This window comes from Bufo gargarizans, chromosome 5 (genome assembly GCF_014858855.1).
Source record: "Bufo gargarizans isolate SCDJY-AF-19 chromosome 5, ASM1485885v1, whole genome shotgun sequence".
Classification (NCBI taxonomy): domain Eukaryota; kingdom Metazoa; phylum Chordata; class Amphibia; order Anura; family Bufonidae; genus Bufo; species Bufo gargarizans.
In genome coordinates, this window is record NC_058084.1 from 484,867,203 (window position 1) to 484,939,291 (window position 72,089).

Consider the following 72,089-nt stretch of genomic DNA (forward strand, 5'->3'; position numbering starts at 1 on the left):
GCAGGCGGCGTGGGCGCATGACGTATGACTCACACTGCCAGCGCCTGTCCTCCCGGCCTGCCTCCTCCCTCCTCTCGGCGAGCGCTTGTAGTTGTAAGTACCGGTAATATACAGCGCTCATTATGCGATTATGAACATAACAATTTACTATTAGAGATACGATTATACAGTGAGCGGGGCCCGTGTAGTAGAATACAGTCACTGCACGGGCCCCGCTGTCATTATAAAACCAGATGCCGGCCGCCAGCCCTGTATTGAGGGTCATTCACTACAGGGACACTTATGGAGGGGATCTGTGGATGACACATAGCATAAGATGCTATATATGTGTCATCCACAGATCCCCCCCATAACTGTCATACACAGATCCTCATAACAGTGCCATCCAGAGAGCCCAATAAGAGCCACCCACAGATCCCCCATAAGTGTCACCCACAGATCCCCCATAAGTGTCACCCACAGATCCCCCATAAGTGTCACCCACAGATTCCCCATAAGTGTCACCCACAGATCCCCCATAAGTGTCACCCACAGATCCCCCCATAACAGTGCGTCACCCACAGATCCCCCATAAGTGTCACCCACAGATCCCCCATAACAGTGCGTCACCCACAGATCCCCCATAACAGTGCGTCACCCACAGATCCCCCATAACAGTGCCATCCACAGACCACAATTAGTTCAAAACCCACCAAAAGCACACCTTTTGGTTCAAAATATATTTTTTTCTTATTTTCCTCCTCAAAAACCTAGGTGCGTCTTATAGGCCGGTACGTCTTATACGGCGAAAAATACGGTATGTCTTTCTGCAGTCACAACCAGGGAGATCGAACTGCATGTCCTGTATACATATGAAACTCAAGGGTGACACTGTATGCAGTTAGCACCTGAGCTCCCTCTAGTGGTGGCTGTATATATCTGTATGTAGTATTCTCCTGAGCTCCCTCCAGTGGTGGCTGTATATATCTGTATGTAGTAATCTCCTGAGACTTCCTCTAGTGGTGGCTGTATATATCTGTATGTAGTAATCTCCTGAGCTCCCTCTAGTGGTGGCTGTATATATCTGTATGTAGTAATCTCCTGAGCTCCCTCTAGTGGTGGCTGTATATATCTGTATGTAGTAATCTCCTGAGCTCCCTCTAGTGGTGGCTGTATATATCTGTATCTAGTAATCTCCTGAGACTTCCACTAGTGGTGGCTGTATAATCTGTATGTAGTAATCTCCGAGCTCCCTCTAGTGGTGGCTGTATATATCTGTATGTTGTAATCTGCTGAGCTCCCTCTAGTGGTGACTGTATATATCTGTATGTAGTAATCTCCTGAGGTCCCTCTAGTGGTGGCTGTATATATCTGTATCTAGTAATCTCCTGAGCTCCCTCTAGTGGTGGCTGTATATATCTGTATATAGTAATCTCCTGAGCTCCCACTAGTGGTGGCTGTATATAGCTATATATAGTAATCTCCTGAGCTCCCTCTATTGGTGGCTGTATATATCTGTATGTATTAATCTCCTGAGCTCCCCCTAGTGGTGGCTGTATATATCTGTATGTAGTAATCCCTTGAGCTCCCTCTAGTGGTGGCTGTATCTATCTGTATGTAGTAATCGCTTGAGCTCCCCCTATTGGTGGCTGTATATATCTGTATGTAGTACATTCCTATTCTCCACCTAGAGTTGGCTCTTTATATTTGTATGTTATAATCTCCTAAGCCTCCCCCTGTGGTGGTTGTATATAACTGTATTTGGTAACTCCTGAGCTCCCTCTAGTGGTAGATGTATATAGCTGTATGTAGTAATCTCCTGAGCTTCCTCTAGTGGTGGCTGTATATATCTGTATGTAGTAATCTCCTGAGTTCCCTCTAGTGGTGGCTGTCTATATCTGTATGTAGTAATCTCCTGAGCTCCCTCTTGTGGTGGCTGTCTATATCTGTATGTAGTAATCTCCTGAGCTCCCTCTAGTGGTGGCTGTATATAGCTGTATGTAGTAATCTCCTGAGCTCCCTCTAGTGGTGGCTGTATATATCTGTATATAGTAATCTCCTGAGACTTCCTCTAGTGGTGGCTGTATAATCTGTATGTAGCAATCTCCTGAGCTCCCTCTAGTGGTGGCTGTATATATCTGTATGTTGTAATCTGCTGAGCTCCCTCTAGTGGTGACTGTATATATCTGTATGTAGTAATCTCCTGAGTTCCCTCTAGTGGTGGCTGTATATATCTGTCTGTAGTAATCTCCTGAGCTCCCTCTAGTGGTGGCCATATATATCTGTATCTAGTAATCTCCTGAGCTCCCTCTAGTGGTTCTCTATATATCTGTATGTAGTACTCTCCTGAGCTCCCACTAGTGGTGGCTGTATATATCTGTATGTAGTAATCTCCTGAGCTTCCTCTAGTGGTGGCTGTATATATCTGTCTGTAGTAATCTCCTGAGCTCCCTCTAGTGGTGGCTGTATATATCTGTATATTTGGACTACTCCAAAGCATTTGACACTGTGCCACATAAAAGGTTAGTATATAAAATGAGAATGCTCGGACTGGGAGAAAACGTCTGTATGTGGGTAGGTAACTGGCTCAGTGATAGAAAGCAGAGGGTGGTTATTAACGGTACACACTCAGATTGGATCACTGTCACTACTGGGGTACCTCAGGGGTCAGTATTGGGCCCTATTCTCTTCAATATATTTATTAATGATCTTGTAGAAGGCTTGAATAGTAAAGTATCAACTGTCGCAGAGGACACTTAACTGTGTAAAGTAATTTACACTGATGAGGACAGTATACTGTATATATATACTACAGAGGACAGTATACTGTATATATACTACAGAGGACAGCATACTACTACAGAGGGATCTGGATAGATTGCAGTCTTGGGCAGATGAGGTTTAACACTGATAAATGTAAAGTTATGCACCTGGGAAGGAATAATGCAAGTCACCCGTACATACTAAATGGTAAAACACTCAGTAACACTGACATGGAAAAGGATCTAGGAATTTTAATAAACAGCAAACTTAGATGCAAAAACCAGTGTCAGGCAGCTGCTGCCAAGGCCAATAAGATAATGGGTTGCATCAGAAGGGGCAAAGATATAGACATAGCAGAGCTGGAGAGGGTCCAGAGGAGGGCAACTAAAGTAATAACTGGAATGGGGCAACTACAGGACCCTGAAAGATTATTAAAATTAGGGCTATTCACTTTAGAAAAAAGACGACTGAGGGAAGATCTAATACCTATGTATAAATATATCAGGGGTCAGTACAGAGATCTCTCCCATCAGCTATTTATCCCCAGGACTGTGACTGTGACGAGGGGACATCCTCTGCGTCTGGAGGAAAGAAGGTTTGTACACAAACATAGAAGAGGATTCTTTACGGTAAGAGCAGTGAGACTATGGAGCTCTCTGCCTGAGGAGGTGGTGATGGTGAGTACAATAAAGGAATTCAGGAGGGGCCTGGATGTATTTCTGGAGCGTAATAATATTACAGGCTATAGCTACTAGAGAGGGGTCGTTGATCCAGGGAGTTATTCTGATTGCCTGATTGGATTTGGGAAGGAATTTTCTATTCCCCTAAAGTAGGGAAAATAGGCTTCTACCTCACAGGTTTTTTTTTTGCCTTCCTCTGGATCAACTTGCAGGATAACAGGCTGAACTGGATGGACAAATGTCTTTTTTCGGCCTTATGTACTATGTTACTATGTATGTAGTAATCTCCTGAGTTCCCTCTAGTGGTGGCTGTATATGTCTGTATGTATTAATCTCCTGAGCTCCCCCTAGTGGTGGCTGTATATATCTGTATGTAGTAATCTCCTGAGCTCCCTCTAGTGGTGGATGTATATATCTGTATGTAGTAATCGCTTGAGCTCCCCCTATTGGTGGCTGTATATATCTGTATGTAGTACATTCCTATTCTCCACCTAGAGTTGGCTCTTTATATTTGCATGTTATAATCTCCTAAGCATCCCCCTGTGGTGGTTGTATATAACTGTATTTGGGAACTCCTGAGCTCCCTCTAGTGGTAGATGTATATAGCTGTATGTAGTAATCTCCTTAGCTTTCTTCTAGTGGTGGCTGTATATATCTGTATGTAGTAATCTCCTAAGTTCCCTCTAGTGGTAGCTGTATATATCTGTATGTAGTACTCTCCTGAACTCCCTCTAGTGGTGGCTGTATATATCTGTATGTAGTAATCTCCTGAGCTCCCTCTAGTGGTTCTCTATATATCTGTATGTAGTAATCTCCTGAGCTGCCACTAGTGGTGGCTGTATATAGCTATATATAGTAATCTCCTGAGCTCCCTCTAGTGGTGGCTGTATATATCTGTATGTTGTAATCTCCTGAGCTCCCTCTAGTGGTAGCTGTATATATCTGTATGTAGTACTCTCCTGAGCTCCCACTAGTGGTGGCTGTATATAGCTATATATAGTAATCTCCTGAGCTCCCCCTAGTGGTGGCTGTATATATCTGTATGTATTAATCTCCTGAGCTCCCTCTAATGGTGGCTGTATCTATCTGTATGTAGTAATCGCTTGAGCTCCCCCTATTGCTGGCTGTATATATCTGTATGTAGTACATTCCTATTCTCCACCTAGAGTTGGCTCTTTATATTTGTATGTTAAAATCTCCTAAGCATCCCCCTGTGGTGGTTGTATATAACTGTATTTGGTAACTCCTGTGCTCCCTCTTGTGGTGGCTGTCTATATCTGTAAGTAGTAATCTCCTGAGCTCCCTCTAGTGGTGGCTGTATATAGCTGTATGTAGTAATCACCTGAGCTCCCTCTAGTGGTGGCTGTATATATCTGTATGCAGTAATCTCCTGAGCTCCCTCTAGTGGTGGCTGTATAATCTGTATGTAGTAATCTCCTGAGCTCCCTCTAGTGGTGGCTGTATATATCTGTATGTAGTAATCTCCTGAGACTTCCTCTAGTGGTGGCTGTATATATCTGTATGTAGTAATCTCCTGAGTTCCCTCTAGTGGTGGCTGTATATACCTGTATGTAGTAATCTCCTGAGCTCCCTCTAGTGGTTGCTGTATATATCTGTATGTAGTAATCTCCTGAGTTCCCTCTAGTGGTGGCTGTATATACCTGTATGTAGTAATCTCCTGAGACTTCCTCTAGTGGTGGCTGTATATATCTGTATGTAGTAATCTCCTGCGCTCCCTCTAGTGGTGGCTGTATATATCTGTATGTAGTAATTTCCTGAGCTCCCTCTAGTGGTGGCTGTATATATCTGTATGTAGTAATCTCCTGAGCTCCCCCTAGTGGTGGTTGTATATATCTGTATGTAGTAATCTCCTAAGCTTTCTCTAGTGGTGGCTTTATATATCTGTATTTAGTAACTCCTGATCTCGTTTTAGTACTGACTACTAGTGGCTGTATGTATCTGTAGGCAGTGAGCTCCTAATCCCCCATCCCCCTTTCCCCTGTTGTGTATATGTATATATATATATATATATATATATATATATATATATATATATGTAGAAGATATGGAAGCACACCTGGTGAAACAACCTGTAGCCGGGGGTGCCAACGGTATTGCACTTTACCAGCAAGTGGATCGAAACGTTGCATGGGTGAATAAAAGGATCCCACTATTTTCACCTACTGGAATTGCTGCGGTGTATTTATTTCTATTGATCATCACTTTGGTAAAGTGCAATACTGCTGGCACCCCCTGCTACAGGTTGTTTCACCAGGTGTGCTTCCATATCTTCTATATATATATACAGTACAGACCATAGGTTTGGACACACCTTCTCATTCAAAGAGTTTTCTTTATTTTCATGACTATGAAAATTGTAGATTCACACTGAAGGCAGCAAAACTATGAATTAACACATGTGGAATTATATACATAACAAAAAAGTGTGAAACAACTGAAAATATGTCATATTCTAGGTTCTTCAAAGTAGGCACTTTTTGCTTTGATTACTGCTTTGCACACTCTTGGCATTCTCTTGATGAGCTTCAAGAGGTAGTCACCTGAAATGGTCTTCCAACAGTCTTGAATGAGTTCCCAGAGATGCTTAGCACTTGTTGGCCCTTTTGCCTTCACTCTGCGGTCCAGCTCACCCCAAACCATCTCGATTGGGTTCAGGTCCGGTGACTGTGGAGGCTAGGTCATCTGGCGCAGCACCCCATCACTCTCCTTCATGGTCAAATAGCCCTTACACAGCCTGGAGGTGTGTTTGGGGTCATTGTCCTGTTGAAAATTAAATGATGGTCCAACTAAACGCAAACCGGATGGAATAGCATGCCGCTGCAAGAAGCTGTGGTAGCCATGCTGGTTCAGTATGCCTTCAATTTTGAATAAATCCCCAACAGCGTCACCAGCAAAGCACCATCACACCTCCTCCATGCTTCACGGTGGGAACCAGGCATGTAGAGTCCATCCGTTCACCTTTTCTGCGTCTCACAAAGACACGGTGGTTGGAACCAAAGATCTCAAATTTGGACTCGTCAGACCATAAGAATTGATTTGATACAAATGAAAAGTGCTGAGATTGCCATGAAAAGTCGTGTACCGCACTCTTGGGTCTCCTAGGACTGTTTCCAGCCCCTTTCAAGGTCTTTAGAACCAATGTCAAAGTGACATCTATAGCTATAGACCAGTGGTGATAAATAGCCTATCAATTAACAAATTACACGTTTTGATTTTTTTTATGAATTTTTTTTCATACAAAAACTAGCCCTTTTGGTGGAGTAGCAACAGATTGCTGTTATGTTAAGGAAAAATATATAATAAAATTATACTTTTTGGGGGGAGAAATTTAAGGTTTTTTATATTGTTCTGGGTAGGTTTCTCTGCAGCAGTAAAGTATGGAAAATGATCGACAAAGCAGGATATGTGTGGATGTTTGAGCTAGTAGTAACAGTAAGCATCAGCATGAGCAGCAGCACAGTATGGAATATGATGAACAAGGCAGAAGATATATAGCTGTGTAGGGGTAGTAGTAGTGGCAGCAGTAGCACAGCATGGAACATGATGGAGAAGGCAGCAGATGAGTGGCTGTGTAGGGGTAGTAGCAGTGGCAGCAGGAAAGTATGGAGCATGATGGATAAGGCAGTCGATGTTCTGCTATGAAGGGATAGTAGTAGCAGCAGTGCAGTATACAACATGATGTACATGATAGGAGATGTGTAGCAGTAGCAGCACAATTTGGAACAATTTGGACAAAACAGGAGATGTTCCGCTGTGTAGAGGTAGTCTTAGTAGTATTAGCAGCAGAAGCACAGTGTGAAACATAATGACAAAGCAGGAGATGTGCAACTAGGTAGGGGTAGTAGTAGTGGCAGTAGCAGTGAAGTAGGGGACATGATAGGCCAGGCAAAAGATGTTCCACTGTGTAGGGGTAGTATTAGTAGCAGCAGGAGCAGCAGCACAGTATGGGACATGGTGGACAAAGCAAGAGATGTGCAGCTACATATGTACAAGTAGTAGTAGTATTAGCAGTAGCAGCAACAGCAGCACAGTATGGGACATGATGGACAAACCATGAGATTTTCAGTTGTGTATGAGTATTAGTAGTGGCAGCAGCAGCAGTACAGTATAGAATCTAATGAACAGGGCAGGACATGTGCAGTTGTGTAAGGGAATTAGTAGCAGCAGTACAGTATGTAACATGATGATGACCAAAGCAGGAGATGTGCAGCTGTTTAGGGGTAGTAGTCGTCGCCGTAGGTGTAATAGCAGCAGAACAGCATGGAACGTGATAAATAGACAGTGGCGGTGACATCATTGGAATGGCTAGGGGCCAGTCATATGACATTTTGGCGTGACACGGTGTGTTTTGCCTCTTATTATTTTCAATGGGAGGCAGTGCTGCAGGTTAGGGTTAGGCCTCATGCACACGACCGTTGTGTGCATCCGTGGCCGTTGTGCCGTTTTCCGTTTTTTTTCGCGGACCCATTGACTTTCAATGGGTCCGTGGAAAAATCGGAAAATGCACCGTTTTGCAGCCGAGGCCGTGATCCGTGTATCCTGTCCGTCAAAAAAATATGACCTGTCCTATTTTTTTGACGGACAACGGTTCACGGACCCATTCAAGTCAATGGGTCCGTGAAAGAACACGGATGCACACAAGATTGGCATCCGTGTCCGTGATCCGTGGCCGTAGGTTGCTTTCATACAGACGGATCCGAAGATCCGTCTGCATAAAAGCTTTTTCTGATCTAAGTTTTCACTTCGTGAAAACTCATTTCCGACAGTATATTCTAACACAGAAGCGTTCCCATGGTGATGGGGACGCTTCAGGTTAGAATACACTGCAAACTTTGTACAAGACTGCCCCCTGCTGCCTGGCAGCACCCGATCTCTTACAGGGGGATATGATAGCACAATTAACCCCTTCAGGTGCGGCACCTAAAGGGGTTAATTGTACTATCATATTCCCCTGTAAGAGATCAGGGCTGCCAGGCAGCAGGGGGCAGACCCCCCCCTCCCCAGTTTGAATATCGTTGGTGGCACAGTGTGCGCCCACCATCGCCCCCCCTCCCTCCCTCTATTGTAATAAATCGTTGGTGGCACAGTGTGCCCCCACCATCGCCCCCCCTCCCTCCCTCTATTGTATTAAATCGTTGGTGGCACAATGTGCCAACCACCATCGCCCCCCCCCCAGCCCTGGTTGCCATGGTTACTTAGCAATAGTACAACAGTAGAAGATTCATACTTACCTCCTACTGGTAAGTGACAGTTCTTTAGCAATGCGCCGCACAGACCTTTCACTTACCAGTAGGAGGAGCTCCCGGCTGGACACAGACATCGCAGCAGCAAGCAGGTAAGTATGAATCTTCTACTGTTGTACTATTGCTAAGTAACCATGGCAACCAGGGCTGCAGTAGCTTCCTGGTTGCCATGGTTACCGATCGGAGCCCCAGCGATTAAACTGGGACTCCGATCGGAACTCCGCTGCCACCAATGATGGGGGGGGGGGAATGGGAGACCGCACACTGCCACCAATGTTACTGCTATAGAGGGAGGGGGGGGGCGATGGTGGTTGGCACACTGTGCCACCAACGATTTAATACAATAGAGGGAGGGAGGGGGGGGCGATGGTGGGCGCACACTATGCCACCAACGATATTCAAACTGGGGAGGAAGACCCACGGACGAAAAAACGGTCACGGATCACGGACCCACGGACCCCGTTTTTGCGGACCGTGAAAAAAAACTGTCGTGTGCATGAGGCCTTAGAGGTTTAAAAGCTGGGACAGCACCATGAAGGGATATGTTTGTTCTTTGCGCAGTTCCGGACAGCCATCACCTGAAGCTGTGGCGGCTGTCAGCCGTGGCTCAGTGACATTCAATGGAGCTGAGCCACAAGCGGTCCGTGACCTCTAAAGTGAACGGCTGTGGCAGAACGCCCCCTTCTAAATAGCCACTGTCCACAGAGATGTGGGAAAACCCTCACAGCTCCGTTCCGGATTGATTTTCCCATGTACTCTTCTCAACTCTTGGGAGTGATGACATCACCTGCTGTGCGGGGTATCCTCTCTGACAGTACACTGGGGGCTGGACAAGATGGCACATGGATGGTAAACGGAACCAGTTCCTGCCACTGGTCCAGTCTGCCTACCCAGAAGTCCTGAGGGTCTCGGCTCAGGGTATTTTCCAGACAAAGGGCACAGTCCAGGTATGGCTGAGCCTAGATCCTCAGGGGATGAGTATCTATTTATTCATGTGCGTCAGTAGAGATGAGCGAAGTTTTCAAAAATTTTATTCAGCTGCTTCGCCGAATTTCACAAAGAAGTTCGCTTCGAGAAAAATGATTTTGTCACAAAGTGCTTGTCTTTGTAAGTAGCGGACACAATGACTGGGAATGGCGATTGTGCCACCCCCCATCATTAAATCCCTCACATGCCGCGTTCATCACTGATCACAGCATCTGAGATGAAAAATGAGGGGCTAATCCGGTAAAAAAAAAAAAAACTGTATAGGTCTTTGAGATTTTGCATGGTATCTTCAATCAAGATGGCCGCAGCGGACTCTTCGCTCTCAATTGGATGAGGTGAGTAAGATATTTATTTTATTTTATCACCATTTCAGGGAAAACCGATTTATTGCTATGAAGCACAAGGAAATTCAGCTGCGCGGCGAATCAAAGTTTTTCAGAAATTCGGATCAATGTCCACTTCAGATACTTCGATTCCCTCAACACTATGCATCAGGTTGGCATGAAGAACTGTTTCATCATTGTCACCAAACTCCATGACTGTACTCAGGGCCCCTCAGCAAGTGCTCCAGGCCCCACAGCAAGTGCTCCAGGCCCCACAGCAAGTGCTCCAGGCCCCACAGCAAGTGCCCCAGGCCCCACAGCAAGTGCTCCAGGCCCAACAGCGCACCATTAAATGACATTTTTCACTTTCTGTTGTAAATTTTTTTAAATATATATATATACATTTTTATCTAAATTTATTGTTCTACAAGTCTTTGATAAAAAAAAAATTTGGGTAAAAAAAAATGGTTTGGGTAAAAGTTATAGCGTTTACAAACTATGGTACAAAAATGTGAATTTCCGCTTTTTGAAGCAGCTCTGACTTTCTGAGCACCTGTCATGTTTCCTGAGGTTCTACAATGCCCAGACAGTAGCAAAACCCCACAAATGACCCCATTTCAGAAAGTAGACACCCTAAGGTATTCGCTGATGGGCATAGTGAGTTCATAGAACGTTTTATTTTTTGTCACAAGTTAGCGGAAAATTATGATTTTTTTTTTCCTTACAAAGTCTCATATTCCACTAACTTGTGACAAAAAATAAAAACTTCCATGAACTCACTATGCCCATCACGAACTACCTTGGGGTGTCTTCTTTCCAAAATGGGGTCACTTGTGGGGTAGTTATACTGCCCTGGCATTTTAGGGGCCCTAATGAGTGAGAAGTAGTTTGAAATCAAAATGTGTAAAAAATGCCCTGTGAAATCCTAAAGGTGCTCTTTGGAATGTGGGCCCCTTTGCCCACCTAGGCTGCAAAAAAGTGTCACACATCTGGTATCGCCGTACTCAGGAGACGTTGGGCAATGTGTTTTGGGGTGTCATTTTACATATACCCATGCTGGGTGAAATAAATATCTCGGTCAAATGCCAACTTTGTATAAAAAAATTGGAAAAGTTGTCTTTTGCAGTATATATAAAGGGCACAGAGCTTGAGGCGCTATATATGAGTTTCACAAAGTGTGTGGCACTCTCTTAGGAGGTGCCAAGAATGTGGCACTACATGCAGAGGGCACACAGCATGTGCCATATTATTTTCAAGGGGCATAGTAGTGTGCCATGACTATTCAGGGCACAGCGTGTGGCACTAACATGAGTTGGTAAAGCGAGAAGCTGAAGACATTGCGGAGGCAAACTCTGTTGAGGTCGGGAGTAGGGATGAGCAAACTCGAACTGTATAGTTCGGGTTCGTACCGAATTTTGGGGTGTCCGTGACACGGACCTGAACCCGGACATTTTCGTAAAAGTCCGGGTTCGGTGTTCGTCGCTTTCTTGGCGCTTTTGTGACGCTTTCTTGGCGCTTTTTGAAAGGCTACAAAGCAGCCAATCAACAAGCGTCATACTACTTGCCCCAAGAGGCCGTCACAGCCATGCCTACTATTGGCATGGCTGTGATTGGCCAGAGCACCATGTGACCCAGCCTCTATTTAAGCTGGAGTCACATAGCGCCGCCCGTCACTCTGCTCTGATTAGCGTAGGGAGAGGTTGCGGCTGCGACAGTAGGGCGAGATTAGGCAGATTAACTCCTCCAAAGGACTTGATTAACTGATCGATCTGCAGCTGTGGATCATTGAGCTGCTGATCCTCAATTGCTCACTGTTTTTAGGCTGCCCAGACCGTTTGTCAGTCACATTTTTCTGGGGTGATCGGCGGCCATTTTGTGTCTTGTGGTGCGCCAGCACAAGCTGCGACCAAGTGCATTTAACCCTCAATGGTGTGGTTGTTTTTTGGCTAAAGCCTACATCAGGGTGAAGCTGTGACACCAAGTGCATTTAACCAGCAATAGTCTGTTCATTTTTTGGCCATATACTAAATCAGGGGCAAGCTGCGCCCGTCACCAAGTGCATTTAACCCTCAATGGTGTGGTTCGTCAAGCTGTGACACCAAGTGCATTTAACCAGCAATAGTCTGTTAATTTTTTGGCCATATACTACATCAGGGGCAAGCTGCGCCCGTCACCAAGTGCATTTAACCAGCAATAGTGTGGTTATTTTTTGGCCATATCCCAGTCTAATTCTGGCACTAAACCCATACCTGTCACCCAGCGCCTAAATACTAGGCCTCAAATTTATATCCCACTAAATCTCTCGTTACCGCTGTCCTGTTGTGGCTGGGAAAGTTATTTAGTGTCTGTCAAAGCACATTTTTTCTTCTGGGTTGAAATACAATTCCCAATTTAGCAATTTCATAATTTAGTGGTTTCTTCTATATCAGAGCTATTTGAAATCTATCCCTAAAAGGGTATATAATATTCAAGGTGCACATTGGGTCATTCAGAATAACTTCACACACACCCGCTACTGTGTATTTCCAAGTCTAATTCTGTCAGTAAATCCATACCGGTCACCCAGCGCCTAAATACTAGGCCTCAAATTTATATCCCGCTGAATTTGAATACAATACATTGGGCCAAATAATATTTTTGTTGTTGTGGTGAACCATAACAATGAGGAAAACATCTAGTAAGGGACGCGGACGTGGTCGTGGTGGTGTTAGTGGACCCTCTGGTGCTGGGAGAGGACGTGGCCGTTCTGCCAAATCCTAGTGTACCAACTACCTCAGGTCCCAGTAGCCGCCAAAATTTACAGCGATATATGGTGGGGCCCAATGCCGTTCTAAGGATGGTAAGGCCTGAGCAGGTACAGGCATTAGTCAATTGGGTGGCCGACAGTGGATCCAGCACGTTCACATTATCTCCCACCCAGTCTTCTGCAGAAAGCGCACAGATGGCGCCTGAAAACCAACCCCATCAGTCTGTCACATCACCCCCATGCATACCAGGGAAACTGTCTGAGCCTCAAGTTATGCAGCAGTCTCTTATGCTGTTTGAAGACTCCGCTGGCAGCGTTTCCCAAGGGCATCCACCTAGCCCTTCCCCAGCGGTGGAAGACATAGACTGCACTGACGCACAACCACTTATGTTTCCTGATGATGAGGACATGGGAATACCACCTCAGCATGTCTCTGATGATGACGAAACACAGGTGCCAACTGCTGCGTCTTTCTGCAGTGTGCAGACTGAACAGGAGATCAGGGATCAAGACTGGGTGGAAGACGATGCAGGGGACGATGAGGTCCTAGACCCCACATGGAATGAAGGTCGTGCCACTGACTTTCACAGTTCGGAGGAAGAGGCAGTGGTGAGACCGAGCCAACAGCGCAGCAAAAGAGGGAGCAGTGGGCAAAAGCAGAACACCCGCCGCCAAGAGACTCCGCCTGCTACTGACCGCCGCCATCTGGGACCGAGCACCCCAAAGGCAGCTTCAAGGAGTTCCCTGGCATGGCACTTCTTCAAACAATGTGCTGACGACAAGACCCGAGTGGTTTGCACGCTGTGCCATCAGAGCCTGAAGCGAGGCATTAACGTTCTGAACCTGAGCACAACCTGCATGACCAGGCACCTGCATGCAAAGCATGAACTGCAGTGGAGTAAACACCTTAAAACCAAGGAAGTCACTCAGGCTCCCCCTGCTACCTCTTCTGCTGCTGCCGCCTCGGCCTATTCTGCTGCTGCCGCCTCGGCCTCTTCTGCTGCTGCCGCCTCGGCCTCTTCTGCTGCTGCCGCCTCGGCCTCTTCCTCCGCCTCTGGAGGAACGTTGGCACCTGCCGCCCAGCAAACAGGGGATGTACCACCAACACCACCACCTCCGTCACCAAGCATCTCAACCATGTCACACGGCAGCGTTCAGCTCTCCATCTCACAAACATTTGAGAGAAAGCGTAAATTCCCACCTAGCCACCCTCGATCCCTGGCCCTGAATGCCAGCATTTCTAAACTACTGGCCTATGAAATGCTGTCATTTAGGCTGGTGGACACAGACAGCTTCAAACAGCTCATGTCGCTTGCTGTCCCACAGTATGTTGTTCCTAGCCGGCACTACTTCTCCAAGAGAGCCGTGCCTTCCCTGCACAACCAAGTATCCGATAAAATCAAGTGTGCACTGCGCAACGCCATCTGTGGCAAGGTCCACCTAACCACAGATACGTGGACCAGTAAGCACGGCCAGGGACGCTATATCTCCCTAACTGCACACTGGGTAAATGTAGTGGCAGCTGGGCCCCAGGCGGAGAGCTGTTTGGAGCAAGTCCTTCTGCCGCCAAGGATCGCAGGGCAACATTCTTTGCCTCCTGTTGCCACCTCCTCCTTCTCGGCTTCCTCCTCCTCTTCTTCCACCTGCTCATCCAGTCAGCCACACACCTTCACCACCAACTTCAGCACAGCCCGGGGTAAACGTCAGCAGGCCATTCTGAAACTCATATGTTTGGGGGACAGGCCCCACACCGCACAGGAGTTGTGGCGGGGTATAGAACAACAGACCGATGAGTGGTTGCTGCCGGTGAGCCTCAAGTCCGGCCTGGTGGTGTGCGATAATGGGCGAAATCTCGTTGCAGCTCTGGGACTAGCCAATTTGACGCACATCCCTTGCTTGGCGCATGTGCTGAATTTGGTGGTGCAGAAGTTCATTCACAACTACCCCGACATGTCAGAGCTGCTGCATAAAGTGCGGGCCGTCTGTTCGCGCTTCCGGCGTTCACATCCTGCTGCTGCTCGCCTGTCTGCGCTACAGCGTAACTTCGGCCTTCCCGCTCACCGCCTCATATGCGACGTGCCCACCAGGTGGAACTCCACCTTGCACATGCTGGACAGACTGTGCGAGCAGCAGCAGGCCATAGTGGAGTTTCAGCTGCAGCACGCACGGGTCAGTCGCACTACAGAACAGCACCACTTCACCACCAATGACTGGGCCTCCATGCGAGACCTGTGTGCCCTGTTGCGCTGTTTCGAGTACTCCACCAACATGGCCAGTGGCGATGACGCCGTTATCAGCGTTACAATACCACTTCTATGTCTCCTTGAGAAAACACTTAGGGCGATGATGGAAGAGGAGGTGGCCCAGGAGGAGGAGGAGGAGGAGGAGGAGGAGGAGGAGGAGGAAGAGGGGTAATTTTTAGCACTTTCAGGCCAGTCTCTTCGAAGTGACTCAGAGGGAGGTTTTTGGCAACAGCAGAGGCCAGGTACAAATGTGGCCAGACAGGGCCCACTACTGGAGGACGAGGAGGACGAGGATGAGGAGGAGGTGGAGGAGGATGAGGATGAAGCATGGTCACAGCGGGGTGCCACCCAACGCAGCTCGGGCCCATCACTGGTGCGTGGCTGGGGGGAAAGGCAGGACGATGACGATACGCCTCCCACAGAGGACAGCTTGTCCTTACCCCTGGGCAGCCTGGCACACATGAGCGACTACATGCTGCAGTGCCTGCGCAACGACAGCAGAGTTGCCCACATTTTAACCTGTGCGGACTACTGGGTTGCCACCCTGCTGGATCCCCGGTACAAAGACAATGTGCCCACCTTACTTCCTGCACTGGAGCGTGATAGGAAGATGCGCGAGTACAAGCGCACGTTGGTAGACGCACTACTGAGAGCATTCCCAAATGTCACAGGGGAACAAGTGGAAGCCCAAGGCCAAGGCAGAGGAGGAGCAAGAGGTCGCCAAGGCAGCTGTGTCACGGCCAGCTCCTCTGAGGGCAGGGTTAGCATGGCAGAGATGTGGAAAACTTTTGTCAACACGCCACAGCTAACTGCACCACCACCTGATACGCAACGTGTTAGCAGGAGGCAACATTTCACTAACATGGTGGAACAGTACGTGTGCACACCCCTCCACGTACTGACTGATGGTTCGGCCCCATTCAACTTCTGGGTCTCTAAATTGTCCACGTGGCCAGAGCTAGCCTTTTATGCCTTGGAGGTGCTGGCCTGCCCGGCGGCCAGCGTTTTGTCTGAACGTGTATTCAGCACGGCAGGGGGCGTCATTACAGACAAACGCAGCCGCCTGTCTACAGCCAATGTGGACAAGCTGACGTTCATAAAAATGAACCAGGCATGGATCCCACAGGACCTGTCCGTCCCTTGTCCAGATTAGACATTAACTACCTCCCCTTAACCATATATTATTGGACTCCAGGGCACTTCCTCATTCAATCCTATTTTTATTTTCATTTTACCATTATATTGCGAGGCTACCCAAAGTTGAATGATCCTCTCCTCTGTCTGGGTGCCGGGGCCTAAATATATGCCAATGGACTGTTCCAATGTTGGGTGACGTGAAGCCTGATTCTCTGCTATGACATGCAGACTAATTCTCTGCTGACATGAAGCCAGATCCTCTGTTACGGGACCTCTCTCCTCTGCCTGGGTGCTGGGCCTAAACTTATGAAAATGGACTCTTACAGTGGTGGCTGACGTGAAGCCTCATTCTCTGCTATGACATGCAGACTGATTCTCTGCTGACATGAAGCCAGATTGTCTGTTACGGGACCTCTCTCCTCTGCCTGGGTGCTGGGCCTAAATATCTGAGAATGGACTGTTCCAGTGGTGGGTGACGTGAAGCCAGATTCTCTGCTATGGGACCTCTGTTCAATTGATTTTGGTTAATTTTTATTTATTTAATTTTTATTTTAATTCATTTCCCTATCCACATTTGTTTGCAGGGGATTTACCTACATGTTGCTGCCTTTTGCAGCCCTCTAGCCCTTTCCTGGGCTTTTTTACAGCCTTTTTAGTGCCGAAAAGTTCGGGTCCCCATTGACTTCAATGGGGTTCGGGTTCGGGACGAAGTTCGGATCGGGTTCGGATCCCGAACCCGAACATTTTCGGGAAGTTCGGCCGAACTTCTCGAACCCGAACATCCAGGTGTTCGCTCAACTCTAGTCGGGAGAAGTCATCATGGTGGTCCAAACCAGAAGGTAGGGAAGAACTCAGGAGGAGACGTCGGCTGTAAGTTACTAAACAGAAATGTTTATTCTGCTGCTGACTGTATCTGATGAGAGCTGTAGTCACCTGGATGGCCTACAGCTGATGATGAGTGGTAGCATTCTGTTTTGTGAAACAACAACTCCCAGCATCCCTTTACTACTGTTCAGGCCATACTGGGAGCTGTAGTTTCGCACTGTACATACTTATATGAGAACAGCTCAGCACACGGTATTTGTATTGAGTTCTTTAAGTTGGTGACGTATATATATGTACTGCGCTCGATTCTGGTCCTGTGTAGTTGTAATGTCACGTGTAGTTCCAGTGCTGTATGTAGTGATCTTGGTTCTGGTGCTGTATTTGTGTATGAAACTTGGACCTGATCCGATCTATCACATCTGCATTGTTGGAGCCTCTATCACAGATCCTGCAGGACACCGGACGGCCCTGATTGTGGTCAGTGGAGTCTGTTCAGCTCGGCTTGCTGCAGTTTTCTCTAGTTTCCGTTACTTCCGTTGTTCTGCTCCTATAATGAACGGTGATAACGCTCGTGTGACCGAGCCGAGCGGTAAAGCCTGATTCCGGGGGGGGGGGGGGGGGGGGGGAGTAGTGCGCCGTCCATGCATACGATGCACATGCAGGCCTGTAATCGGGTCATACATGTAGTGTTTGTGAGTAGGTGTATATGTAGAAGTACTTATACTATATTATATACATATTACATTACATATTATATATGTAGAAGTTATTATACTATAGTACAGACGTTTCAGCTCTCCTGGAACATCCGGGATGTCTTTTCTTTTAAATCCCCGGCATACGGCAGGAGGACACATCATGTAAGGGGTGAAGTCTCATAAAAAGGCACGTTCACCCGCGGGGCTCACTCTTTTCCCTTCCACAGACTGACTTATTCACGTTGGCAAGTAAGCTACAGTACGGCGCACACTGCACAGAGAATTCCTCCAAGATAACAGGAAAGCAGTGCACGAGCCGTACTAATCGTCCTCCAGTATGTGGTGGAGGAGGGCTCCGTAATGGAGTGCCCCATGAAAGGAGTGCCCCATACTCCTGGAGTCCCTAATACGGCCCTGACTGTACAGTCTGTCCTCTAATACGGCCCTGACGGTACAGTCTGTCCTCTAATACGGCCCTGACGGTACAGTCTGTCCCCTAATACGGCCCTGACGGTACAGTCTGTCCTCTAATACGGCCCTGACAGTACAGTCTGTCCTCTAATACGGCCCTGACGGTACAGTCTGTCCTCTAATACGGCCCTGGCGGTACAGTCTGTCCTCTAATACGGCCCTGACGGTACAGTCTGTCCTCTAATACGGCCCCTGGCGGTACAGTCTGTCCCCTAATACGGCCCTGATGGTACAGTCTGTCCCCTAATACGGCCCTGACGGTACAGTCTGTCCTCTAATACGGCCCTGACGGTACAGTCTGTCCTCTAATACGGCCCTGACGGTACAGTCTGTCCTCTAATACGGCCCTGACGGTACAGTCTGTCCTCTAATACGGCCCTGACGGTACAGTCTGTCCTCTAATACGGCCCTGACGGTACAGTCTGTCCCCTAATACGGCCCTGACGGTACAGTCTGTCCTCTAATACGGCCCCTGGCGGTACAGTCTGTCCCCTAATACGGCCCTGATGGTACAGTCTGTCCTCTAATACGGCCCTGACGGTACAGTCTGTCCTCTAATACGGCCCTGACGGTACAGTCTGTCCTCTAATACGGCCCTGACGGTATAGTCTGTCCTCTAATACGGCCCTGACGGTACAGTCTGTCCTCTAATACGGCCCTGACGGTACAGTCTGTCCTCTAATACGGCCCTGCGTTGTTGATTGTTGCTCCTGGTATTGTTGGCGCAGAACAATATGTAAAATTTGGGCAGCACTAGACAGAGATATGTAGCTGTAACCGCTCACCACCAGCTGGGGGCGCCGCAGGGCATTCTGGGCTTGTGATCCTTCTATATCTTCTCTGTCTTCAGGTCTGTAAAATGGTGGATTCTATTTATTTTCTCTAATCAGTTTTACCAGCGACTGCAGATGTGACCTGGAAACAATCAGCAAGGGCTTCCATCATCAGAGTAAATATTAGGAAGTGCATTCGGATGTTAACACCTCAGCAAAAGAAAGAAAGCGACTGTACGAGCATCCGGTAACAGCAAACATGTAAATGGTTGTGCTGTAACAGCGGATTAGGGGTTAAAAGTCTGCCCTGATGGAAACAGTTCATGAGTGTTACATTGTAATATTTCTTTAAATTCCACAATAATATACAATGTTTCCTGTAATATTCAAAATATTTTATTAAAGTCAGCTACATTACTGCACTGTACAGACAGGTATATAGCGGGCACTGCACTGTACATACAGGTATATAGCGGGCACTGCACTGCACAGACAGGTATATAGCGGGCACTGCACTGTACAGACAGGTATATAGCGGGCACTGCACTGTACGGACAGGTATATAGCGGGCACTGTACAGACAGATATATAGCGGGCACTGCACTGTACAGACAGGTATATAGCGGACACTGCACTGTACAGACAGGTATACAGCGGACACTGTACAGACCGGTATATAGTGGACACTGCACTGTACAGACAGGTATATAGCGGGCACTGTAAAGACAGGTATATAGCGGGCACTACACTGTACAGACAGGTATATAGTGGGCACTGTACAGACAGGTATATAGCGGACACTGTACAGACAGGTATATAGTGGACACTGCACTGTACAGACAGGTATATAGCGGGCACTGTACAGACAGGTATATAGTGGGCACTGCACTGTACAGACAGGTATATAGTGGGCACTGTACAGACAGGTATATAGCGGGCACTGTACAGACAGGTATATAGCGGGCACTGTACAAACTGGTATATATTGGGAACTGCACTGTACAGACTGGTATATAGTGGGCACTGTACAGACAGGTATATAGCGGACACTGTACAGACAGGTATATAGTGGACACTGCACTGTACAGACAGGTATATAGCAGGCACTGTACAGACAGGTATATAGCGGGCACTGTAAAGACTGGTATATAGTGGGCACTGCACTGTATAGACAGGTATATAGTGGGCACTGTACAGACAGGTATATAGTGGACACTGCACTGTACAGACAGGTATATAGCGGGCACTGTACAGACAGGTATATAGTGGGCACTGTACAGACAGGTATATAGCGGGCACTGTACAGACAGGTATATAGCGGGCACTGTACAGACAGGTGTATAGCGGGCACTGTACAGACAGGTATATAGTGGGCACTGCACTGTTCAGTCAGGTATATAGCGGGCACTGCACTATACAGACAGGTATATAGCAGGCACTGCACTGTACAGACTGGTATATAGCGGGCACTGCACTGTACAGATAGGTATATAGCGGGCATTGCACTGTTCAGACAGGTATATAGCGGCCACTGCACTGTACAGACAGGTATATAGCGGGCACTGTACAGACAGGTATATAGTGGGCACTGCACTGTTCAGACAGGTATATAGAGGGCACTGCACTGTTCAGACAGGTATATAGCGGGCACTGTACTGTTCAGACAGGTATAGAGAGGGCACTGCACTGTTCAGACAGGTATATAGCGGGCATTGCACTGTACAGACAGGTATATAGCGGGCACTGCACTGTACAGACAGGTATATAGAGGGCACTGCACTGTTCAGACAGGTATATAGAGGGCACTGCACTGTACAGACAGGTATATAGCGGGCACTGCACTGTACAGACAGGTATATAGAGGGCACTGTGCTGTTCAGACAGGTATAGAGAGGGCACTGCACTGTACAGACAGGTATATAGCGGGCACTGCACTGTACAGACAGGTATATAGCGGGCACTGCACTGTACAGACAGGTATATAGAGGGCACTGTACTGTTCAGACAGGTATAGAGAGGGCACTGCACTGTACAGACAGGTATATAGCGGGCATTGCACTGTACAGACAGGTATATAGCTGGCACTGCACTGTACAGACAGGTATATAGTGGGCACTGCACTGTTCAGACAGGTATATAGAGGGCACTGCACTGTACAGACAGGTATATAGTGGGCACTGTACTGTTCAGACTTGTATAGAGAGGGCACTGCACTGTACAGACAGGTATATAGCGGGCACTGTACTGTTCAGACAGGTATAGAGAGGGCACTGCACTGTTCAGACAGGTATATAGCGGGCATTGCACTGTACAGACAGGTATATAGCGGGCACTGCACTGTACAGACAGGTATATAGCGGGCACTGCACTGTACAGACAGGTATATAGCGGGCAGCCTCTATACCTAAGGCTTGCAGTTTGGGTTAAGCTTACACAATATATCATTTATTACACCCCCTCCACCTTGGATCATGACATCCGTTTTCTTGTCCTGCTGCTGATCGCTCATTACCACTGATTTATAATACAGGTACATTGGTGTCTCTGTCGTCGCTGCGCAGACCCGCTGACCGGGAGACGCTGGGAGATCGCGGTTTAGATAAGCAGAATGTCCGCCTTGTGGTTCTTTATACCACTTTCCACCATCTTCAGATCTTCTGCTCATTCCCTGGTCTCCTCCAGATGTAAATGACCCGCGATGTGGCTGTAAAATAAAGAATGTAATATTAACCATGTCCTACATACAGTGACTGCACCAGCAGAATAGTGAGTGCAGCTCTGGAGTATAATACAGGATGTAACTCAGGATCAGTACTGGATAAGTAATGTATGTACACAGTGACTGCACCAGCAGAATAGTGAGTGCAGCTCTGGAGTATAATACAGGATGTAACTCAGGATCAGTACAGGATAAGTAATGTATGTACACAGTGACTGCACCAGCAGAATAGTGAGTGCAGCTCTGGAGTATAATACAGGATGTAACTCAGATCTGGATCAGTACTGGATAAGTAATGTATGTACACAGTGACTGCACCAGCAGAATAGTGAGTGCAGCTCTGGAGTATAATACAGGATGTAACTAAATGATTTTTCTATTTCATGACGTAAAGTCATAGTTTTATTAAAGACACGGAGGCTCATATTGCTTTCTCCTTCTTTACTGAACCACCAATAGCAGCAAAGAGAAAAAATTAACATACAGGGAACCATAGCAACCAATGTCCCTCCCCACTGGCCCCTATAATAGGCCGCTCCTCCTATGGCTCTTCCTCTTTCTTTGGGATCCTGGTGCCAACATCCCGAACAATCCAACGAACTCATAACTTCAACTGGAACGAAGAACTCCACTCTGCACTAAACAGGAACCAGCAGTCGCCAACCTGGTCAACCACCGAAGAACTTTAAACCGGAACACGGTATACCATCCTTGAAGCAGCTTCAACCTGAAAGAGAGAACAGACCATGGGCCCAGGTGAAACCGGCATATCAGGACAAGAGCATCGGACACCGACTGCTCAAACAGACCCGATAGGGGTCGAATGACCAACGGCAATAAAGTGCATTAAACAAACACTACAATGGCAATGAAATAACCAACAGGACAATAAATACAATGTCAATAATAAATAACAGGACAATAACGCCGTAAAGACATACATAAGCGAGCCCTGAAAGAAAACAACCCACCAAAAGACCCAAGGGAGGGAAAACAGGGTGGGCAATACTCGCCTCCGTGTCTTTAATAAAACTATGACTTTACGTCATGAAATAGGAAAATCATTTAGTTTTACATCAAGACATGGAGGCTCATATTGCAAGTTCAAAGCCTGTCAATAATCGAAGCAAACAAATTAGCTGGAGGACGGAAATAGAACTCCCTGAACGTGGTAACATTAGACCAGTCGGCCAGGCGCATCACGTCCTCCAATCTGGCCCCCGAAACCGCCAGAGCGGTGGCCGAGGCCCCCCGTGCGGAATGGGCTGTGAAGACCGAAGTGTCAACACCTGCCAACGACATAACCCATTTAAGCCAAAGCGCTAACGTAGGGCTAGTCACCGGGCCAAACGGATGCCGAATGGAAACGAACAGCTGTGGCCTGGTCGGAGACCTGTGTGCCAGAGTCCTGGACTCGTACTCCCGGAGGCACGCCACGGGGCATAAGATCGGAGAAGTATGAAAACTAGGGTAGGAAACAAACCGGATGCTAGTCTTAGTGCGACGCGAGATGTTAAAGGTAACCCCCTCCGGGGTAAACGAACGCGCGTCGTAGTCAAGGGCCCTCACATCCGACACTCTCTTACATGAAATGAGGCAAAACAGTGCCAACAATTTAGCAGACAATTGCCTAATGGATAAAGCAGAATTTTCGGGCCAAGAGGCCAAAAAGCCCAAAACCAGGGAGACATCCCAAGTAGTGGAAAAACGAGGCCGAGGGGGACGAGACAACCGAGCCCCCCGAAGGAGGCGAGACACAGAAGGATGTTGACCAGCTGCGACACCCGCGTAGCCCTCGTGGGTAGAAGAAATAGCGGACCTGAAAAGGTTAATGGTCCGATAAGCCTTCACCGCCTCAAAGAGAGAGGTGAGGAAACGCAGCAGGTCAGCTACAGGTGCCGAAACGGGATCCAAGTCCCGTTCCACGCACCAATTAGCCCAAGTTCTCCAGGCTGCCCGGTAAGACTTTCGGGTGCCGGGAGCCCACGCGCTGTCCAATAGTCGTCGAGTCGCAGCCGAAATTCTCTCGAAAGATCCAGGTGTCCGGAGATCCGGCACGCCAGCAGCCGCAGGGATCCGTTGAGGAGGAGGGGATGAAGTAGACCTTGAGGGTTGCGTAGGAGATCCAACCGGTTCGGGAGAAGAACAGGAACCTCCACCAGAATCTTCAACAATGAGGGGAACCAAACCTGGGATCCCCAGAACGGGACCACCAGAACCAGATCCGCCCGATGGCGGAGAACCTGCAGGAGAGTCCTCGGGATCATTGAGAACGGAGGAAACGCGTACAGGCGAGACACCGACCAGTCCTGGAGGAAAGCATCCACCGCCATCGCTTCCGGGTCCGGACGCCAGCTGAAGAACCGGGTTAGCTGCCTGTTGAGCCGGGAGGCGAAGAGATCGATGGACATTGGGCCCCATAAGTCCGAAATCGCTGCGAACACCAGCGGATCCAACTGCCAATCTCTGCCGTCCGACAGGTAGCGAGAGTTCCAATCCGCCTGAATGTTGCTCAACCCCGGCAAATACTCCGCCTGCACCATGATATCCCTGGACAGGCAGAACGACCAAAAATCTTTGGCCAAACGCGCCAAAGTGGCCGAGCGAGTACCCCCCAGACGGTTGAAATACCGGACCGCCGACACGTTGTCCATCCGGAGCCGGATACACGCGTTGGCGATCCCGTTGGAGAAACTCCTCACAGCGAAGGACCCCGCCAAGAGCTCCAACGCATTGATGTGCAGGAGGGATTCCTCCGCCGACCAGGGACCCCCAGTGGAGACCCCGTTGCAATGGGCCCCCCAGCCCTGGAGGCTCGTGTCCGATTCGATCGTCAACTCCGGCAGGGATCCGAAGATTGCTCTCCCGTTCCACGCTTCCAGGTTGGCAATCCACCAACTCAGTTCCTCCCGGGCTTCCGAGTCCAGAACCACCGCGTCCGCAAAGGAGGCACCGGTCCGAAGATGGGCGATCTTCAGCCGCTGGAGCGCTCGGTAATGCAGCGGGGCTGGGAACACCGCCTGAATGGAAGAGGCCAACAGGCCGATAATGCGGGCCAGGTGACGTAACGAGAGATGGGGAGAGAGGAGAGCATGTCTCAACTCCTTGCGGATCGCCCGCAATTTTGCCGTCGGCAGGCTGAGAGACTCCGAGAGCGAATCCACCGTGAATCCTAGGAACTCCATCCTCTGGGCCGGAGTAAGGCAGGATTTCTCTCGGTTGAGGAGGAACCCGAGACCCGAAAGCAGATCCGCCGTCCAGCGTAGATGTTCCAGCAATCCCGCTCTGGATTCGTGCATCAACAGGATGTCATCCAGATAGATGATGAGACGCACGCCCCGAGTCCTCAACCACGACACGACCGGACGCAGCAACTTGGTGAAACACCAGGGAGCTGAAGACAGCCCGAACGGCAGGCAGGTGAACGTCCAGACCTCTCCCTGCCACCGGAACTGAAGCAGGTCTCTGGAAAGAGCGGACACCGGGACCGTCAGGTACGCATCCTTCAGGTCCAGCTTCACCATCCAGTCCCCAGGGATTAACAAATCCCGAAGGAGATGGATCCCTTCCATCTTGAAATGACGGTAACGTACTACCGCATTCAAGGAGCGAAGGTTGATGACCGGTCTCATCTGCCCGTCTTTCTTCTGCACAAGAAAGATGTTGCTGATCACACCCACCGATGCCGGGGGAGCAGGCTCTATCGCCAACTTTTGCCTGAGGGACTGCAATTCCGCGTCCACCAACGCACGATCCGTGCGCGACAGGGGAACAAGAGGAGGGGAAGGAATCAGATAGGGGGAGCCCGTGAGCTCTACGTGAAATCCCCTTACCGTGGCAAGCACCCATGGATCCGCGGTAATGAGGCTCCAAGCGTGGGAAAAAAGCTGGAGTCGGCCCCCTACACAAGGTACCATAGAATCCCCCAACAGGGGAGCACTTACCCAAGGGTCTGCGGTGACTCGGGTTGCCCCGGAAGGAGCGAGAACGCAATTGCTGTCCTCTCGTGGTGAAGAACGGAGACGCGTTGCGTTGTTCCTGGAACTGAGGACGATGTCCACCGGAGCCTCTGGTCGCTCCACGGGCCTGGAAATTTGCACGGCCGGACAGGCGGCCCCTACCACTGCCGGCCCTATGAGAGACCCGTCCCTGAAACACTCTGCGCATCGAACTTTGGGCCTTATCGAGCGCAGTAAAAGTGCCCACAAAACGGCCCATGTCCTTGATGAAGGACTCGCCGAAAAGGAGACCCTGGGCTTCCTTTCCTGCCTCAGTGAGCGCTAAATTAGCTAGTTTAGGGTCTATTTTAAATAAAATAGACTTGTGCCTTTCAATTGCCACTGCAGTATTGGCATTTCCAGTAAGGCAGATGGCCCTCTGGGCCCAGCCTCGTATCTCCACGTGGTCTATAGGGGATCCCTCATTCCTGGCTGATTCGGCCAACTCTAAGATTTTGGTCAGCGGACCAAGGACATCCAGAATCTTGTCCTGGCAGCTGCGGAGCGCTGAATCCAGTCCCTTTTTTGAGTTCCAGCCAGTTTTGGCCAGAAATTGTGCCATCTTGGGATCCACTATTGGGGTCTCGCACACCTTATTGGGAACTAATGGCCTGGGACACTCAGCTCTGAGTTTATTGCGTGACTCGCGGGAAAGCGAGTGACGCACCCAGTGTTCCAAGTAAGCCCCCACATGAGGGGAGGAGAGCCATTCCGCCGAACGCGGATGATGTAAGGACTCAGGGTCGAACATAGGTTCTCCTGAGTCATCCAGAACCGCTACAGAGTGGGTAGCGTTAACAGGGGACACCACATCCCTGGCAGAGGAGGTCGCTGCAGCGGCAGCTGAGGGGCCTTGAACTGGGGAGGTGACCTCCTCCTCCGCCTCATAATCCACGTCCGCAAATGCCTCCTCGTCTGAAGCCCCATCAGAGCCAGACAATTCTGGAGATTGCGCAATAGCGCTTTTCCAAGTCCGCGCCCGTTCTGCCTGGCGGGAAGAGGCCCTTTTCCGTGACCTAAGCACGGTTTCTGGGGTGGCGATATGAGGTAGGCTGCGGTACGGTACTGGGGTCTAGCAAGGGCGCATTAGCAGGGTGTGCTGACAGAGCTTGGGCAATAGTCTGAGACAAAACTGACGACATGGAGCCCATGGCTACCATAATTGCGTCAGACACCGAACGCTGCAGAGCCAGGGCCTGAGCATCAGCATCAGTGGGGTTAATTCCCTCAGGGGAGGAGGGGGGGCGACTGGCAATCGGAGGTGGAGTAGGGGCCGACATGTTTGATGCCTAAATGGGGGCAGCGCTGGGACCAAAAAGGGGTAAGACTGTACTATGAGGCCGAGGTCACCTGAGACCGTAGAGAGCAGGGGAGCAGGAGCCGCCGACCGCGCAGGGATCCTGTACGAGTGACCGGAAGCAGGAAGTACCAAAGGACCGCCCCCAGAAGCCCGCGAAATGCGGCTGTCCTCACTAAGATGGCCGCCGAGATCTCGCGAGATCACGCGGCCGGCCGATCACAGGGGCTTCCAAGATGGCCGCCGAGATCTCGCGAGATCTCGCGGCCACCCGGAAAAGAGAAGCGCTGGAAATGGCGCCACCGAAGATCGAGAGGGAGGATCCGCCCCTCAACCCTCGGGCCGCGCGGAAGCAAGTGAGGTAAAAATATATACAGGGGGGGAGCGGGAGACAGGCCAGCGAAGTGCAAGGCAGAAACAAGGCAATCACAAAAAGAAAATATGGGGGAAAAAACGCCCTAATGGCGCCAAAAAGGCGCCCAAAGGCGCGGACTGAATAACCCTAAAGCGCAGGGATAAGCGCAGCGATCAAAAACCCCTAACCTGAAAAGCAAGGGGTAAGGAAAACGCAAGGGGAGCGCTGTACAGCCAACAGGGTTAGTCACCCAGTGTACGCAGCGCAACCCAAAAGAGACACCTAATACAAGCTAAACACAGCAGAGAACAAAAGGTGTACTTAGCTTGGCAGCAGCAAAGAAAGAGGAAGAGCCATAGGAGGAGCGGCCTATTATAGGGGCCAGAGGGGAGGGACATTGGTTGCTATGGTTCCCTGTATGTTAATTTTTTCTCTTTGCTGCTATTGGTGGTTCAGTAAAGAAGGAGAAAGCAATATGAGCCTCCGTGTCTTGATGTAAAACTCAGGATCAGTACAGGATAAGTAATGTATGTACACAGTGACTGCACCAGCAGAATAGTGAGTGCAGCTCTGGAGTATAATACAGGATGTAACTCAGGATCAGTACAGGATAAGTAATGTATGTAACATAGTGACTGCGACAGCAGAATAGTGAGTGCAGCTCTGGAGTATAATACAGGATGTAACTCAGGATTAGTACTGGATAAGTAATGTACAGTCTTGATCAAAAGTTTAAGACCACTTGAAAAATGGCAAAAAATCCTATTTAGCATGGCTGGATCTTAACAAGGTTCCAAGTAGAGCTTCAACATGCAACAAGAAGAAATGGGAGAGAGACAAAACATTTTTTGAGCCTTCAATTTAATGAAAACAACGAATAAACTGAAACAGGCAGTTTTTCAGCTGATCAAAAGTTTAGGACCACACCTCCAAAAAAACATTAAACCCCCCCAAAACAGAAATCCAACTTCCAAACATGAGCTCAGTAATGAGCAGCTCCGCCGTTATTGTTTCGGCATGCTTGATGCAAGCGTTTCCATGAGGTGAGTGGGAACATTTCTCCAAGTGGTGAAGACGGCCGCACAAAGGCCATCTACTGTCTGGAACTGTTGTCCATTTTTGTAAACTTCCCTTGCCATCCATCCCCAAAGGTTCTCCATTGGATTTAGATCAGGGGAACACGCAGGATGGGCCAAAAGAGTGATGTTATTCTCCTGGAAGAAGTCCCTTGTCCTGCGGGCATTGTGTCCTGTAGCGTTGTCCTGTTACCACACTGACGAGGGCCCTCAGTCATGAGGAATGCTCTCTGCAACATCTGGACATAGCCAGCGGCCGTTTGACGCCCCTGCACTTCCTGAAGCTCCATTGTTCCACTGAAGGAAAAAGCACCCCAGACCATTATGGCGCCCCCTCCACTGTGGCACGTAGAAAACATCTCAGGTGGGATCTGCTTGTCATGCCAGTAATGTTGGAAACCATCAGGACCATCAAGGTTAAATTTTTTCTCATCAGAGAACAAAACTTTCTTCCACCTTTGAATGTCCCATGTTTGGTGCTCTCTTGCAAAGTCCAAACGAGCAGTTATGTGGCGTTCAAGGAGACAAGGTCTTTGAAGAAGTTTTTTGTTTTTGAAGCCCTCCAGTGTCAGATGCCGTCTGATGGTTATGGGGCTGCACCAGTAAGGGCCTTAATTTGGGTCGAGGATCGTCCAGTGTCTTGACGGACAGCCAATTGGATCTTCCGGCTCAGTGCTGGTGACATTTTTTGGGGTCTTCCACTTGACTTTTTTGTTCTATAACCCTCAGGATCATTTAAGAAATTCCAAATGACTGTCTTCCTGCGTCCCACCTCAGCAGCGATGGCGCGCTGTGAGAGACCCTGCTTATGCAGTTCAACAACCCGACCTCGTTCAAAAAGGGGGAGTTTTTTTGCCTTTGCCATCACAACGTGTGACTACCTGACAGAAAGTGACAATGAATCCACATCTTTGCACAGATTTGGCCTTTTAATGGCATGTGGCCCTAAACTTTGGATCAGCTGAAAAACTGACTGTTCCCATTTCTTCTTGTTGCATGTTGAAGCTCTACTTGGAACCTTGTTAAGATCCAGCCATGCTAAATAGAATTTTTTGCCATTTTTCAAGTGGTCTTAAACTTTTGATCAGGACTGTATGTACACAGTGACTGCACCAGCAGAATAGTGAGTGCAGCTCTGGAGTATAATACAGGATGTAACTCAGGATCAGTACAGGATAAGTAATGTATGTACACAGTGACTGCACCAGCAGAATAGTGAGTGCAGATCTGGAGTATAATACAGGATGTAACTCAGGATCAGTACAGGATAAGTAGTGTATGTACACAGTGACTGCACCAGCAGAATAGTGAGTGCAGCTCTGCAGTATAATACAGGATGTAACTGAGGATCAGTACAGGATAAGTAATGTATGTACACAGTGACTGCACCAGCAGAATAGTGAGTGCAGCTCTGGAGTATAATACAGGATGTAACTCAGGATCAGTACAGGATAAGTAATGTATGTACACAGTGACTGCACCAGCAGAATAGTGAGTGCAGCTCTGGAGTATAATACAGGATGTAACTCAGGGTCAGTACAGGATAAGTAATGTAATGTATGTTTCTTGCGCTGTACTGCAGTGTGGCTCAGGTGGCGCAATGATGATGATGTCATCACGCTGCCTGTACTGGCCTGCAGTGGCCTCCAGTGGCTACAGGCAGTAGGACAAGGGAATGGTGGGGCATGGATATATATCGCTCCTGTGCCCCGCAGTAGCTTTCAACTGTATTGCTGTCCTGAGGATGGCGATACAGTTGAATGTAGAGAGATGAGCTCTTCTATGGCCCCCACATGTCACCTGATGCAATCGCCTCACCTCGCCTAATGGGCAGTGCGCCCCTAGTGGTGATGCTTTCATTGCTGCCACTCTGAGGAGACTGGAACCAGAGCATCGATACTTAGGGACTTGGATACAAAACAAGCCAGAGGACGAGGAAGGTTTTGCCTCTTGTAGGGACAGTGTCCTATACGCCTGTTGCCTCTAAGAGTGTTCCTACAATGAGAGACTGACACCAGCAAGCCCAGTGCCTCCTGTAAGACTATAACTACCAAGCTGGTTCCTCATGTGAGATCAGTAGAACTTTGCCCACTTGACTCCATCTGCCACCCTAGAGCTGGGAGCCGTGAGACACCTAGACCTGATGTGGTATCTGAGAGCTCCTGCCACCTCTACCCCCTATAGGTATGTCCCTGGTTATGTAGCACACTGACACAGAGACATGATGGGATACCTGAGAGCACTTACCTGCTGCTGAGTGCTCAGGTTCCCCTGTGAGTGGAGACGCTCAGTAGATGTTCCTCTGTGATGGGCCTGCATGTCGTCTTCTCGCTGGAGATGGTTCCTGTGTTTAGTCGGAGGCTGTAATCTCTTTATATACCGCGCCTGTCTTTCTGCTATTTCATTCTAGGGAGTAGTCCATTTACTGGAGAGGTTCTGTCACAATGTGAGAATCTTCCCACAATAAATTCCAATTAATGATGTCGCAATATATTATAATTAACACGTGTTACATTCTATGACTATGGAGCTGTGATTTACATATCAATTATTCATATCTACAACTGGACTTGTTAGGGGATAATTATTAAAGGTTCTTGGCTGTACATGGCACTTGTTTAGCCACGCCCCATTTTCTCTAAGCCACGCCCCCTACATGTGCTGTAAACGAAGACTGTGTGTGCTCTACATGAAGTTTGTATGTTCTTTATGTGGCATTGTATCTTCTCTACATGGAGCTCTCTCGGTCATCCAGAGTTTAAGATCAATTTCCCAGTTCCCTTACTTTGAGCCACAGGGGTATGGTATATCTCCCCCGATGATCTGACATCCACATCTGAGGGATATTCCCGGCCACCACTTGTCATATCAGGCAGACAAGACACCTGGACCCAGGTAACTCCCCATTACCCACTCAGACCCTCTATGCTCTACAGTATTCACAGGGTTAACGTAGAAAGAAGGCAAAAAAGCTCTCGTTAAAGGGAAGTTTTAATATCCACAGGAAAGTGCAGTTATCAGAAGATAAATCTACAAGGACTTGTAAATACAATGTAGCAATTACAATGTAAGAATTGTAAAAAATAAATAAATAGGATAAAATAAACAGCACTTAATATGTTACAAGTTGTAGATGTCTGGTTCCCTGGGGGTTGCATAAAAGTTGGTAAGATCATCAATCGGGTTGTCCCCCACCAAAAAGACGATTTGCTAACGAGACAGATATGGTAAGAAGGTCTGCAGACTCCACCACCAGCCCCTTCCTCTGGTGTCATGGAGAGGCTCGTGTTTACGCTAATGACCTTTTATGGCCCAGTTTATGAGGTCGGCTTAACAAAGGTTTTGACTCAAACTCTCCACTAAGATATATTTTCTTCTGGGCATCATGGCGACTTCATACTACCTTCATCCAAACCCTCATAATGTCCCGCACATGTGCCTATCAAACATGGAGGGATTAGAGGCAGTATTAGATGAGTGCCTTAATTACTACATTATACAACAGCCTGACGGATATGACTTTGACACAAGTGATGCCGATAAAGGGCCTGAGTCCAACATAAGGGAGCACACCGCCAACATATGGGAGCACACCGCCAACATATGGGAGCACACCGCCAACATAAGGGAGCACACCGCCATCATATGGGAGCACACCGCCAACATATGGATTAGGCCAAGGATGTCTTTGATGGGTGTTCATCTGTATGGTCTATTGCACATGACCCTTTCTGCAGGTGAAGGTATCCTCAGCCTCACCTGTCCATCGGCTCCAGCAGGTGTAGTAGGGGCTGAGAAGACCCCTAACCCGATTTGTGTTTTATGAGGATGATCGGACTGGGGTACCTAGGCCCCACACTATAGGTAAAGGTGTTGGCCTATGCACACTTCCAGCCTTTCCCTATAGTGTGTAAGCACGGCCACCGCTGCTGGATTGCTGGGTGGTCGTAACCACGGATACGTGCTGTGTGTAATGTTATGGAAAGGAGGCAATATGGATAATGACAATACATTAGTAAGTGCCTTGTATTAACTTTCTCTACATGATAAATGCCATTTACTGAAGTGAGAGGACCCCTTTAACTCCTTTAAGCATAAATGTCTGGCAGGAAATGTATTAGATTATATCCTCCGCAGATTGCACATAATCTATAGTATAAGTAAAAGGGTTGACCTACCATAAAGACCTATCTACAGGATAGGTGCTAAATATCAGATTGCTGGGGTCTGACTGCTGGAACACCCGGCACTGATCATGAAAAAAGGGGTCCTGAGACATTCAATTACATTACCGCCAATCTATGTACACAACGGTCTTAATGGGGTCCTCTCACTTCAGTAAGTGGCATTTATCATGTAGGGAAAGTTAATACAAGGCACTTGCTAATGTATTGGGATTCTCCATATTGCTTGCTTTACTGGCTGGATTCATTTTTACATCACATTATACACTGCTCGTTTCCATGGTTACAGACCACCCTGCAATCCGATCACCGACGCCCGGTGCTCGGAGCAAGGTGCCTGTTCAAATCATTGAGCAGGCACCTTGGGTCAATGCGCAGGACCCCCCCCCCCTCCCGTGTCAGCGATCTCTGAAAACCGCAGGTCAATTCAGACCTGCGGTTTGTGGCTTTTACACGATGCGGTGGCAGCGGGCGGCGGTGCCATAGGGTCCCCGTGGAGCTATAGGGGGGACCCGATGGCATGGAAGGCAGCGCGATGCCAAAGGAAGGCAGCCCCCTGGATCTCACAAGCCGGAAGCTGTATGAGTAATACACACTGTATTACTCATACAGCCAATGCATTCCAATACAGAAGTATTGGAATGCATTGTAAAGGATTAGACCCCCAAAAGTTCAAGTCCCAAAGTGGGACAAAAAATAAAAAGTGAAAAAAAGTCGAAAAAATAAAGTTTTCCCCCCATCCCCATAAAAATTTAAAGTTTCAAGTAAAAATTAAAAAAACGTAATTTTCCCCAAATAAAGTGAAAAAAATTGGTAAAAAATAGGGTGGGGGGAAGTAGACATATTAGGTATCGCCGAGTCCGGCTATGGAAACATATCACATGACCCTCAGATGAACACTGTAAAAAATAAAAACTGTGCTAAAGAAACAATTTTTTGTCACTTTACATCACAGAAAGTACAACAGCAAGCCATCAAAAAGGCGTTTGCCCACCAACAAAGTACCAATCTAACCGTCACCTCATCCCACAAAATATGAGCCTCTACCTGAGACAATCGCCTAAAAAATAAAAAAACTATGGCTCAGAATACGGAGACACTAAATCATCATTTTTTTTGTTTTAAAAAAGCTGTTATTGTGTAAAACTTACATAAATAAAAAAAAGTATACATATTAGGTATCGCCGCGTCCGTATCGACCGGCTCTATAAAAATATCACATGACCTAACCCCTCAGATGAATACCATAAAAAATAAAAACTGTGCTAAATAAACCATTTTTTTTCACCTTACATCACAAAAAGTGTAATAGCAAGCGATCAAAAAGACATATGCATCCAAAAATAGTGCCAATCAAACCTTCATCTCATCCCGCAAAAAACGAGACCCTACCTAAGATAATCGCCTAAAAATTGAAAAAATTATGGCTCTTAGAATATGGAGACACTAAAACATGATTTTATTTTCGTTTCAAAAATGATATTATTGTGTAAAACTTACATAAATAAAAAAAAAGTATACATATTAGGTATCGCCGCATCCGTAATAACCTGCTCTAAAAAATATCACATGTCCTAACCCCTTAGGTGAATACCGTAAAAATAATAATAATTAAAACAGTGTAAAAAGCCATTTTTTGTCACCTTACATCACAAAAAGTGTAATAGCAATGATCAAAAGGTCATACGCACCCCAAAATAGTGCCAATCAAACCGTCATCTCATCCCGCAAAAATCATACCCTACCCAAGATAATCGCCCAAAAACAGAAAAAAAACTATGGCTCTCAGACTATGGAAACACTAAAACATGATTTTTTTTGTTTCAAAAATGAAATCATTGTGTGAAACTTACATAAATCAAATCATATGTATACATATTAGGTATCGCCGCGTCCGTGACAACCTGGTCTATAAAAATACCACATCATCTAACCTGTCTATAAACCTGTCAGATGAATGTCCATTGTGGAAGCGCTCATCTCCTGTCATCTGTATCGCCGTCCTCAGGACAGTGATACAGATGGCTGTGCAGCAGGGGAGGGAGAAGCGTGTCCCTTCCCCTTCCTCTGATAGGCTTCAGGCACTAGGCCAGCAGCCTATCAGATGCCGGCGCAGGCGGCACGATGACGTCATCGTGCCACCTGAGCCCTGAGCCGTACAGCACGGGACACAGGCCGACATCACATCGCTGCCAAGGAGGTAAGTATAAGTGTTTTTATTTAATTTTTTGTCAAGACTGGTGGCTACAGGCACATGATCGTGGGGGAGGGGAATATGGCTTCTGGGACATGATAGGGGGGCCCTATGGCTACTGGCACATGTTGATGGGGGGCTAAGGCTACTGGCACATGATAGGGGGGCTATGGCTACTGGCACATGATAGGGGGGCTATGGCTACTGGCACATTATAGGGGGCTATGGCTACTGGCACATTATAGGGGGGCCCTATGGCTACTGGCACATGATGGGGGGGCCTATGGCTACTGGCACATGATAGGGGGCCTATGGCTACTGGCACATGATGGGGGGGCTCAAGCTACTGGCAAATGATAGGGGGGCCTATGGCTACTGGCACATGTTGATGGGGGGCTCAGGCTACTGGCACATGATAGGGGGGCCTATGGCTACTGGCACATGATGGGGGGCTCTGGCTACTGGCACATGATAAGGGGGCCTATGGCTACTGGCACATGATGGGGGGCCTATGGCTACTGGCACATAATGGAGGGCCTATGGCTACTGGCACATGATAGGGGGGCTCTGGCTACTGGCACATGATATAGGATGGGCTCTGGCTACTGCCACATGATATAGGGGGGGCTCTGGCTACTGGCATATGGCATGGGGGGGCTCTGGCTACTGGCACATGATATAGGGGGGCTCTGGCTACTGGCACATGATATAGGGGGGCTCTGGCTACTGGCACATTATAAAGGGGGGCTCTGGCTACTGGCACATGATATAGGGGGGGCTCTGGCTACTGGCACATGATATAGGGGAGGGGCTCTGGCTACTGGCACATGATATGGGGGGGCTCTGGCTACTGGCACATGATTTAGGGGGGCTGTGGCTACTGGCACATGATATAGGGGGGCTGTGACTACTGGCACATTATTGGGGGACATCTATGGGGGCACTTATTACTGGCAAATTGGGGGCACTTATTACTGGCACATTATTGGTGGGCACTATAGGGGCATCTACTGAGGCCACAAAGAGTGGTTATTTTATATGGGGGCTCTGTATAGGGGCATTTTATACTGGGACACATGGTGGGTACTATGGGGAAAGTGGGAGAGGAGTACTATGGGGTCATCTACGGGGGCACTGAGAAGGGGTATTTTATATTTACAAATTATGGGGGACACTGAGGGCATCTACTGGGGCACTATATATGAGGCATTTTATACTGGTACATTATGGGGGGCACTAGGAGGGAGGGGGAGGAGCACTATGGGGGCATTTACTAGGGGCACTATACAGGGGTATTTTATACTGGCACATTATGGGGGCACTATGGGGACATTAGCTCAACTGGGGGCATTACAAGGGGGTATTTTTTGCACTGTCACATTATAAGGAGAATTATTACTACTGGGGGGGGCATTATGGTGGGCTTTATTACTCCCCCATGGTATGACCCCCTAGTAGCAGCACCGGCCTATCTCTCTGCCTCTTCTCCAAATCCTTATTATGAAATCTTTCTCATTAGGATAAAACACATCATCAGCTCCGCCGAGCCCCCGGCCAAAGTGTTGAAGTGGCGACCGAGATCCCCAAGGGCCAAGCCAAGTAACTGTAAGTGTTCATGTAAAATATGTTTATGTTATACATATATAGCATCCACTGTGCCCCACAATATACAGTATACCTCTGCACTGTGCCACACAATATACAGTATACCTCTACACTGTGCCCCACAATATACAGTATACCTCTACACTGTGCCACACAATATACAGTATACCTCTACACTGTGCCACACAATATACAGTATACCTCTACGCTGTGCCACACAATATACAGTATACCTCTACACTGTGCCACACAATATACAGTATACCGCTACACTGTGCCACACAATATACAGTATACCTCTACACTGTGCCACACAATATACAGTATACCTCTACGCTGTGCCACACAATATACAGTATACCTCTACACTGTGCCACACAATATACAGTATACCTCTACACTGTGCCCCACAATATACAGTTTCTTCTGTAAAAGTCATCAAGTGTCATGGGGGGGGAGGGCCTTATTTTTTCCCATTTCACCTAGAACCGGCCCTGCCCAAAAGTAATGGGACAATTGGCTTCTCGGCTGTTCCATGGCCCGGTGTGTGTTATTCCCACATTATCCAAATTACAATGAGCAGATAAAAGGTTCAGAGTTCACTTCCAGTCTGCTATCTGCATTTGGAATCTGTTGCTGTCAACTCTCAAGATGAGATCCAAAGAGCTGTCACTATCAGTGAAGCCATCATTAGGCTGAAAAACACAACAAACCCATCAGAGAGATAGCAAAAACATTAGGCCTGGCCAAAACAACTGTTTGGAACATTCTTAAAAAGGAGGAACTCAGCAACACCAAAAGACCCGGAAGACCATGGTAAACAAACTGTGGTGAATGACCGAAGAATTCTTTCCCTGGTGAAGAAAACTCCCTTTACAACAGTTGGCCAGATCAAGAACACTCTCCAGGAGGTAGGTGTATGTGTGTCAAAGTCAACAATCAAGAGAAGACTTTACCAGAGTGAATACAGAGGGTTCACCACAAGATGGAAACCATTGGTGAGCCTCAGAAACAGGAAGGCCAGATTAGAGTTTGCCAAACGACATCTAAAAAAGCCTTCACAGTTCTGGAACAACATCCTATGGGCAGATGAGACCAAGATCAACTTGTACCAGAGTGATGGGAAGAGAAGAGTCTGGAGAAGGAAAGGAACTGCTCAGGATCCTAAGCATACCACCTCATCAGTGAAGCATGGTGGTGGTAGTGTCATGGCGTGGGCATGTATGGCTGCCAATGGAACGGCTTCTCTTGTATTTATTGATGATGTGACTGCTGACAAAAGCAGCAGGATGAATTCTGAAGTGTTTCGGGCAATATTATCTGCTCATATTCAGCCGAATGCTTCAGAACTCATTGGACGGCGCTTCACAGGGCAGATGGACAATGACCCAAAGCATACTGCATGAGCAACCAAAGAGTTTTTTAAGGGAAAGAAGTGGAAGGTTCTGCAATGGCCAAGTCAATCCCCGGACCTGAATCCGATTGAGCTGCATTTCACTTGCTGAAGACAAAACTGAAGGGAAAATGCCCCAAGAAGAAGCAGGAACTGAAGACAGTTGCAGTAGAGGCCGGGCAGAGCATCACCAGGGATGAGACCAGCGTCTGGTGATGTCTATGCATTCCAGACTTCAGGCTGTAATTGACTGCAAAGGATTTGCAACCAAGTATTAAAAAGTGAAAGTTTGATTTATGATTATTATTCTGTCCCATTACTTTTGGTCTCTTAACAAGTGGGAGGCACAGATGCAAACTGCTGTAATTCCTGCACCGGTCACCTGATTTGGATGTAAATACCTCAAATTAAAGCTGACAGTCTGCGGGGAAAGCTGACAGTCTGCAGGTAAAGCTGACAGTCTGCGGGTAAAGCTGACAGTCTGCGGGTAAAGCTGACAGTCTGCAGGTAAAGCTGACAGTCTGCAGGTAAAGCACATCTTGTTTAGAGATGAGCGAACCTCTGTTTTAAGTTCGGCGTCTAAAGTTCGGGTTTGGATTAGCGGAGAATCCCGATCTGGAACCGGATATGGATTCCGACTTCCGTTGTGGTCCGTGGTAGCGGAATCAATAATCGGCCATTATTGATTCCGCTACCACGGACCACAACGGAAGTCGGAATCCATATCCGGTTCCAGATCGGGATTCTCCGCTAATCCAAACCCGAACTTTAGACGCCGAACTTAAAACAGAGGTTCGCTCATCTCTAATCTTGTTTGTTTCATTTCAAATCCATTGTGGTGGTGTATAGAGCCAAACATGTTACAATTGTGTCCATGTCCCAATATTTATGGACCTGGCTGTATAAATGGGGTACTATAAACATTAACCACTTCAGCCCCGCTAGCTGAAACACCCTTAATGACCAGGCCACTTTTTACACTTCGGCACTACACTACTTTCACCGTTTATTGCTCGGTTATGCAACTTACCACCCAAATGAATTTTACCTCCTTTTCTTCTCACTTCTACAGCTTTCATTTGGTGGTATTTCATTGCTGCTGACATTTTTATTTTTTTTGTTATTAATCAAAATTTAATGATTTTTTGCAAAAAAATGAAATTTTTCACTTTCAGTTGCAAAATTTTGGAAAAAAAAAAGACATCCATATATACATTTTTCACTAAATTTATTGCTCTACATTTCTTTGATAAAAAAAAAATGTTTGGGTAAAAAAAAAATGGTTTTGGTAAAAGTTATAGTGTTTACAAACTATGGTACAAAAATTTGAATTTCCGCTTTTTGAAGCAGCTCTGACTTTCTGAGCACCTGTCATGTTTCCTGAGGTTCTACAATGCACAGACAGTAGAAAACCCCCACAAATGACCCCATTTCGGAAAGTAGACACCCTAAGGTATTCACTGATGGGCATAGTGAGTTCATAGAACTTTTTATTTTTTGTCACAAGTTAGCGGAAAATGATGATTTATTTTTTTCTTTTATTTTTTTCTTACAAAGTCTCATATTCCACTAACTTGTGACAAAAAATAAAAACTTCCATGAACTCACTATGCCCATCATGAAATGCCTTGGGGTGTCTTCTTTCCAAAATGGGGTCACTTGTGGGGTAGTTATACTGCCCTGGCATTTTAGGGGCCCAAATGCGTGCAAAGTAGTTTGAAATCAAAATCTGTAAAAAATGACCGGTGAAATCTTTTGGAATATGTGCCCCTTTGCCCACCTAGGCTGCAAAAAAGTGTCACACATCTGGTATCGCCGTACTCAGGAGAAGTTGGGGAATGTGTTTTGGGGTGTCATTTTACATATACCCATGCTGGGTGAGAGAAATATCTTGGCAAAAGACAACTTTTCCCATTTTTTTATACAAAGTTGGCATTTGACCAAGATATTTTTCTCACCCAGCATGGGTATATCAATGACAGGGGGGTGATCAGGGAGTGTATATGGGTGATCACCCCCCTGTCATTGATCACCCCCCTGTAAGGCTCCATTCACACGTCCGTATGATTTTTGCGGCTCCACGGATACATGGATCGGATCCGCAAAACACATACAGACGTCTGAATGGAGCCTTACAGGGGGGTGATCAGGGAGTGTATATGAGGTGATCACCCCCCTGTCATTGATCATCCCCCTGTAAGGCTCCATTCAGACGTCCGTATGTGTTTTGCGGATCCGATCCATGTATCCGTGGATCCGTAAAAATCATACGGAAATGTGAATGGAGCCTTACAGGGGGGTGATCAATGACAGGGGGTGATTAGGGAGTCTATATGTGGTGATCAGGGGTTCATAAGGGGTTAATAAGTGACAGGGGGGGTGTAGTGTAGTGGTGTTTGGTGCTACTTTACAGAGCTGCCTGTGTCCTCTGGTGGTCGATCCAGGCAAAAGGGACACCAGAGGACCAGGTAGCAGGTATATTAGATGCTGTTATCAAAACAGCGTCTAATATACCTGTTAGGGGTTCAAAAAATCACATCTCCAGCCTGCCAGCGAACGATCGCCGCTGGCAGGCTGGAGATCCACTCGCTTACCTTCCGATCCTGTGAACGCGCGTTCACAGGAAATCTCGGCTCACGCGAGATGACGCGTATATGCGTCACTCTGCGCAGAGCTGCCGCCTCCGGACCGCGATCCTGCGTTAGGCGGTCCGGAGGCGGTTAAAGGGAACCTGTTAGCGGCAAAACCCATCCCAAACCGCCAGCAGTACCTTCAAGTAGCCGAAAGTGAGTTTCAAATGATGATTTTCTTACTGCATTCTGATGAGGCAGAAGTATGAAAAACTTTCTTTTATTCTATGTCCGCGCTATTTTTCGGTCAGGCTTGAAGTCAAGGTAACCGCGCTCCCTTCACTGCCCCTTCGCTGTGACTGACCGCGCTTATGCCCGACAGCCGGCTGTCAGTCACAGGGGGATAAAAGAACGTTTTTCATACTTCTGCTAAACGGAAGTTACTAAACGGAAATGTTTATTCTGCTGCTGACTGTATCTGATGAGAGCTGTAGTCACCTGGATGGTCTACAGCTGATGATGGGTGGTAGCATTCTGTTTTGTGAAACAACAACTCCCAGCATCCCTTTACTACTGTTCAGGCCATACTGGGAGCTGTAGTTTCACACTGTACATACTATGAGAACAGCTCAGCACACGGTATCTGTATTAAGTTGGTGACGTATATATATGTACTGCGCTCGATTCTGGTCCTGTGTAGTTGTAGTGTCACGTGTAGTTCCAGTGTTGTATGTATATAGTGATCTGGGTTCTAGTGCTGTATGTATGTACTGGTCTTGGTCCTGGTGCTGTATGTATGTACTGGTCTTGGTCCTGATGCTGTATGTATGTACTGGTCTTGGTCCTGATGCTGTATGTATGTACTGGTCTTGGTCCTGATGCTGTATGTATGTACTGGTCTTGGTCCTGGTGCTGTATGTAAGTAGTGATCTGGGTTCTGGTTCTGTATGTATGTACTGGTCTTGGTCCTGGTGCTGTATGTATGTATTGATCCTGGTTCTGGTGCTGTATGTATGTACTGGTCTTGGTCCTGGTGCTGTATGTATGTACTGGTCTTGGTCCTGATGCTGTATGTATGTACTGGTCTTGGTCCTGATGCTGTATGTATGTACTGGTCTTGGTCCTGGTGCTGTATGTAAGTAGTGATCTTGGTCCTGGTGTTGTATGTATGTACTGGTCTTGGTCCTGGTGCTGTATGTATGTATTGATCCTGGTTCTGGTGCTGTATGTATGTAATGGTCTTGGTCCTGGTGCTGTATGTAAGTAGTGATCTGGGTTCTGGTTCTGTATTTATGTAGTGATACTGGTTCTGTTGCTGTATGTATGTAGCAGGGGTGGACATACCGCCTGTACAGCTGGTTCAGCTGTTTTGGGGGTGGGGGGCCTGATTAGCACTTACTGCGAATCTGCTGCCGGTTTGTGTCTACACTCCATAGCTGAAGGACCTTCGATGACATCATAGTCATGTGATGTTTTCAGCAGTGGAAGTGGAGGTAGGACCTGTGATGAGGTCACCGTCATGTGACCAGTGCAGCAGTGGAGACCGGTGAGGCCATAGAATGAATGTAAGTGTCAGAGAAATGCTGGGAGATGTGGTTCTCACCATTATACCTCCTCCCTGCTTAGTGGGAGGGAAATATGTTATTTAAGTGGGATTGTATGTTAGAGGGGCTGAAGGGAGGGGAGGGGTGTCAGTTACATAGGACTGTATGTTATAGAAGACTTTAAGAGAGATATGTTTTTTTTACATGGGACTGAATGTTATAGAAGATTGGAGGGAGATGACTGGTGTTATTTACATGGGACTGGATATTTTAGAAGACTGGAGGGTAAGGAGCAATGTTATTTATATGGGACTATGTGTTGGAGGGGGGTGAAGGAGGGGATTTAAGTTATTTACATGGGACTGTATGTTATAGAGAACTGTAAGGAAGAGAAGTTATTTATATGGGACAGGAGGGAGAGATTGGTGTTATTTACATGGGACTTCATGGTATAGAAGACTGAAGGGAGAGGAGTGAAGTTATTTATATGGGACTGCATGGTATAGAAGACTGTAAGGAAGATAGGTTATTTACATGGAACTGTATCATATAGAAGACTGGTGGGAGACGACTGGTGTTATTTACATGGGACTGCATGATATAGAAGACTGGAGGGAGAGGATGGGCATTATAACTTATGATGTCACTACAGAGATGATTATAATTACAGGGGGCACTGCAGGAGGTATTATAAATACTGTGGGCAGTGGTGGAGGGCATTACTACTACTGAGGGCTCTATAGAAGTGCCTTATAGATTATAAGAGGTGCCCTATAGGGAGGCCTTATTAGTACTGAGGGCACTGTAGGGAGCCTTATTAGTACTGAGGGCACTGTAGGGAGCCTTATTAGTACTGAGGGCACTGTAGGGAGCCTTATTACCACTGGGGATACTATTTGGGGGAGGCTTCCTCCTGGCAGTGAGCCCGGCGATGTCATTGGCACTAATGGACATGCTTTAGCCTGTAAAATGGCTAGGGCAGCACTAAAGCCCCCCATCAGTGCCGGTCTGTGTTAGGCCCATGTTTATATATGCCTGCATTATTGAGGGGAAAAAATTAATATTTGAATATATGCAAATGAGTGGGTCCGCAATTCCATTCCGCAAAATGCTAAATGAAATTGCGGACGTGTGAATGGATCCTTATACACAGACATTTAGATTCATACATTTCCTACACTGGCACAAATGCGTTGCCAGTGTCGCAAGTGCATGAGGAGCTGCGGATGTGGCAGAGAGGTCCGAGAGATATGAGGGGGGGGGGATAATTTTTTTTTGCTATGGGGCCGTCATTTCTAGCTACGCCCCTGGGGGTGGACACAGCAGAGAGTGAGGAGGGTGCAGATAGAGAGGGCGCCACTCAGCCAACTCGAATGCGCCTTCTGCAACTTCCCACTCAGTCTCCGGCCTGGTGCACCTGCCCGACCCCTATCACCCCTGCAGAATGGCCGGCCTCTTCCTCTGCCTGTCATTTGCAAAATGTCCCTGTGACAAAAGTCCCCATAGAAGAGCAGTGTTTGTGGAAGAAGGTATATCATCCCCCCCCCCCCGCTTCAATCAGTTTTTTGGGGTGCAACTGGTAAATCACACCAGTAGAAATGAGTGTTTCTGATTCTTAAGTGTGCATTATTGTTTGTTTTTTACCTTATTGCTGTTTGCTCCCACTCTGTAGCCTCTGTATGATACCTCTTTGGGGTCTCTGAGTATTAGTGTGCATTATTATTTGTTTTTGTCTTATTTCCTTTTGCCTCCTTCTTTGTAGCCTCCGCTACCCCTGCCGCCGATTCCCCGACCTCTTATCTGAAATTTTGGCCGTCCTTTTCTCCTCATCTCTCTGCTCTGTTTCTCTTTTCCATCTTTCCCGGTCGGCCGCGAGATCCCACGAGATCTCGGCGGCCATCTTGCTCATCTTTCGACCTTTTCTCTCGCCGCTCGTGAGATCTCTGCGGCCATTTTGTGCGTCTATTCTGGCGCCATTGCCAGAGATCTCGCAGGATTTCGGTAGCCCCTTAGGGCCGCCTTCTCGAGAGATTTCGGCGGCCATTTTTTCCCTCGACTTTCTCTTGGTTGCTCGGTCTCGTCTCTGCTGCTGCGCCGTTTAGGGTGATTAATCCTATATAAGTATATCTTTTACCTCCATTTTGTTTCTGCCCCTATATTTGGTTCTTTTGCCCTGTTTTTTGTTTCCCCTTGGGCTACCAATTATTAGTTATGCCTCGCTCTGACCCCCTCCCAATACAAATAACCTCCCCTCATCCCCTGAGGGCACCCTACACACTATGAGTGATGACCAGGCGCTGGCACTCTGTCTCTAGTGCCATCATGGCAGCCATGGGTTGTATGTCTACCATCCTATCCCAGAGCATTTCTCAGGCCCTGTCTGCTCACCCTCCTAGAGGGAATTTACATACCGCCCCCATTACTATGCCTGGTGCACATACTGCCACCCCTGAAAAACGTGCTAAGTTCACGTAAGAGAGCCTTACCACGCCAGGTAGAACGGACGCTGCTATGGAAATGCGCTAGAGCGCCACATGATAGTGAGTCTGGCTCCGAAAGGGGCTCAGACAAGGAGGCTTTTGCGGATGCACATCATGAGGGAGAGGATACCCCTTACCTACATTCGGCCCCGGTCTTCCCCACTCCTTCCACTTCGCTGGTCAAAGATGGTGCTTCTTCCTCCATCACTAACGTAGCTAACTCCTGGTAGATCTGTGACAAACTCCCCTCTTTAGAGGTTGCCACGAGTACTTGGAGAGGACTACTTGCCAGCCTCTTACAATGTGATTACGGTCCCATGTTGTATGCACCGGTTTTATGCAATAGCAGCATAGTTATATAAGTTCATGTATTTTTCTGTCTTTTGAATTTTGTTGTATGTTATGTGAGGGTACCCAGGTAGCTAATTTTAGTGTATTAAAGTAGTCTGAGTGCCATTCACCTAATGATATGCACTCAGACTTGAGCTATCTGGGGATATGTTAAATGTCTGTGTTTACTGAAAGGGTTGTGACATTGTATGTTTAAATGGTGATTTCTGTCCTGTTGTCCCCACATGTGTATTGGCGATTTCCCTTTGTCCTGAGAGATAATTGAATTACTCCTCGGGTGTCTCCAGGGCAGAGAGGAGGAAACCATGATGCATTGTGGGGATGTATTGTGTCTGTCTATCCTGAATTGCTGCATATCTGTCCTGTGTCACAGTCTTCCTTCTGGTCCCCTAGGGGTGTGTCCACCAGATGGGGACCTGCATAAGTATGGGCGAGTAGACCTCAATAAAGATTTCCTATTTTACATTCAACATAGAGCCTTGTCTCATGTGTGTGGGGATTGCTATACGTGTATACTCCCCTGGCTATTACTACTAGCTCTTGTAAGAGCTGTTCCTGCTCTCTGGATGTAGGAGAGATTCACCCACTGCAGCCTGGAGCCTTGTCGTAGGTCTAGGGTGGGTAGGAAATGGTGAGACCTCAACCACGCTTCGGCGGTTCGTGGGGTCTGCAGCGCTTACGGTGTCAAGTGGAGTGCTTGGTGTCCTCGGGAAGCACTAGGAGCATCATTCGACGGAGGTACCCAGTCGGGGTGCCATGAGTTCTGTTACAAGATCCTACAGGGGAGCCTATGTTTGACCCAGATGCCCTCCATCACCCAAGATCGGCGGAGTGGCATCTGGCCGATCACGTGGGTAAATACCTAGAGCACTGGGTACGTCGCCCCCCTTAGTAAGGAGGCACGTAGTAAGCTCAGGGCGGAATGCCCCAGACCTTTAGTCCCCAATAGAGTGTGCGAAACTCCGATCGTTGACCCCAAAGTCATGCAGTTCCTCTCTAAGTCCGGCTGGAAACCCCGTAAAGGGTTGGATTCCGCTCTACGCAGTTCCCAGGACAAACTACTGGATATCTTTGGTCCCCTGGCCAAATTGTTTGAAATGGCAGAAGTTGCCAGAGCAGAAGGCTCTCCGGTAGATCTGGAAGAACTTAGGGGCTGGGTCCAGAGAGCAATTTGTATCGCAGGTAGTACCAACACCTCCCTTGCGATTGAACAGCGTAAAGCCATTTTGTTTAAAATTGACCCTAAACTGGCCAACCTGACCCTAACTGAGGCAGGCAAGGACACCCAAGGCCTCTTGTTCGGAAACTCATTCATTAAGGACCTGAGTCGTTTTGTGGGGGCATTTACGGCCCTCAATAAGGACCAGTCCTCTATGAGGAAAGTGTTTCAGTGACGGGAGTGCACTCGTAGACGAGGAACTTATTTCTCTGTTTTGCAAGTGAGCGATCGAGAGGACTCCCCGAGGGAGTCCTCAGCAATATTTTCCTAGTGCAGAAGAAAGGTGGTCAGATGTGCCCAATCATAAATCTTCGGGCTCTAAATTCAGTGGTTTGTTATCACCACTTCAAGATAGAGGGGATTCACCTGCTCCGGGATCTTCTCCTTCCTGGGGTCTTGTTCCAGTTTCAGCTCCATCCAGGGACCTCCTGCGCTTCCGTTGGAGAGGGGAGGTCTGGCATTTCACCTGCCTCCCTTTCGGCCTGTCATCGGCTCCTTGGTGTTTCACCAAACTGATGCATCCCGCCATGTCTTGGCTACGCAGTCGGGGAGTGCGGCTGGTTGTATATTTGGACGATATCCTCCTCATGCATCTTCCTCATGCATCAGTCCAGAACGACCCTACTGGAATACCTTTGGATCTCCTCTCCCGCCTCGGCTTCCCCCTCAATCTGGAGAAGTCATGCCTGACCCCGTTACAACAGATAACAGCCTCCTCTATTCAAGCCATTTTCCCGACACCATTGCATTACCGTGCACTTCAGCGTCTGAAGATAGCACACCTTCGGTCCGGGGCTGCGTTTTCAGATACGGTGGTCTTGGATTCGGAGGAGAAGAACGCCGTTGGTGGATCAACAATCTGGAGGAGTGGAACGGCAGACCGATTTTCGGTTTTCAACCAGAATTCACCGTGGGGTCGGATGCGAGCCTCCAGGGCTGGGGGGCTCACTGCAACGGGATCTCTACAGGCGGCAGTTGATCAGAGGATGAAACACTTCTCCACATCAATGCCTTGGAGCTTCTGGCCGGCTCCTTTGCCATTCGGAGTTTCACCAATGGGATTGCCCACGCGTATGGACAATGTCTCAGCCGTACGTTACGTCAACCATCTGGGGGGAACCCACTCTGCGACTCTAGCACGTTTGGCGAAGGAGTTTGGTCCTATTGCCTATCAAAGGATTTCATGGTCCAGGCGGAATACATTCCGGGCCTCCACAACAGTCGGGCAGATTGGAGTTCCTGATACTTCTTGAACGGCAGTGATTGGAAGCTGGCTCCGATCTTTTCGCAATATCACTCGTTTGGGGTCCTCTCGTCATAGACCTGTTCGCTTCGTGACTCAACACAGCTCCCTCGCTTCTTCAGCTGGTGCCTGGAACCGGAGGCGCAATCAGTGGATGCTTTCCTGCAGGACTCGTCCGAGTCGCTTCGCTATGCGTTTCCACCTTTCGCTATGATCCCGAGGATTCTACTTCAAACATGTCGCCAGTCAGCCGATCTGGTAGTGGTGGTCCCATGCTGGGGGGCACAAGCCCGGTTCCCGGCTCTTCTGGAACTCATCGTGGACATGCCTCTTCCACTGCCGAATCAAGTGGACCTTCTCCGCGATCCACAGGGGCAGCACCACCCACTCCTTCTGAACGAATATCCTCAGTTGCTGGCTTGCCGGATCTCAGGACGCCCGGAGAGGTTGAGGGCATTTTGGATGCAACTAGACGCCTCCTGGACAATACATGGGCTCCCGGCACCAGAAAATCTTATAGGGCAGCCTGGAGAACTTGGTCTAGCTGGTGCCTGGAACGGGACCTGGATCCCGTTTCAGCACCTGTGAGGCACCTGTTACAGTTCCTCACTTCCTTGTTTGAGGCAGGTAAGGTGAATCGGACGATTAACCTCTTTAGATCTGCCATTTCTTCCACGCATCAAGGTTTTGATGGTAAGCCTGCTGGGCAGCATTCTTTGGTTTGTCGTTTATTGTGTGGGTCTCGCCTGGCTCGTCCTCCCCGTCCTCGTTTTACTACGATTTGGGATGTTTCTTCCGTTTTGTCTTTCTTTTCTTCATGGCCCAATAATCCGGACCTATCTTTGCGGCAGTTGTCGGCCAAGTTATTGACTCTCTTTTGTCTTATTTCGTGCAAACGGGTCTCTGACTTCCGGGCTCTTGATCATGATGCCAGATCCGTTACTCCTGAAGGCGTCACCTTCAACATTTCCAGACACACTAAGACCAACATCAGATCGGTATCATATCCCAGGTTCCCGTCTGCGCCGGCTCTTTGTCCGGTTGCCTGTTTACGGGAGTACGAATCGCGGACCAGGACTCATCGGTCTACTACAGTTCCTCAGCTTTTTCTTTCCATTCGCCATTCCATTTTCACCGCGCATTCGGTGAGAGGGGCGGATGCTACCTCTTTGGCGATTTCTGGGGCTCGTTTGGAGGACATTTTACGCCTAGCTGATTGGTCTAGGGCAACGACATTCAGGGAATTTTATTTTCGTCCTCCTCCTCATGTTTTTTCAGCCATAATTGAACAGCTTTGAACTTGCAATAGGAGCCTCCGTGTCTTGATGTAAAACTGCATGATTTTCCTAGTCTATGACGTAAAGTCATGGTTTTATTAAAGACACGGAGGTGAGTATTGTCCACCCTTTTCTCCCTCCCTTGTTTATTATTATGTACGTTTATATTTGTATTATTTATGGATATTATTTATTCTTCATGCATCTATTTTGATTGGCCAGCGAGTTTGGTGTCTACCCTATTTATTTCCCTATATTGTCTGTTTTTTATCCTTTCAGGTTGAAGTTCCTACTGATTGTGACTTACTACATCTTTAGTTCGCCTTTCCACAAGTTGGCCAGGTTGGCCCCATCGTGCAGTTTTGCTGGTGCTCAGTTACATTGTATCTATTCACAGACTTGCTGACTAAGCTTCCATCAGTGGAAGATACTACGCAATAAATGTATTTTACATTGTGACAAACCTCCAGTAGTGAGAGCAGGACTAGCTCAGGATATCGACAGTAATGTTTCTAATTCGCTGACATAAAGCAGAGATTTTGAAAGTGATCAGAAATGTTAACAATTTATCAGAAAGTAGCAGTTTTTCATCATACACTGATATCTTGTAAAGAGAAAATATATTTTAAAGATTTGACGCAGATTTAATTTCCATGTGCATCCGACTGGAGAGAAGGCGGAGACGCTTGGATCGGCCGCACGCTCCAATGTCTGGGACTGACTCTGTGTTCTGGAATTCCCATATGCATGACACGCGTGCATCCGATCGTGCCGCCAAAGCGTCGCGGTGACACCGGATCATTAGTATTGCTAATTATAACCCGAAGGTTACGAATCCAGACAGGAATAATCAGAATACCAGACGTCGGGCAAGCAATAAATATTCATGATAATTAGAGGCGGGGCCAGACAACTCGCCATTCATCGTCTGATGATTTTTGTCACCTCATTTGTGAATATCAGAACACAGGGCACGAGCGCGATGCAGCCGCCGGACGGACACGTTTTTCTCATTTATGAGAATGAACAGAATTCTGGGAATGAGGGTCTGGGTCACGAAGCGTGATTGATGTCATTTATCAATGTATTTATAATCCGGAAAAACCTCCCAGACCGGTATCATTAGACTATTGGAAAGGAATGTAGAAACTGCTGCAAAAGAGGACTGTCTGTAGAGGATGATAGGGGTAGTAGTGTGGAGGGGAAGAGTATCACTTGTCTTGCGCCCTGCAGATAATTTCTATGACCTCAGGGATCAGCATCCTGATTAGTGCTGAGCGAAGTATTCGAAACGGAATTCGGTCCGACATTTAAGAAACTTCGATTTGTAACTAAGGCCGAGGTCACATCACCTTTTTACCATCCGTTTAACGTATACAAAAAACGTATACGCTAAACAAATGCCTCAGACTGATGCCGTAAAGTGGCATTTGTTCGTGCTGCCTTTTTATATCTTTTTTTTTTCTAACATATGCGTTGAATTTCCTCGCGCTTTGTGATAACGAAGCATTTTTTCCTAAAATGGTGGCTACACGTGTTACAAAGTGAAAGTAAGAAGCCCAGGAATGCAAGATCACCCATAATGCCGTGCAGCCAGCCAATCCGCAGATAGCCCTCCCCTGTGATGTCACAACCCTATAAACCCTGATCCCACATGGTGTCCACCATTGTCCTGTAAGCGGAGAGGGAGAGTTCAAAGAGACTGCAGGGAGGCTGCATGGAAAGTGCATATAGACTGCAGGGAGAGTTCAGGGAGACTGTAGGGAGGCTGCAGGGAGAATGCATATAAACTGCAGGGAGAGTGCAAGAAGATCATAGAAAGAGTGGATAGATAGTGCAGGGAGAATGCAGGGAGAGTTCAGGGAGAATGCAGTGGGGCTGCAGGGAGAGTGCATATAGACTTCAGGGAGACTGTAGGGAGAGTGCAAGGAGATTTTAAGGAGAGTGCAGGGAGAGTGCAAGGGGGTCATAGGGAGAGTGCATAGACAATGCAGGGAGACTGCAAGGAAAGTTCAGGGAGACTGCAGAGAAAGTGCAAGGAGATAATAGGGAGAGTACATGGAGAGTGCCGGAAGAGTGAAAGGAGATCGCAGGGAGACTGAAGTTTTATTAACTTATCAGTTTTATATTCCTACATCAGCCATAAACTATGATATGAAATTTAATACCAATAGGATGGACGCTTTTATTATTCTGGTTCCAGCATGCCAACCAATACTATCCAGTCTGTAGCTCTTAGGGGGGCCAGGTTTTAATGATGACTATCCTCATCTCTTACTGGCTTTACTTCTCCCAAATCATGCTTCTTGGTCTCCATTTCCTAGAAAGTCAGCGAGATGCAGAGGAAGGAGGAGCTGGATGTTCCTGATGACAAATTCTCATTGATATTACATGATGTGGAAAAGGAGGAAAAGCAGATGGCAGAAGAAGGGCTCCCACCTGTAGGGCAGGAGAGCGCTGGGGGGAGAAGTGGGTATGCCAGAGCTGATTAATATTCTATGTTTTCTGTCCAATAACCTGCAGTAGATTGCAGGCCAGAACAACAATAATCTGTGTATTGTCCCCCCACCTAACTAGCCAAACCCCATACCAGTAACTGCCCCTGTGTAAAGATGCTGCGCAGCCAACAATGAAGAAAGGCTATACAGTGCGGTCTTCATTATTAAATGAAAGGCAACTGCAGGTTAACATGCTACGCGGTTCTATAGTGCAACATGGTGTCACAACCAGACAGCTGAGAAGCTCTGACAGAGGCCTTTCAGAACCTCCCCCTTGAGTTTCTTTGTTGTGGTATTCAGTTACTTATCTCGTTAGTCTCTCTCAGCTGTCATGTGTTGGACTAATTGCTTCCCTTTAAATGCCTCCCCAGAATGCTTTTCTGGGCGGCTTATATTTCTTCCTGGAGTGTGTGTGCATGCCCATCTGGTTCTCCTCTCCTCTTCAAAGTTAAGTGTTAAATTGTTATCTGTTATTTTCTGTTTGTTGGATCCCAGGTGACCCTGACTCCCTCCGTGTCTGGTGTAGGGAGCTGGTGGTCGTGTCCCCTCACTATGGTAGGGTGCTCAGGGCTTATATAATCAAGGTACGTGGATATGCATACCTCCACCATTCGGATCTATGCATAGGCTGAGCAGCCAGGGAAAGTGCCAGGTCTTCTACAGGGGTCTCCCTTTTGTTCCTTAGCTTTTGGATCCAGTGAGTCGTTTATACATGTTGTTTTGCCTTGTTTCCTGTACACATTCCGTGACATTATGAGCCGCCCAAACCGTCTCAAGCATGGATCCGGTTTCACTTTTGGCTGAACGCTTCCAGGGTCTTTCATTGGAGGTAGCTGACCTCCGTAAGACTTTTTCTCAGCTTCAAGTGACCGTTTCAGCTTGCGTTCATGGAGTTTGTTCTGAGCCTAAGATCTCGCTCCCGGATACGTTCTCCGGGGATAGTGAGAATTTTGTGCGTTTTAGAGAGGCTTGCAAACTCCATTTTCGCCTTCTTCCCCTTTCCTCTGGAGATGAGGAACGGAGGGTGGGGATCATTATATCGCTGCTCAGAGGTAACGCTCAGTCCTGGGCCTTTTCGCTGCCGGAGGGGGCACGGCCTCTCCGTTCAGTGGATGAATTCTTTTTAGCCCTGGGTCAGATATATGATGATCCGGATCGTATTGCTCTGGCGGAGTCTAGACTACGTCTATTATGCCAGGGTAAACAATCCGCAGAAATATACTGCTCAGAATTTCGGAGATGGGCAGCTGATACTGGTTGGAATGATGCTGCACTCCGAAGTCAATTTTGCCATGGTCTTTCAGAGGGATTGAAAGATGCATTTGCCTTTCATGAAAGGCCTATTTCTTTGGACTCTGCTATGTCTCAGGCCGTTCGTATTGACAGGCGTCTTAGAGAGAGAGGAGAGATCTCTCCTTCCTGTCATACTCGGTCCCAGGACTGTGCAGCGGTCCCATTCTGTGCGCAGGGGTCTCAGTCGCCGTCAGCCCCTTCTGAGCAGGAGCCCATGCAGCTGGGGTTGATTGCTTCTGACAATAGAAGATTCAGCCCGCATGGGACGGTTTGTTTTTGTTGTGGAGGTATTAATCATTTGGCAAATATTTGTCCCTCTAGGAGATTCAGGCAGTTCTCTGGGTATAATAAAGAAACAAAGAGGAAAAAATCTTTTAAAAATGTTCCGTCTGTTACTATTGGCGGGGTTGAGGCGGAAATTGAAGGTTTTCCGTTTGCTTGTAGTTCCCGTTTTGTCCTGCCGGCTAGGGTGGCGCTAGAGAGCAAGAACATTTTTTGTGAGATTTTTGTGGATAGTGGAGCAGCGGTCAATCTCATTGATAATCAATTTGCGATAACTCATGGTTTCCAGGTGTGCACTTTGAGAAAGGATATTCCTGTTTTTGCTATCGATTCCGCTCCACTTTCTCAGAAATCATTAAAGGGCATAGTTCACAATATCCGTTTAATTGTGAGTGATGCTCATGTTGAGGATGTGTCATGTTTCGTCCTTAGCGGTTTGCCCACCCCGCTGGTGTTGGGGCTGCCCTGGCTCACTAAGCATAACCCCACCATTGATTGGCAAGCGAAGCAAATAAATGGTTGGAGTGACTTTTGCAGAGAGAATTGCCTCATGACATCTGTTTCTGAGGTTGCTACTAAGACTGTACCATCTTTTCTCTCTGAATTTTCGGATGTCTTCTCTGAGAGTGGAGTTCAGGATTTGCCCCCGCACAGGGAGTACGATTGCCCTATTAATCTCATCCCTGGCGCCAAGCTGCCTAAATCACGTTTATACAATCTTTCCCAACCTGAGAAGATCGCTATGCGTGCTTATATCTCTGAGAGTCTGAGAAAGGGACACATACGACCCTCGAAGTCACCTGTTGCCGCTGGTTTTTTCTTTGTTAAGAAAAAAGATGGTTCTTTAAGACCTTGTCTGGATTTCAGGGAGCTGAACAGTATCACAATTCGTGACCCTTATCCGCTTCCTCTGATCCCGGACCTATTTAACCAGGTTGTTGGGACTAAAGTCTTTTCCAAATTAGATCTAAGAGGGGCATACAACCTGGTCAGGGTCAGAGAAGGGGACGAATGGAAGACGGCCTTCAATACCCCTGAGGGCCATTTTGAAAATTTGGTTATGCCTTTTGGTTTGATGAATGCCCCAGCCGTTTTTCAGCATTTTGTGAACAGCATTTTTTATCATTTGATGGGAAAATTTGTATTGGTGTATTTGGATGACATTTTGATTTTTTTCTCCCGATTTCAAAACTCATAAGGAACATTTACGTCAGGTCTTGCTCATCCTGCGGGAGAATAAATTATATGCGAAACTGGAGAAATGTGTGTTTGCGGTTCCAGAAATTCAATTTCTGGGGTTTCTTCTCTCCGCTTCTGGTTTTCGCATGGACCCCGAGAAGGTCCGCGCTGTGCTTGAGTGGGAGCTTCCTGAGAATCAAAAGGCGCTGATGCGTTTTTTGGACTTTGCCAATTATTACAGGAAGTTCATTTTGAATTATTCTTCTATTGTTAAACCACTCACTGATATGACCAGAAAGGGGGTAGATTTTTCTTCTTGGTCAGTAGAGGCGCGTAAGGCTTTTTCTGAAATCAAGGAGAGTTTTGCTTCCGCTCCCATCTTGGTGCAACCTGATGTTTCTTTACCCTTCATAGTTGAGGTTGATGCTTCTGAGGTGGGTGTGGGGGCGGTCTTGTCTCAGGGTTCCTCTCCTGCCAATTGGCGACCGTGTGCCTTTTTCTCAAGAAAACTCTCCTCCGCAGAGAGAAATTACGATGTGGGAGATAGGGAATTGTTGGCCATCAAGTTGGCTTTTGAGGAATGGCGCCATTGGCTAGAGGGAGCCAGAAACCCTATTACCGTATTTACTGACCATAAAAATCTGGCTTACTTGGAGTCAGCCAAGCGTCTGAACCCGAGACAGGCCAGATGGTCTTTGTTCTTTTCTAGGTTTAATTTTGTTGTCACGTTTCGCCCTGGAGTTAAGAATGTGAAGGCAGATGCCTTGTCACGTTGTTTTCCGGGAGGCGGGAATTTTGAAGACCCGGGTCCCATTTTGGCTGAAGGTGTGGTGGTCTCGGCTCTTTTTCCTGAATTGGAGGCAGAGGTGCAGGCAGCCCAGTCAGAGGCTCCTGATCTTTGTCTTCCTGGGAGGTTGTTTGTGCCTCTCGCTTTAAGACACAAGATTTTTAAAGAACACCACGATACGGTCCTTGCTGGGCACCCCGGGGTAAGAGCCACACTGGATCTCATCGCTCGGAGATTCTGGTGGCCTGCGCTTCGTAAGTCGGTTGAGGGTTTTGTGGCAGCCTGCGAGACTTGCGCTCGTGCTAAAGTCCCTCATTCACGGCCATCGGGTACTCTCCTTCCCTTACCCATTCCTTCCCGTCCTTGGACACATCTGTCCATGGACTTTATCACGGACCTGCCTCGTTCCTCGGGGAAGACTGTGATTCTGGTGGTGGTGGACCGTTTTAGCAAAATGGTGCATTTCATCCCTTTTCCTGGTTTGCCCAATGCTAAGACGCTGGCGCAGGCATTTATTGATCACATTGTCAAATTGCACGGTATTCCTTCAGACATAGTCTCTGATAGGGGCACGCAGTTTGTTTCCAGATTCTGGAAGGCTTTCTGTTCTCGCTTGGGGGTTCGGTTGTCATTCTCTTCTGCTTTCCACCCGCAGTCGAATGGTCAGACGGAGCGCGTCAATCAGAATCTGGAGACATATCTGCGCTGTTTTGTGGCGGAGAATCAAGAGGATTGGTGTTCTTTTTTGTCCCTTGCTGAGTTTGCTTTAAATAACCGTCGTCAGGAGTCCTCTGATAAGTCACCATTTTTTGGTGCATATGGGTTTCATCCGCATTTTGGGACTTTCTCGGGAGAGGGGTCTTCTGGTTTACCTGATGAGGACAGATTCTCCTCGTCTTTGTCATCTATTTGGCAAAAGATTCAAGATAATCTAAAGAGCATGAGTGAGAGATATAAGCGTGTGGCAGATAAGAGACTAGTGCTTGGTCCGGACCTGAATGTTGGTGATCTGGTGTGGTTGTCTACCAAGAATATCAAATTGAAGGTTCCCTCCTGGAAGTTGGGTCCTAGGTTTATTGGGCCTTACAAAATCCTGTCTGTCATCAATCCTGTTGCATACCGTCTTGATCTTCCTCAGGCTTGGAAGATCCATAATGTTTTTCATAAGTCCTTATTGAAACCTTATGTTCAACCCATTGTACCCTCGCCTTTGCCTCCTCCTCCGATTATGGTTGATGGGAATCTTGAATTTCAGGTCTCTAGAATTGTGGATTCTCGTCTTGTCCGCGGTTCTCTTCAGTACCTTGTTCATTGGGAGGGGTATGGTCCTGAGGAGAGGATGTGGGTCCCAGTGACGGACATTAAGGCCTCTCGTCTCATCAGGGCTTTCCATAGGTCCCATCCTGAGAAGGTGGGTTCTGAGTGTCCGGAGTCCACTCGTAGAGGGAGGGGTACTGTCACAACCAGACAGCTGAGAAGCTCTGACAGAGGCCTTTCAGAACCTCCCCCTTGAGTTTCTTTGTTGTGGTATTCAGTTACTTATCTCGTTAGTCTCTCTCAGCTGTCATGGGTTGGACTAATTGCTTCCCTTTAAATGCCTCCCCAGAATGCTTTTCTGGGCGGCTTATATTTCTTCCTGGAGTATGTGTGCATGCCCATCTGGTTCTCCTCTCCTCTACAAAGTTAAGGGTTAAATTGTTATCTGTTATTTTCTGTTTGTTGGATCCCAGGTGACCCTGACTCCCTCCGTGTCTGGTGTAGGGAGCCGGTGGTTGTGTCCCCTCACTATGGTAGGGTGCTCAGGGCTTATATAGTCAAGGTACGTGTTTATGCATACCTCCACCATTCGGATCTATGCATAGGCTGAGCAGCCAGGGAAAGTGCCAGGTCTTCTACAGGGGTCTCCCTTTTGTTCCTTAGCTTTTGGATCCAGCGAGTCATTTATGCATGTTGTTTTGCATTGTTTCCTGTACACATTCCGTGACACATGGCCGCAACTCGCCGGCAGCATGGCCGCTCTTTGTTGCCATACCCTAAGGCAGAGTGGCCTGGGTATACCTGATTTATAGCAATTTGTGATGAATAATTTTGGAACAAATTTAATTTCTTGGTGAACTTCAGTGAAGTTGCCAAATCAAATTTTTCATAATTCTAGTGGTGGATGTATATAGCTGTAATCTCCTGAACTCTTTCTATTGGTGGCTGTATATATCTATATGTAGTAATCTCCTGAGCTCCCTCTAGTGGTGGATGTATATTTCTGTATGCAATAATCTCCTGAGCTCCCTCTAGTGGTGGCTGTATATATCTGTATGTAGTAATCTCCTGATCTCCTTCTAGTGGTGGATGTATATATCTGTATGCAGTAATCTCCTGAGCTCCCCCTAGTGCTGGCTGTATATACCTGTATGTAGTAATCTCCTGAGCTCCCTCTAGTGGTGGCTGTATATATCTGTGTGCAGTAATCTCCTAAGCTCCCTCTAGTAGTGGCTGTATATATCTGTATGTAACAATCTGAGCTCCCTCTAGTGGTGGTTGTATATATCTGTATGTAGTAATCTCCTGAGCTCCCTCTAGTGGTGGCTGTATATATCTGTATGCAGTAATCTCCTGAGCTCCCTCTATTGCTGGCTGTATATATCTGCATGCAGTAATCTCCTGAGCTCCCTCTAGTGGCGGCTGTATATATTTGTATGTAGTAATCTCCTGAGCTCCCTCTAGTGGTGGCTGTATAATCTGTATGTAGTAATCTCCTGAGCTCCCTCTAGTGGTGACTGTATAATCTGTATGTAGTAATCTCCTGAGCTCCCACTAGTGGTGGCTGTATATAGCTATATGTAGTAATCTCCTGAACTCCCTCTATTGGTGACAGTATATATCTGTATGGAGTAATGTCCTGTGTCTGTCATGGCTGTGGATGGGGAAAACCCTCAGCCGTGCGATGCCCGAAGATGTTAAGCGCTGCCTGGCCAGGACGACAGTATTAGGGAGCAGGTCACCTCCTATCGCGGCCCTAAACTGACCCTGACTCCTAACCATATGAGTCAACCCTGAAGGTGGGAGGACTCATACACCGGATGCCTTGGGGTCCCTGCTATCCCTCAGGATTAGCCTGGAACAAGGAGCAGGGTAAGACGACCTGTTCTTCCTAAGCACGGAGGAACAGGAGTCTCACTAGCCAAGCTGCAAAGGGAAGAGAACATAAACGGCCTATGGATATGGCAGGAGGATGAAAAGCACTTCCACACCTACCTGCCACAGACACACAGACTGGATCCAGTGTAATACAGCAAGTGTCCACACCCAAACACCAGTGGACACAGTACACACACAAACACACAGGAACCCAGATCCATAGGTGCATAACATCACAAAGGAAAACATCAATAGAACATCGTGTATAAAAATATATAACAATAATTTTATGACCACAAGGGTGGCCCCCACTGGCAGGTGGAATTACCAGGAGGGTGTCTCCAGCAAAGCATGGCTGAAGAACCCCTCAGCTACTGAACTCCAAAGAGGCTTTATAGCCCAAAGTGGTCACACCCACACAGACACACAAGGAGAGGGAATTAACCCTTCCAACACTTACAGGGAGTGAAACCACTTAAAGGGGAAGTGTCCAAATGCACATCACACTGCGGCTGTTACCGCTGGCAACGACATGGGTGGCAACCATGTCCTGGGAGTCAGCCAGAAGGCCGAGACACTGCCACCACATGTACATCATACCAAACGTTGCCACGGGCAGCCACAGTAAAGGGAAGTGTCACAGTGCACACCTAACATAAGACCAAGTGCACACCAGACATACAAAGTGCATAACATACACACACACACCTAACAGAGAGGTTGCTAGGTGTAACCGCATGCCATTGCAGCAAGCTGCCTAGCACCAGCTCAGGCTGCTATACTGCGACAATACAACACTTGTTGCCCGCGGCAACCACAAGTGAGGCAGCACACTAGCGGCCCTCACCTGTGGTTGAACAACCAAACCAAAACCGCAGGCAACCGCATGCGGATCAGGAGTCACGACAGTGACCATGGCCGTGACAGTGTCTCCCCTAGGGGTGGTTGTATATATCTGTATATAGTAATCTCCTGAGCTCCCTCTAGTGGTGGCTGTATATATATGTATGTAGTAATCTCCTGAGCTCCCTCTAGTGGTGGCTGTATATATCTGTATGTAGTAATCTCCTGAGCTCCCTCTAGTGGTGGCTGTATATATCTGTATATAGTAATCTCCTGAGCGCCCCCTAGTGGTGGCTGTATATATCTGTATGTAGTAATCTCTTGAGCTCCCTCTAGTGGTGGCTGTATATATCTGTATGTAGTAATCTCCTGAGCTCCCTCTAGTGGTGGCTGTATATATCTGTATGTAGTAATCTCTTGAGCTCCCTCTATTAGTTTAAATAATAATAAAAACAGCCTCAAAAAGTACTTTGCCTAATAGCGTCGCAGGTCCCAGTGGTGAAGTGGGTGCAGTTCACACAGGTAAATGCGTTTCTTTTTGTTGGACCGCGCTGTCTCAGGAGTAGCATAAATTCCACATTTTAAACCAGTCAAATAATCGCGGACATAGGAAAGAAAACAGGCCAATCGAATCCTTTCCTCCTCTCCCTTCCAGGCTTCTATGGAACACCAAGAATGCAGCCAATATTGAAGTACCATCACATGAATTGGAGTAAAACCGGCTTTATTATACTCACAATATACAGGTAAAAACAAGCAATGTACAAAGGATCAATCACCCAGGTACATTGCTCGTTTTTACCTGTATATTGTGAGCATAATAAAACCGGTTTTACTCCAATTCATTTGACGGTACTTCACTATTGGCTGCATTCTTGGTGTTCCATAGAAGCCTGGAAGGGAGAGGAGAAAAGGTTTCGACTGGCCTGTTTGCTTTCCCTCTAGTGGTGGCTGTATACATCTGTATGTAGTAATCTCCTGAGCTCCCTCTAGTGGTGGCTGTATAAATCTGTATGTAGTAATCTCATGAGCTCCCTCTAGTGGTGGTGGTATATAGCTGTATGTAGTAATCTCCTGAGCTCCCTCTAGTGGTGGCTGTATATATCTGTATGTAGTAATCTCCTGAGCTCCCTCTAGTGGTGGCTGTATATATCTGTATGTAGTAATCTTTTGAGTTCCCTCTAGTGGTGGCTGTATATATATCTGTATGTAGTAATCTTTTCAGCTCCCTCTAGTGGTGGCTGTATATTTCTGCATGTAGTAATCGCTTAAGCTCCCCCTATTGGTGGCTGTATATATCTTTATGTAATATGTTCCTATTCTCCACCTAGAGTTGGATCGTTATATTTGTATGTAATAATCTCGTAAGCATCCCCCTGTGGTGGTTGTATATAACTGTATTTGATAACTCCTGACCTCCCTCTAGTGGTAGATGTATATAGCTGTATGTAGTAATCTCCTGAGCTCCCTCTAGTGGTGTTCTATATATCTGTACGTAGTAATCTCCTGAGTTCCCCCAAGTGGTGGCTGTATATATCTATATGTAGTAATCTCCTGAGCTCCCTCTAGTGGTGCTCTATATATGTGTATGTAGTAATCTCCTGAGTTCCCTCTAGTGGTGGCTGTATATATCTATAAGTAGTAATCTCCTGAGCTCCCTCTAGTGGTGCTCTATATATCTGTATGTAGTAATCTCCTGAGTTCCCTCTAGTGGTGGCTGTATATATCTATATGTAGTAATCTCCTGAGCTCCCTCTAGTGGTGCTCTATATATCTGTATGTAGTAATCTCCTGAGTTCCCTCTAGTGGTGGCTGTATATATCTATATGTAGTAATCTCCTTAGCTCCCTCTTTTGGTGCTCTATATATCTGTATGTAATAATCTCCTGAGCTCCCCCTAGTGGTGGCTGTATAGATCTGTATTTAGTAACTCCTGATCTCCCTTTAGTACTGACTACTAGTGGCTGTATGTATCTGTAGGCAGTGAGCTCCTAATCCCCCATCCCCCTTCCCGTATATATATATATATATATATATATATATATATATTATATACAGTACAGACCAAAAGTTTGGACACACCTTCTCATTCAGACTATGAAAATTGTAGATTCACACTAAAGGTATCAAAACTATGAATAAACACATGTGGAAAAGTGTGAAACAACTGAAAATATGTCATATTCTAGGTTCTTCAAAGTGGCCACCTTTTGCTTTCATTGCTGCTTTGCACACTCTTGGAATTTTCTTGATGAGCTTCAAGAGGTAGTCACCTGAAATGGTTTTCACTGCACAGGTGTGCCCTGTCAGGTTTAATAAGTAGGATTTCTTGCCTTATAAATGGGGTTGGGACCATCAGTTGCGCTGTGGAGAAGTCAGGTGGATACACAGACCAAAAGTTTGGACACACCTTCTCATTCAAAGAGTTTTCTTTATTTTCATGACTATGAAAATTGTAGATTCACACTGAAGGCATCAAAACTATGAATCAACACATGTGGAATTATATACATAACAAAAAAGTGTGAAACAACTGAAAATATGTCATATTCTAGGTTCTTCAAAGTAGCCACCTTTTGCTTTGATTACTGCTTTGCACACTCTTGGCATTCTCTTGATGAGCTTCAAGAGATAGTCACCTGAAATGGTCTTCCAACAGTCTTGAAGGAGTTCCCAGAGATGCTTAGCACTTGTTGGCCCTTTTGCCTTCACTCTGCGGTCCAGCTCACCCCAAACCATCTCTATTTGGTTCAGGTCCGGTGACTGTGGAGGCCAGGTCATCTGGCGCAGCACCCCATCACTCTCCTTCATGGTCAAATAGCCCTTACACAGCCTGGAGGTGTGTTTGGGGTCATTGTCCTGTTGAAAAATAAATGATGGTCCAACTAAACGCAAACAGGATGGAATAGCATGTCGCTGCAAGATGCTGTGGTAGCCATGCTGGTTCAGTATGCCTTCAATTTTGAATAAATCCCCAACAGTGTCACCAGCAATGCACCCCCACACCATCACACCTCCTCCTCCATGCTTCGCGGTGGGAACCAGGCATGTAGAGTCCATCCGTTCACCTTTTCTGCATCGCACAAAGACACGGTGGTTGGAACCAAAGCTCTCAAATTTGGACTCATCAGACCAAAGCACAGATTTCCACTGGTCTAATGTCCATTCATTGTGTTCTTTAGCCCAAACAAGTCTCTTCTGCTTGTTGCCTGTCCTTAGCAGTGGTTTCCTAGCAGATATTCTACCATGAAGGCCTGATTCGCACAGTCTCCTCTTAACAGTTGTTCTAGAGATGTGTCTGCTGCTAGAACTCTGTGTGACATTGACCTGGTCTCTAATCTGAGCTGCTGTTAACCTGCGATTTCTGAGGCTGGTGACTCGGATGAACTTCTCCTCCGCAGCAGAGGTGACTCTTGGTCTTCCTTTCCTTGGGCGGTCCGCATGTGAGCCAGTTTCTTTGTAGCGATTGATGGTTTTTGTGACTGCACTTGGGGACACTTTCAAAGTTTCCCCAATTTTTCGGACTGACTGACCTTCATTTCTTAAAGTAATGATGGCCACTCGTTTTTCTTTACTGAGCTGCTTTTTTCTTGCCATAGCACAAATTCTAACAGTCTATTCAGTAGGACTATCAGCTGTGTATCCACCTGACTTCTCCACAACGCAACTGATGGTCCCAACCCCATTTATAAGGCAAGAAATCCCAATTATTAAACCTGACAGGGCACACCTGTGAAGTGAAGACCATTTCAGGTGACTACCTCTTGAAGCTTATCAAGAGAATGCCAAGAGTGTGCAAAGCAGTAATCAAAGCAAAAGGTGTCTTCTTTGAAGAACCTAGAATATGACATATTTTCAGTTGTTTCACACTTTTTTGTTATGTATATAATTCCACATGTTTTAATTCATAGTTTTGATGCCTTCAGTGTGAATCTACAATTTTCATAGTCATGAAAATAAAGAAAACTCTTTGAATGAGAAGGTGTGTCCAAACTTTTGGTCTGTACTGTATATTAAGGTGGCATATAAAAGGCACTGTATATTTTAAAGGGGGCACATAAGAGGCACAATATACAGGCAGTATATATAAAGGGCACAGAGCTTCACAAAGTGTGTGGCACCCTCTTAGGAGGTGCCAAGAATGTGGCACTACATGCAGAGGGCACACAGCATGTGCCATTTCATTTTCAAGGGGCATAGTAGTGTGCCATGACTATTCAGGGCACAGCGTGTGGCACTAACAGGAGTTGTTAAAGCGAGAAGCTGAAGACATTGCAGCGGCAAACTCTGTAGAGGCCGGGAGAAGTCATCATGGTGGTCTGAAACAGAAGGTAGGGAAGAACTCGGGAGGAGAAGTCGGCTGTAAGTTACTAAACGGAAATGTTTATTCTGCTGCTGACTGTATCTGATGAGTGCTGTAGTCACCTGGATGGTCTACAGCTGATGATGGGTGGTAGCTAAAGATGTCGCGAACATAAAATTTTCCATTCGCGAATTTTCGCAAATGTTCGCGAACCGGGCGAACCGCCATTGACTTCAATGGGCAGGCGAATTTTAAAACCCACAGGGACTCTTTCTGGCCACAATAGTGATGGAAAAGTTGTTTCAAGCGGACTAACACCTGGACTGTGGCATGCCGGAGGGGGATTCATGGCAAAACTCCCATGGAAAATTACATAGTTGACGCAGAGTTGGATTTTAATCTATAAAGGGCATAAATCATCTAACAATCCAATTTTTTTTTTTAACAACGTGGTTTAAAACATCCAGTGTGTGTATACGATCAGGTATGATGTTGTATGGATCAGGTAGTGTAAGGGTTACACCCGCTTCACAGACATTGACAGACCAAACTCCCCTTTTAATGCACCGCAAACAGTCCATTTGCCCAACCGCAAGCTCCCCATTGCACGAGGTTGGATACCAAGCTAGCCATGTCCCGTTGATGTCATTGAAGGTTTCTTCCTCCACCAGCCACGTACAACACCAAGGGTCCCGGAAAAGTGAATTTAATTGATTTTTTGAATGGGGAGATGGTTAAAAAAACGCTGGCTCCCTCCCCTTTGTTTGAATCCACGGTCACTGCGTCTGCGCCGTGCAATTTACTGTCACACCCAATATGAGTGGTATTTTCTGTAGTTCTCTTCTCATCAGTTTAATCCCTGTTACGTCCCATATCAGGGATTGCCTTTTGTGAAAAAAAATTTAGCCCGGGTATCTTCGACTGCCTTCACAGTGACAGACCAAACTCTGATACACCAAACTGAATTGATTTTATGAACCGGGAGATGGAAAAAGCAGCTTGGTCGGTCCTCTTACTCCCAAGTTGGGGCACTGCGCGTGCACGGAGCAATGTGCTGTGACACCCTATATGAGTGGTGTCTTAACTAGTACTATTCCTATCAGTTTAATCCCTGTTACGTCCCCTATCCGGGGACGTGTGTCGAATTGATTAACCATTGTCGAATTAACAAACCATTACGACATCCTGGAATAATTTAGTTCTGAGCTTTGTACTTGATTTGTATTGGAATTGTTGGGGATTTTTTAAATTGTCTGCATTATTTCTAAAAAAATATTAAGAGACTTTATTATGATTTTTTTATTTTATGTATTAAAAACCCACCCATACAACTTAAAAAAAGATAAATTAAATTTTTTATTTTTTTCTATGAAAAAACATCCAGCCGTCCCGATCGCTTTTAGTCTGATCATAATGAAGCAACGGCCTTATCATCTGGGGTGTGGAAACATTGCCAACACACTCATAGAGGTGATGATCACTTCATTGTGATACGCAAGCCCCTTCACCACAACAAGGTACCGATCACGAAGGGGAATTGACACTTGTATGTGCCTTTTTTTGTTTTGTTTTTGCAGCCACAGTGCAGCACCAGAGGCCAGAAAAATTAGGCATGTACACATGCCTGAAAAATAATGTTATTGTTGCAGCCGTTGTTGTAGCAGCGGCCGGAAAAATTTATGTTTTCAAGGCAGAAAGGTGACTAAAACATTGCAGCTTGAACCCTAGTTGGTGGCGGAGAATTCACAAAAGTCATCCGGTATGCAGACATTAAATACAGCAGCGTGGGGACCATTTTGAGGCCAAGGCATGTCATAAGGCCTTTTGTTAGTTAAACGTATCCCCCACTGTCAGTCCCTTCAGGATCCATGCCTCATTCATCTTAATGAAGGTGAGGTAATCCACACTTTTTTGACCGAGGCAACTTTTTTTGTCAGTGACAATGCCTCCTGCTGCACTGAAGGTCCTTTCTGACAGGACACTTGAAGCGGGGCAGGCCAGAAGTTCTATCGCAAACTGGGATAGCTCAGGCCACAGGTCAAGCCTGCACACCCAGTAGTCAAGGGGTTCATCGCTCCTCAGAGTGTCGATATCTGCAGTTAAGGCGAGGTAGTCTGCCACCTGTCGGTCGAGTCGTTATCTAAGGCTGGATCCCAAAGGGCTGTGGCGATGTGTAGGACTGAAATAGCTCTGCATGTCCTCTCTCAACAACACATCTGTAAAGCGTCCTGTCCTTGCCACAGTAGTCGCGGTAGGAGGAGGATTACTTTCACCTCTTCCCCAGTTAGATTCCCGTTGTGCTGTGACATCCCCCTTATAAGCTGTGTAAAGCATATTTTTTTGTTTGGTTTTGAACTGCTGCATCCTTTCTGACTTCCGATAATTTGGTAACATTTCCGCCACTTTCTGCTTATACCGGGGATCTAGTAGCGTGTCCTCCCAGTACAGGTCGTTCTCCTTTATCCTTTTTATACGAGGGTCCCTCAACAGACATGACAGCATGAAAGACCCCATTTGCACAAGGTTGGATGCCGAGCTACTCATTTCCTGTTCCTCCTCCTCACTGATGTCATTGACGGTCTGTTCTTCCCCCCAGCCATGGGTCCCATATAGGTGACAACAACGAGCACCCTGGGATGCCTGCTGTGGTTGGTCTTCCTCCTCCTCAAAGCCACATTCCTCCTCTGACTCCTCTTCCTCAGACTCCTCTTGCAGCATTGCCGCAGGTCCGGCAAGTGATGATGACTAGGCTGTTTCTGGTGGTGATGGTGACCACAACTCTTCCTCTTCACGCTCATCTACAGCCTGATCCAGCACTCTTCGCAGGGCACGCTCCAGGAAGAAAACAAATGGGATTAGGTCGCTGATGGTGCCTTCGGTGCGACTGACTAGGTTTGTCACCTCCTCAAAAGGACGCATCAGCCTACAGGCATTTCGCATGATCGTCCAGTAACGAGGCAAAAAAATTCCCAGCTCCGCACAGGCTGTCCTGGCACCCCGGTCATACAAATACTCGTTGACGGCTTTTTCTTGTTGGAGCAGGCGGTCGAACATTAGGAGTGTTGAATTCCAACATGTCAGGCTGTCGCAAATCAAGTGCCTCACTGGCATGTTGTTTCGGCTCTGAATGTCTGCAAAGTGCGCCATGGCCGTGTAGGAACGCCTGAAATGGCCACACACCTTCCTGGCCTGCTTGAGGACGTCCTGTAAGCCTGGGTACTTAGACACAAAGCATTGTACGATGAGATTCAACACATGTGCCATGCACGGCACATGTGACAACTTGCCCAAATTCAATGCCGCCAACAAATTGCTTCCATTATCACACACCACTTTGCCGATCTCCAGTTGGTGCAGGGTCAGCCACTGATCCACCTGTGCGTTCAGGGCGGACAGGAGTGCTGGTCCGGTGTGACTGTCTGCTTTCAGGCAAGTCAACCCCAAGACAGCGTGACACTGTCGTATCCGGGATGTGGAATAGCCCCTGGGGAGCTGGGGGGGTTCAGTTGATGTGCAGCCAGACGCCGCAGCAGAAGCGGACTCAGCCGAGGAGGTTATGGAAGAGGATGGAGTAGGAGGAGTAGAGGAGGTGGCAGTAGGCCTGCCTGCAAGTCGTGGCGGTGTCACCAACTCCGCTGCAGAGCCACGCATTTCATGCTTGGCAGCCGTCAGCAGGTTGACCCAATGCGCAGTGTAGGTGATATACCTGCCCTGACCATGCTTTGCAGACCAGGTATCAGTGGTCAGATGGACCCTTGCCCCAACACTGTATGCCAGAGATGCCATAACTTCCTTTTCAATCACCGAGTAGAGGTTTGGGATTGCCTTATTTGAAAAAAAAGAATTGTCCGGGTACCTTCCACTGCGGTGTCCCAATAGCTACAATTTTTTTGAAGGCCTCAGACTCCACCAGCTGTATGGTAAAAGCTGGCGGGCTAAGAGTTCCGTCAAGCCAGCTGTCAGATGGCGGGCAAGGGGGTGACTCTGTGACATTGGCTTCTTACGCTCAAACATTTCCTTAACAGACACCTGACTGTGGGCAGATGAGATGGAACTGCTCAAGGTGAGAGGCGGAGTGGCGGATGGTTGAGAGGGGGCAAGGAGGACAGCAGTGGTTGACGTGGCTGAAGATGCTGGACCAGGAGGAGGATGGTGGCTTTGAGTTTGTGTGCTGCTTGTACTCATGTGTTGATCCCATTGGCGTTTGTGATGTGCGATCATGTGCCTTCGCAAAGCAGTTGTACCTAGGTGGGTGTTTGACTTCCCACGACTCAGTTTCTTTTGGCACAGGTTGCAAATGGCATCGCTGTTGTCAGAGGCAGACACACAAAAAAAAAGCCACACTGCTGAGCTTTGCAATGACGGCATTCTGGTGGTGGCAACAGGATGCGTTGATTGGCGTGCTGTCTGGCTGACCCCGGGTGCCGATACATGCTGTCTGACTGTGCCACTAGCTCCTTGCGACGACCTCCCCCTGCTTCCAACTCGTCTCCTCCTTCTCTCTGTCTCCCTTTCTGAACTTTCCCCCTCTTCTTCTTCTCTTCGAGCAGGCACCCACGTGGCATCCACGGACACATCGTCATCATCAACCGCTTCACTTGTATCTGACATCTCAGCAAAGGAAGCAGCAGCGGGTACAACATCATCATCACACTGTACGTCCATGTGTGTAATGCTGCCTGACTGAGACATATCCCTGTTATCTACATCCTCTGGCAATAATGGTTGTGCATCACTAATTACATCCAACTGATGTGTAAATAACTCCTCTGACGGATCAAGTGAAGCGGCTGTGGTGGTTGTGGTGGTGGCGGCGGTGGGCGGGAGAGCGGTGACCAAAGCTGAGCTGGAGGAGGATGGTGCGTCAAGGTTCTTAGCGGAAGCTGTTGAAGATTGGGTGTCCTGTGTAAGCCAGTCAACTATTTTTTGGGTTCAGGGTACGTGGCCTCTGAACACTGGGCATTATTCCAGGGCCAGTGGAAATCACAGCAGCACGAACACGACGGCCCCTGCGGCGTGGCCTGCCTCTGCCTGTCATTTTTTATTAGATAAGTGTTAATATGCGTGCAAGGTACTGTGCCACCCTATATAAGTGGTGGGCAGTGGGCACAGTACAGTCTGTGTGGGCCTGACACACACGGGCTTGCAAATGTGATTAGATCAAAGAAAAATATTAAATATAATTGTTTTTTATCTGCGAGGTATTTTCTGTCACACCCTGTATGAATGGTGCACACAGCGCTGTCTGTGACTGAGCCTGCAGCCTCTCACACACGGGCAGCCAGGCAACTGCAATATATATATGGAAAGAAAAAAAAAAAAGAGCACACTGATGTACCAGCCCTGAAAAGGGCTTTTTGGGGTGCTGTCTGGACGCTGTCCTTACAGCAGATGAGCCTGTGGACACAGAACACTGCCCTAGCTAACGCTTTCCCTACTGAATCAGCAGCAGCAGCCGCAGCACTGTCCCTCCTCTCACTGAGAATGCAGCTTCCGAATGAATTTAAAATGGATGCTGTCCAGGAGGTGGGAGGGTCTGGGAGGGAGGGTCTGCTGCTGATTGGCTGGAATGTGTCTGCTGACTGTGAGGTACAGGGTCAAAGTTTACTCAATGATGATGTATAGGGGGCGGACCGAACAAGCTATGTTCACCGGGAACTATTCGCGGGCGAATAGTTTGGGACATCACTAGTGGTAGCATTCTGTTTTGTTAAATTAACTCCCAGCATCCCTTTACTACTGTTCAGGCCATACTGGGAGCTGTAGTTTCGCACTGTACATACTTATATGAGAACAGCTAAGCACACGGTATCTGTATTGAGTTCTTTAACCACCTCCGGACCGCCTAACGCAGATGTGCGGTCCGGAGGTGGCAGCGCTGCGCACAGTCACGCATATACGCGTCATCTCGCGAGACGCGAGATGACGCGAATATGCGCGCGCGCATGCGCAGTTCGCGCCGGCATTTCGCACAGCAGTATTTCGTCAGCAACCTGCCAGCCAATGATCGTGGCTGGCAGGTTGCTGATTTTTAAAAAATCCAATCAAAGTGCCAGATATCAGATCATATTAGTAAATATGATCTGATATATGGCTGCCTGCTCCTCTGCTGGTTCTTTTCGTCGGTTGGATCCAGCAGAGGAGCAGGCTTCACAGTGAGTACACCAAACACTACACTATAGCCCCTGATCACCCCCCTGAACCCCAATTAACCCTTTGATCACCCCTTTGATCACCCCTGTCAATCACAAGTGAAAAGAAAAAAGTGATCAGTGCAAACTGTCACTTTTTTTTTTCACTGTTATTGACCGTTAGGTTTTAGGTATAGTTTAGGCCCCTTGGTTAGGTAGTTAGCGATCAGTTAGCGCCCAGCCCACCGCACCGCAGTCCGTTATTCGCTGATTAGCGTATCGCTAATCAGCATTTGTACTTTTATAGTATCTGGAAGTGATCAAAACTGATCACGGTCAGATCTATAATAGTACTAGTGTCACTTTAGTTCGCCCTCCACCCAAAACGCAGTGTTTGCCCGATCAGGCCTGATCGGTCGCCCACACGTGCGTTCGCCCACACCCGCCCCACCGCAGTGACAAAAAAATATTTTTTTTTGATCACTGCACATTCACTTTACACGCACTGCGGCGATAAAAAAATCAGTTTTGATATTTTTTATCAACCGCAGCGGCCTCCGGTACTTCGCTAGCCTCCCCTTTGTAAGACAGGCTTGCTTTTTTTTTCTTGGGTAGTCTCAGGGAATACCCCTAAATTTAGTTGCCCACATGTCTAACAGGGGGTATTCCTCTGAAGAGGCCTACAGGCTTCTGACCCAGTCGGATGAGGAGTGGGAACCCTCATCTGATGAATCCAGCGGGTCAGAATACGAACCTGTAGAAAGCAGTGGCTCTCTGACCCAAAGTTCGGACGAGGAGGCTGAGGTCCCTGATACCACCAGGCGTACCCGGCCCCGTGTCGCTAGACCGCAGGTTGCGCAGGATCCGCTTCAAGAGCAGCAGAGTGGGGCTGGTGCTGTCGGATTACGTGGTGAGGCATACACCAGCAGCCCAGCCCTCCCTGGACCTAGTACCAGCACTGCCGTACAACCTGGTGAAGTAGCGAGCACCAGAAGGGCAGTTGAAGCTGGTACGGTGGCACGTGCAGTAGTGACCCCGTCGCAGCCACCGCAAAGACGTGCCCGTAGAGCCCCTAGAATCCCAGAGGTGCTGGCAAACCCTGATTGGCAGTCCCCAACTTCAGCCGCACCTGTAGTTTTCCCTTTCACTGCCCAGTCTGGAGTTCGGGTTGAGACAGCTCAGATCGGTTCGGCCCTGGGATTTTTTGAGCTGTTCTTGACTGCGGAGCTTTTAGACATAGTTGTGGCCGAAACAAACAGGTATGCCACACAATTTATCACCGCTAACCCGGGAAGCTTTTATGCCCAGCCTTTCCGGTGGAAACCAGTCCAAGTTTCCGAACTTAAAACTTTTCTGGGCCTCCTCCTCAACATGGGCCTGACAAAAAAGCATGAATTGCGGTCATATTGGTCCACGAACCCGATTCATCACATGCCCATGTTCTCTGCTGCCATGTCCAGGGCACGTTTTGAGGCCATCCTGCGTTTCCTGCACTTTAGTGACAACACCGCCTCCCGTCCCAGGGGCCACCCTGCTTTTGACCGGCTCCACAAAATTCGGCCCCTCATAGACCATTTCAACCAGAAATTTGCAGATATTTATACCCCAGAGCAAAACATCTGCATAGACGAGTCCCTGATACATTTTACCGGGCGCCTTGGCTTCAAACAATACATCCCAAGCAAGCGCGCCCGGTATGGGGTCAAATTGTATAAGCTCTGTGAAAGGGCCACAGGCTATACCCACAAATTTCGTGTCTATGAGGGAAAAGATCAGACCCTGGAGCCGGTCGGTTGCCCTGACTACCTGGGGAGCAGTGGGAAGACAGTTTGGGACTTGGTGTCACCCTTATTCGGCAAGGGGTACCATCTTTATGTGGACAATTTTTACACAAGTGTGGCCCTCTTTAGGCATTTGTTTCTAGAACGGATTGGCGCCTGTGGTACCGCGCGAACTAGTCGCGCGGGCTTCCCCCAACGGCTCGTTACCACCCGTCTTGCAAGGGGGCAGAGGGCCGCACTGTGTAACGAAGAACTGCTCGCGGTGAAATGGAGAGACAAGCGTGACGTTTACATGCTCTCCTCCATTCACGCAGACACGACAATACAAATTGAGCGAGCAACCCGTGTCATTGAAAAGCCCCTCTCAGTCCACGACTATAACCTCCACATGGGAGGGGTGGACTTCAATGACCAGATGTTGTCTCCGTATTTAGTTTCCCGACGCACCAGACGCTGGTATAAGAAGGTGTCTGTATATTTAATTCAATTGGCTCTGTACAATAGTTTTGTTCTCTACAGTAAGGCTGGGAGAACTGGATCCTTCCTCAAATTTCAGGAAGAGATCATCGAGAACCTCCTGTATCCAGGAGGTTCCGTGGCCCCAACCACCAGTGTAGTTAGCCGTCTACACGAGCGACATTTCCCCAATGTCGTTCCTGGTACCTCAACCCAACAGTCACCCCGAAAAAGATGTCGTGTCTGTAGCAGGAGTGGAATAAGGCGTGACACCCGCTATTTCTGTCCTGACTGTCCGGACCACCCTGCCCTATGCTTTGGAGAGTGTTTCCGGAAGTACCACTCACAGGTACACTATTAGCATAGGGATCATCTCACCAGGACAGGCACACAGGGCTATTAGGGCCCATTCACTCACATGCTGCTGCAAACGTCTCCTTTCACATGGGACAAAGTGCATAACGCACTTCGCCACATCTTTGGGCGATTTGCGCTTTGCACATTGACCCATGGGGAAGGAGAGGTTTGTTCTATAAAGGTAAAAAAACAAAAACAAAAAACAAAAAAAACACACCAGTAAGCAAACACGTTAATGTTCAGTTAAAAAAGTTAAAGTTTATATGTTCTGTTGCAAAGTTAATAAAATTATTGCGTTGCGGCCTGGTTTTTTCTTTTTTTTTTTTTTTCTTTTTTTACCTTCCAGGTGGACCAACCGATCTACTAGCTGCAGCACCGATGTGCATTCTGACAGAAGCATTGCGCTGCTGTCAGATTACACGCAAGTCGGTGTATGCGGCGCTGCAAGACGAGATTTCTCCTCTGCAGTAACAGATACGTTTGCTGAGGCATACGAGCTGAGGAGGAGGCCGCGTTCCTATGCTTTGGCAAACACTTTGTATATATATATTTAAAAAAATATAAAAAAATCCCGGCAATGATTTATTCATCCACATCGATTGATGCGAATGGAGAAATCTGGTTTGCCAGGGCATACGAGCTAAGTGGGT

The 72,089-nt window shown here is 47.6% G+C and overlaps 1 long non-coding RNA gene across 1 annotated transcript; it reads right to left on the reverse strand.

Moving 5' to 3' along the window:
* Positions 1 to 21,262: 21,262 nt before the first annotated feature.
* Positions 21,263 to 41,737, reverse strand: LOC122938174. The gene is made up of 3 exons (XR_006389985.1): positions 41,680 to 41,737; positions 30,582 to 30,788; positions 21,263 to 21,593 (listed from the first exon to the last, which is right to left on the reverse strand). It is a non-coding gene; the product is annotated as an uncharacterized LOC122938174 (long non-coding RNA).
* Positions 41,738 to 72,089: the final 30,352 nt, after the last annotated feature.